This window comes from Glycine max, chromosome 8, assembly GCF_000004515.6.
Source record: "Glycine max cultivar Williams 82 chromosome 8, Glycine_max_v4.0, whole genome shotgun sequence".
Taxonomy (NCBI): Eukaryota; Viridiplantae; Streptophyta; class Magnoliopsida; order Fabales; family Fabaceae; genus Glycine; species Glycine max.
In genome coordinates, this window is record NC_038244.2 from 43,346,081 (window position 1) to 43,409,574 (window position 63,494).

General features: G+C 30.9%; 5 protein-coding genes across 8 annotated transcripts; 4 read left to right on the forward strand and 1 right to left on the reverse strand.

Moving 5' to 3' along the window:
• Window positions 1-9,417: 9,417 nt before the first annotated feature.
• On the forward strand, window positions 9,418-11,302 carry LOC100795762 (ethylene-responsive transcription factor 3). Its single transcript, XM_003532096.5, has one exon. It carries the CDS (start codon window positions 10,453-10,455, stop codon window positions 11,083-11,085), a length of 633 nt encoding a protein of 210 aa, XP_003532144.1. The 5' UTR covers window positions 9,418-10,452; the 3' UTR covers window positions 11,086-11,302.
• Window positions 11,303-18,970: 7,668 nt separating this feature from the next.
• On the reverse strand, window positions 18,971-22,917 carry LOC100804772 (phenylacetaldehyde reductase). 4 transcript variants are annotated; one of them, XR_005886237.1, is made up of 4 exons: window positions 22,662-22,915; window positions 22,250-22,419; window positions 21,974-22,053; window positions 19,344-21,723 (listed from the first exon to the last, which is right to left on the reverse strand). XR_005886237.1 is itself a non-coding variant. In XM_041004757.1 (3 exons), the coding sequence occupies exons 1-3, from the start codon at window positions 22,433-22,435 to the stop codon at window positions 19,206-19,208; spliced, it is 510 nt and encodes a 169-aa protein (XP_040860691.1). In that variant the 5' UTR covers window positions 22,436-22,917; the 3' UTR covers window positions 18,971-19,205. The 4 variants fall into 4 exon arrangements, 3 of the variants coding, with proteins under 3 accessions (XP_040860691.1, XP_040860693.1, XP_040860692.1); XM_041004757.1 differs by lacking the exon at window positions 21,974-22,053 and adding an exon at window positions 18,971-19,337 and having other exon boundaries at window positions 21,532-21,723; window positions 22,250-22,917; XM_041004759.1 differs by lacking the exon at window positions 21,974-22,053 and having other exon boundaries at window positions 19,346-19,644; window positions 21,532-21,723; window positions 22,250-22,914.
• A 1,896-nt stretch (window positions 22,918-24,813) lies between these two features.
• LOC100796284 (zinc finger CCCH domain-containing protein 18) lies at window positions 24,814-31,143 on the forward strand. Its single transcript, XM_003532097.4, has 4 exons — window positions 24,814-24,981; window positions 27,169-27,474; window positions 28,951-29,011; window positions 29,927-31,143. The coding sequence occupies exons 1-4, from the start codon at window positions 24,832-24,834 to the stop codon at window positions 30,919-30,921; spliced, it is 1,512 nt and encodes a 503-aa protein (XP_003532145.2). The 5' UTR covers window positions 24,814-24,831; the 3' UTR covers window positions 30,922-31,143.
• A 15,517-nt stretch (window positions 31,144-46,660) lies between these two features.
• LOC100796818 (aspartyl protease family protein At5g10770) lies at window positions 46,661-53,086 on the forward strand. The gene is made up of 3 exons (XM_003532098.5): window positions 46,661-46,959; window positions 50,656-51,105; window positions 51,960-53,086. Exons 1-3 carry the CDS (start codon window positions 46,770-46,772, stop codon window positions 52,784-52,786), a joined length of 1,467 nt encoding a protein of 488 aa, XP_003532146.1. The 5' UTR covers window positions 46,661-46,769; the 3' UTR covers window positions 52,787-53,086.
• A 3,865-nt stretch (window positions 53,087-56,951) lies between these two features.
• LOC100805846 (aspartyl protease family protein At5g10770) lies at window positions 56,952-59,994 on the forward strand. Its single transcript, XM_003530713.5, has 3 exons — window positions 56,952-57,175; window positions 57,831-58,274; window positions 58,874-59,994. The coding sequence occupies exons 1-3, from the start codon at window positions 56,998-57,000 to the stop codon at window positions 59,707-59,709; spliced, it is 1,458 nt and encodes a 485-aa protein (XP_003530761.4). The 5' UTR covers window positions 56,952-56,997; the 3' UTR covers window positions 59,710-59,994.
• The last annotated feature ends 3,500 nt before the right edge of the window (window positions 59,995-63,494 follow it).

Consider the following 63,494-nt stretch of genomic DNA (forward strand, 5'->3'; position numbering starts at 1 on the left):
TTCATTTAATACTTTTTTCTATAAAATATTAAAAATATCAACAAAATAAGATTATAGAAAAACATATAATATTAGTGAGATTTTAATTGGTAAACCCAAGGTGGAGGTATATTTAGATATTAATTATTTGGGTGGTTGGTATGATTTTTGTCTGAGCTGGGGCACCATGCATGTGGTGGAAGGAAAGGTCCTTAGCTAGGTTGCATAGGCTAGAAGCAGGGAATTTAATTTGGAGGAAGTTCTTTCTCTTTGGAATCGGATTCTCTGGAGGCTATGAGGTTAGTCCAGAAGGTGTTTAGCTACACCCTTATTTATAAAAGGCAATATTACTAATCTTACTATTCCAACTTTAATAATCATAATATTTAAACTTTTATCTAAAGGGGTAGAATCCGTAGAGATTACGTTGGGCAAATGTCATGCGTGTGTGTGTGTTAAAGGGTGGGAGTGTTTACATATTAGAGGCGTAATTTAAAAAAAAAAATTATGAAAATTGGTAAAAATAAAAAATAAAAAAATGTCACGGGAATATATGTAAGTCGTATTTGAAGAAATCACCCTTTCTTATGTTTTTGTTTAGAAGAGACTCTTTCTTATGTTTTTGTTTAGAAGAGACTCTTTCTTATGTTAATCATATTAGTTTAGTAAATAATTGCATTTTCCCTAAAAAAATGTAAATAATTGTATCATTAGAGCATCATCAACTTAGATGTTTCATGAATTATTTAAAATTAAATAATACTATTTAATAAATTTTTATTATTGGAATAGATGACTTGGTTATGTGTTGTTTAAGTGAATTGTTTATACAAATAATTATTGTTTAATTTATTCTTATCGATTAAAGAATTATTTTTTAATTATAAAATTTAATAAAAAAACTCAAGTTAAACACTTACACTTACAACTTTAGTATTAAAATAAATTTTTGTGTAAATTTTTTAAATTTATATGATATTATAGAATTCATAAATTTAGAATAAACCATTGTATTATAGATATTCTCATGAGATTATATGCATTCAGCCTGCAAAAAAGTTCTCGAATTAATGAGGTGTTATCAACTTATAATCCCATCATATTGATATGGGCTAAGGAATATTGACTTTTATTGGTATACCTAATAATCATCATACGTTCAAAAAAGTTTAAATATATTTTTCATTTCTTAAATTTGTATTTTGTATTTGATTTGTAATAAAAAAAATTATTTTTGATTCTTAAAAAAAATATTTTATTTCTATCATTATATTGACTTTGTTCGCTTGACATGTCAACATTTGATGGAACACATAATTTTGATTTCGATTGTGATAAAAAAAATAATCTAAAAATATTGTAGGCACCACTAAACATAACCAACATAATTGCATAAATAAAATGCACATTTAAAAAAATTGAGGCTCAAAAGTCAAGATTTTTTTTTTGTTTTTATCTTCTATATACAAGTTTTAATTATAAAAGCTCGATTGTTTTTCAGACAACTCAATATTCTTTTCGTTCTTATTTTATTAAGTAATTACTAAAAGAAGTAAATTTTAAAAAAAACTAATGGTATTATTTTTATTTACACAACATAAACGTCACGGATACAAGGACTAACTTAACAATATAAATTAGATAATGATATAAAAAAGAATTACATGGATCATACTATATTTAAAATCAAATCCTTCAAATAATTTAGTGAATTAATAAACTTAGAATTTTTAGAATTCATCATTATAGTTGGAAAGGGAAAGTCATTTTTTTCCGGAATGGTTGAAAGGGAAAGTCAGCTTAAATTAATAATAAGAGTAAAATTATAGCATATATGCAAACGATCATGGCTGTATGGGTGTTTAATTCTAAATCGATCTAAAATAAAAATTAAAATCTGTTAAAAAAAATGAACCAAATTGATTTTTTTTATTTGTTAGAATGATTTTTTTCTTAACCGGATTGATTTAATTTAATTTGTGGTTTATATTTTTGAAATTGATTAATTTAAACAAAATCAAATTGTAACACTTATATTAAAATTTATATTAGTTTATGATTATTTTTTTATAGTCGTAAATACTAGTAAAACGATTGATATACTAAAAAATAATCGATATTATTTGCACCTCAAATAATTTGTTATTTTGTATTTTACTATATATTTTTTATAAAAACAATAATAAATTATGGTTAGTGTGGAGAATATATTGTGCAGTATGACTATGAGTTGGTGGTGTGGCGGCGTGTGGATGGAATAATAAAAGCGGCGAAAGAGAGGTAATAACTGAAGCGCATCAATTTCCCGCGCAATTGCTACAAAACAAACAAAACCTGGTGCTTAATTTCTCTTTCCTTCTCTATTCTTTAGCCTTTGCCGATTGTGACACCACATCTCTATGTAAATGCATAATTACAGACATCATTTTTAAAATAATAATATTTATCCTAAAATACTACTTCCTCTGTTATTAAAATAACTATTATATTTTTATAAATTATTCCAAAATAAATCTTACATTAATATTTCAATATAATATTCATTATTTTTTTAACTAATATTCCCAATAAGTGTTATTTTAGTTTTTCAATGATGATATAATTATTTTTTTAAACGTATTATTTCCTCCCCTTCCATAATAATTATTGTATAAGAAAAAAATATACTGAAATAATTATTATTATTTAATTTTTCAATGCAAGATTAATTATTTTTTTATTTGTATTCCTTATAATATCGTAATGATTTAAAAAAAATGAAAGGAAAAAATGGATTGATTATATAAAATAAAGGGAAATTACAGAAAAGTTCATAATGTAGAAAAATAATTTTATAAATTTGTTATTTTTATATTTATTGATTTTTATAAAATAATTTAAAAAGATAATTATAAGGAGATAACAAAATAGTTTTGATGTATTTATGAATTTTTGTTTATTTATATGAAATAATTTAAGAGACATTTATGAGTAGGGGAGGAAGTTTGCTTAGCCTATACATGGTTCCGATTCCAACCAATGAATAACACTGACCCACTTTCCACCACGCATACCAATACAATATACCCATTACCCACCCCACCTATACCCCATAACTACAACTAATTTGTTTCCTTTCATTTCTCCACCAATTTCCCAAATCTAGAACACAAAAAATACTCACCCGAAATTGAAAATAAAATAAAAATAGTGCATGTGGGCTCAAGTAACAAGTTTTCTTGTGTGGTTATAGAAACCAGATAGGCCAAACCACGCAACCCCTTAGATCCTTCGTTTTGTCCAAACGTGTCTGTACTAATAGCTCCCTCCTTTAAACCGGTTCGTGCACTGAACCGGGTTCAGATGCTGACGCTCATGACGTGTCCCATGTTAGTGGGTCACAAATGATAGACATCGAGGTTGGAGGGGTGGATGGATCTGCTGTGCTAGGGTCCACTTTGGGGGATGGTCAACGGTCAACATGCTTTTAAGATTTTCATGGTGAGTTAGAGGAGGATTTGATTTCTCTGTTGTGCTCTTGTGTTATTTTTGTATTGTCCCTCTAAAATTATATCCTTTTAATGATTTTTAAAATTAAATGATGTTATTATTAAATATTAATATAATTGTTATTGAGTGTTATTTTCATGGGAACAACACATACAGGAATAATATAGAGAGAGAAAATAGAAAAATCAAATTCATTGGATGATGTCCTTGGTACAAAATTAAATGACGCTTAGATCCCTTTCTTTCTTTGCCTTATCTTCTTTTAATTGCATTTTTATTTATTTTTCTCTTTTTCATGTGAGGCTTGCTTGTTTATTGGTGTTTTTGTTATCATCTTGGAAATGCAAGCGATTTGAATCTTCTTCATTCTTTATTGCACCTCCATGATCACTTCTTTTGACATGTTCTGTTTGTCTCAATGAATTGCAAAACAAACCACCGCTGCGTAATAAATACTTTCAATGATCATCCTAAACATTTGTTCCAATAAATAAATACTATCTCATTTTACTTGCTTACTACATCTTAAATTTCAAAACATCATGATACAAAAGTTTTTGTATAAATTTAACTTATTTAAATCATTTTACTCGCTCCTCGGAAAAACATAATCAGTTTACTCATTCTAATCAATGAAGTGGCTTAAAGGTTAAGAATTATTACAATAATGTAAAAAAAAAAAAAGCAAAGAAAGAGGGAAAAAAATCGCAACGTTACCTACAAATCCGATTCCACGTAAACAAAATCAGTGATTGTGAGTTGTGACTTACAAATAATGGATCAATTGAAGTTATTCCACCGTGTTCTCCTTTGGGGAGATAAGTTTTCCTCGTTGGATAAAACCTCCTTGCATAACAAGGATTGAATATTTGAAATTTTGAATAACTATATTCCATAGCTAATATACTAGCTATATAGTTTAGCTTCAAATTTCAGAGACAATTGGGTATTATTGTTAATCATGGTTGATTTCTTTCCTCATTGAAAATCTTGCTCCCTTAAGAACATAATCGTTCAAAAAGCAATTTCCATAAGTGATGAATAATGGGTCAGATAAGCTTTTATAATTTTGATTATTTCTTTAAAAGAGGATAAGCAAGGAAACGCGATCACACTCTCGTACAATTTTCTCGTTTTTGCTTCTACCTTGAAAACTTCAGTCATTGGAAAGTAGATACCACTTACTCCAAAGAAGAAATGGAGGTTTTATCCAACGAGAAAGTAGATACCACTTACTCCAAAGAAGAAATGGAATTCTCTTTTGTGCTTAATTATTACTGGTGGACAAATTAAAATAAATACCTATTTTTGAATATTAGAAAGAGCTAAATAAGTGTTTTTATGACTATTTGATCAAATTAGGATGACGTTCAGTCTAAAGTATCACCCAAAGAATAAAAAAAAAAAAAGAATTATAAAATTGATTTGATTGTTGTAGGAAGAAGAAATTTCCCCACTAACAAACTACTTGTATCAATTAATATTGACCGAATTAAAAATAAAAAAACACTATGAATATTATGCAAATTATACTCCAATTTTATTCCATGTTTTCATGATAATGTTATGTGATTATTTTATTATTAGGAATATATAGGTCATTCAACTAAACATTTATTGATACTTATCATACAAGTATTTATATATAGATTGTTTCTACAATAGAAGAGAAAATAAGATTAAATAGTTTTCGCATAAGTTGTAAGCTATTTTTTACAAGTTATATCATGAATTTATTATTAAAATAAATTGAAAACAATTTATGAACCTATCATAACTTATTTCTTATAAGTTCTCTCAAAGAATTATATAAATACTTACATTAAACAAAATTAAATAAACTGTAAATAATTTCTTTAAAAAGCACCAATGATACCATACCAAATCATAGTTTATTTCTATTTGGATGAATAGATCAATTGACATGTTTGAGTACCATAAATTAAATTTTTTTTCTTATAAATTAAAATTTATAGAGAAATTAAATAACTTTTTCTTTGTCTCTGATATGTATACAAATATAAGCATTACACAGCAACAAGTTTGAGTCCCTTTGATGATTTTCTAAGAGATTAATGTTTTAAAAAACAATTTAAAATATAGAATTGGTGATGAGACTGATAACAGTTATTGATATAGTAGTGACACTAATTTTAAATTATTTTTTAAACATTATAATTCCAATTTCAAACTTTATTGGCTTTCTCGGTTAGGTCAAATGCAGAATGAAAGCAAAGAAAATATATACTAGGTCTGGTTGAATCTATTCTTGTTTATTTATTTTCAAAAAATATTTTGCAAAGCAAAATATAACCAAAAACTTATTTGAAATTTATTATTATTATTATTATTATTATCTTCAAACAAAACATGTATCATGGAGAATTTAGCGACATTGTTATTGAGTTTGGACATTGATCAACATGCTAAAATTATTAAGATTAAAAAAAACCATTTTGTCAATTGTCATAATACAATAATTTTAAGTTTGCGCTGAAAATGTAGTTATATTTTTTTCACGTGTTTTTATAATTTTAAAAATAGACCAATGCATCAGCGTGGGCTTGCGGAGGATCCACACTAAAACTCGAAGTTAGCGAGGACAATTATAAAAAATACTAAATTTATTAGCATACATATAAAAATAAAATATAAAATAGAGTAAAGTATATTTTTTATTTTACTAATTTTTTTGAAGTTTAATTTTAGTATTTATAAACTTTTATTTATTTTTCTCTCTCTAGTTTTGATATGCACTCCTAAAAGTATTATTTGAATCATTTTTCATCATTTTATAAAGTGTTACCTAAATCATTTTAGTTTGAAGAGCAAAAGTGATACAATACAAAGTTAAAAAAAAAACAAAAAAAAATGAACATTTTTTTAGGAGAACTAAAACTAAACTTTAAAAATCTAATTCCCCATTTATTTTATTTATTTAGTTTGAACTTTTCAAAATTTGAAAGAGGAAAAACATTGCTGCTATTTAATTTTTTATTTATTAACTTAATATTTACAATTCTTAATAAAAAAGGAAAAATTTGATAATAATTTTATATTGTAATCATTTATTAACTTAAGTTAAAAAAAGATTAAGTTCTTAATAAGATTTTCTTTTTTCGTCAATTAAGTTCTTAAGATATGACGAAAAAAAAATTAAGTTAATAAATGATTATAATATGACGAAAAAAGAAAATCTTATTATAAATAATCAATTAAGTTCTTAAGATATTAGTAATTGAGAAAGTTAATATATACTTCATACTAATTTGTAGTAATCCAAATAAAAAGTTTGCTTGCTTATTAACCGTGGTGCATGCAAACTTACGGTACATTTAGCTAAAGAAATTAGAATTGTAATTCAAAATTAAAATTAGTTTAGAATTATAAATTTATTTTTAGTTTGTGTCAAAAATTTAAAGTGTAAAATTATAGTTTTAAGTTGTATTTTAGTTCCAATTTGGTACGCACCTTTAATTAAGGGGAGTTCTAGTATTAGAAAAAATTAAGGGTAGATGCAGGTAAATTTGTATGGAGTTTAAGTAAAAAATAATAACAATATAGAATTGGTGATGAGACTGATAACAGTTATTGATAGCAGTGACATTAATTTTAAATTATTTTTTAAATATTATAATTCCAATTTCAAACTTTAACTATATGTCCAATGTGTCAAATAGACACTTGTAGTTTAGATGAGAATTCAGAAAACTAAATATATGTAATTTCGATAAAATAATTCATTAAGTTGGAGGTTAGTATGTTTCAACTAAGGAAAATAATAAGATAACTCCTTTTGTTTTTTTTAATAATGTGTGTTTTCAAAATTTAATTCTAAATTCAAACTTTAATTTTACACTAAATTATGTGTGAAATGAATATTTATAGTTTCACCATTAAAAAAGATGAATACTTGTAATTCATTCTCACTTCCTTATTGATTATATGTCTCAACTGTAATAAAAAAAATTAATTCATACTTATTATTGAGAAATTTATTTAATTTTATCATATTGTTTTAGTCTCAATTAAAAGTTAGTTCTTTCTTAAATTGTCCTTCATTAAAATTTAATATCAAACATACAAAAGATATTTGATCTTATTAAATGAAGTATATTTTTAAAATAGTGAAGTTTTATTTTATATTTAAGAACAAAAAATATAAATTTTTATTACTTATTATACCTTATAGTCTTAATTAGATTGGATCTAATAGACCGGATTCAACCTAATCAATATTTGATTAACCATTATAATTATATTTATTAGCGTCTTATATTATTATAAATGTAGAATATATCTTACTTGAGTTATACTTTATTTGTATGATTTATGGAGATAAGATATAATCAAATCTTACCATATTTAAGAAACATTATATAATCTACACTTTTACTAAGAGTAAGATAAAATACACTTTTATGCTTTAGAGTAGGAGACCTCTAATTCTAGAAAAAAAAAATCTTATTCCATAATACTTATATTCAAGAAAAAAAAAAGTATTAAAATTTAGAAAGAGGTTAGTATGTCTCAACCAAGGAAAATGATAAGATAGTGCCTCTAATTTGTTTCTTATGTGTAGGGTGTGTGATTTTTAACGTGTTTTCTTTATAGCTTTTTAATATATATGTTTTTCCCGTAATATGCTTTATAAGTTTTTTTATGTTTGAAAATTATGATTTTTATAAATAATAATTTGTGAGAATCATGGTTTTTAAGAATGATTAAAATTATCCTTAAAAATATTTATGTAATTATTTTTATGAGAATCAAAGAGTAAATGATATTTTTACTAGAATTTACATTTATTTATTATATTAAATAATTTAATAAAAGAGCAATGTGATATTTGTATTGTAGTATTTTTATTAACTCGTAAAAAAATCAATTTCACACCCTTCATGAGAATAATTTTGTGAAAAACATGAAAAATAAAGTTTCTCAATTTCAAATTCGTAGAAAACTAATTTTTTTCTTTGTATCATACACCTCCTAACTGTTTGCTAAATAATAAGAATTGCAATTTAGATTTCTTACCATAATTTTTCATTATTTTTATTTTACTATATATATATATATATATGAATAAATTAACTTAAAGTTTATATGATTTATTTTGGAAGCTTTTATGGTGATCTATTAAATGTAGACACATTTTTTAGTGAGAATTCTAATTGTAGTTATAGGAATTATCTTAGTCTTTAATAAAGATAACTGATATTTTGACGTTCTTTAATCTTGTGCAAGAAAGATCTCCATATTCAATAGGGAAAAAAACTCCATATCAATTGACAAAGAGATGTAACAATTTTGTTATTGTTTCCTTTTCCTTTAATAATTTTGTTACTAGGATTCTCTTGAGATTATGGTATATTAAATGAACATTATTTACTCATTTATGATTTATTGCTTATCCGTATAAATTAAACACATTAATTTAAAATATTATGCTTTATTCAGTCAATTAAATCAGATCCTTTTATATTTATGACTTAATATATAGTATTATCTTTGATGAAAGAAATTGAAGAATATTAAAAGAAGGATGGGCAATCACAAATTAAAAAACGTAGTCCCGTGGCTGTGAATAGCATTAACCATGGTTCTCTAATACCCAGCTGACGAAATGATTGAAAATGAATGAAGAAAGATACAAATTTGCCGTTTTAATTCACACTATTAATGTGCTTATTTTCTTTCCTAAAAATATAAGCAAACTAGGGATTATTAAAATTTGGCGTGGAAATCTTTCCAAGGTCTCCAAAATCTGATGCTACTCTTCTCACGCAACAATATTCAATTTAAAGATCCACATGCCATCATCACCCTTCGTTGATCTTACCCTCTGAATCACTGAACAAAGAAAAAATTAGGAACAGTTGTGATATCATGAAAGAGACCTTACCATTACCATACACCCAGTCACCAACCAATTAACCAACCCGCTTCAAACTTTCCCCTCACAACATTAACCTCCTCTCATTAATGGGAAGGCCCTTATTGTCATTTCACAACCCATAATAAATTCCATTGCCAACAATTGAGAAAAAAAATTAATAAAAAACCACAAAATCAAACATAAAATGATAAAACTGTACCAAAAAATGAAAAAATAAAAATAAAATAGACTCAGAAATACCATATCATATATAGTAAATTTATAATTTTTAAAGTATTACTTAAAAATCATACTTATTTTATTATTAATTGATTAACAACATAAAAAATTGGTATAGAGAAATTAAACTGTTATTAAAAATAAATTTAATTTCTATGTTTGTTTACGGAATATTTTATATTGTCAATCTATTCAAAAATAGTTATTATAATTTGAAGATAATAATTATAAAAAATAATAAATATACCATAATGATTAATGAGAGAATAAAAATCTTTTAAACTATTAATGGAAAGTCTGTTTATTCTAAAAATAATGGATAAGGAAGATTTATTTATTTATTTATTAATAAAAGAATGAATGAAAGGTCATTAAATTACAGCCACAGCCAAGAAACCCACAGGGAAAGGAAAGAAAGAAAGAAAAGTAGAAAACTACACTCTTGAGGTCCATTCTCAATCTTATTAATATATTTTTGTGTAGATGAAGATCAACAAGAGAAGGTGTTGTTGTGAGTTGTGTTGTTATGGTACCTTCCTTCAACCACAAAACCTCTCTCCCTCTACCACCCATTCTCTTCTCTCTCTCTCTCTCCCGTCCTCCATCTCTCACCTTCTCAATCTCTTCACCACCACCATCATCATCATTATCTTCTCCAATCTCTATAACCTCGAAATCCCTCAAAACCTCTCCCTCAAACCAAATGAAATGACCCTTTTGTGAGAACATTTTTTCCCCCTTAAGAAAAGGTCAAAGGCTGCAACTTTTTCTTAACCAATCTCACATTTTTTTATTTTTCAACGTATTTTGGCCAGGTTTGGTTTTCTGGGTTGTCTTGGAATTCAAAAAAGATTCCAACTTTGAAGATGGGTAGGGGTGGAACCGCCGCGGCGGCGGCGGAGGTCGCCGAACCCGGTTTAAGGCCGGTTTATTTCAAAGAACAGCGATATAGGGGCGTCAGAAAAAGACCGTGGGGCCGGTTCGCTGCCGAAATCAGAGACCCTTTGAAGAAAGCCAGGGTTTGGCTCGGAACCTTTGACACCGCCGAGGAGGCGGCGCGTGCCTACGACACGGCGGCGAGAACCCTCCGGGGACCAAAGGCGAAGACCAATTTCCCTCTTTCTCCGCCGTTCTACCATCCCGATCCATTTTCCGATCACCGGCACTTCGCCAACACCGGCGAAGATTTCCACGATCACCGGCGACCAACATCCAGTGGCATGAGCAGCACCGTAGAGTCCTTCAGCGGCCCCCGTGCTGCCGTGCCGGCGACAGCGCCGGTGGCCACCGGCCGGAGATATCCCCGGACGCCACCCGTTATCCCCGAGGACTGCCGCAGCGACTGCGATTCGTCGTCCTCCGTCGTTGACGACGGCGAAGGCGACAACGTGGCGTCGTCGTTCCCGCGAGAACCGTTGCCGTTTGATCTAAACGCGTTGCCGTTAGACGATGCTGACGTGGCAACCGATGATCTGTTCTGCACCGTTCTTTGCCTCTGATGAGAAAAAATGAAAAAACGGAACGAAATGATGTATTTGGTTCGTTGACGGAATTATTATTATTTTTTTCTTTCTTACTCTTTATCATCTACTTGAATTTTTTTTTATCTTTCTCTTTTTCCCCCTTTTTTTTACTATGCGGAGAAAAATGAAAAAGAAAAATGTGATTGATGATCAGTTATGAAGATTATGGTGATATGATCTTAATTTCTGTGAAGAGTAATTCTTCAGGGTATTGTTGCAGATTTTTTCTCTCTCAAATTTTCTTTACTTTTTTAGTGTAATGACAAACCGAAAAAAGTGGAAAGCAATATTTTACGTTTGACAGGAGAATTAATTTGCATTACCTGACAATTCATACTTGGTATGTGTCTGAATGTATAATACAATTTAAGAACAAAATTGGTTATCATTGATGATCAATGATCATTCATCACATTTAGAGGACTAGTTTCTATCTATGGTTTGATTCTTTTTGCCCATATTTTTATTTTTTTCCACATTGTATTGTGAGTGAGACTATTGAATGCAATTGATACATATTGCATAATGCATTTTGGTTCAGTTGATTTTCAAAAGGATTTTTATTTTTCTTACAAGAGTTTATTAAATTACAACAAATACATTTCTAAATTTATGTTTTTTACTTGAATGGGTGGACAATTTAATTTGGTCACGAAATATGACTTTTGTAAGTGTTCAATAGCATAGCTTTTTCCTATAACCCTATTTTGAATTTTTTTTTTCTCTCCCATCCCTTGAGCTAACCAACATAGCTTGGGAAGAAACTTTGTTAGGTGAGGGAGGTAGATGGTGATAATTTCTTGTTTCTCTTTTTCATTGTGGGAGCAATGGCAATAGGAAAAGAACAATCATGTTGCCTTCTATGACACTCAAGATGTTTGGCAGGGTGAGTAATTTGGATTTTGGACGGTGAATGATTAGATAGAGAGAGATGCTTTCTCTTTTATTCTTGATATTTTATCCTCACTAATAATAACTTGCAATGTCTTGGAACTTATACCGCCAAAGAAAAGAATCTATCCACATCTCAATTCCAAGGAGCACATGGTTTTTCATGAAGAACTTCTAAGAAATGTACCTAGTGCTAGGAAAAGGAGACGTTAGAAATTTGAAGTTTGATACATGTAAAGGTTGTTTATCCGTCAATTCACCTTAATAACTTAGTTGGGTTGTCTTTGAATTCTAAACAGAAAATTCATGGGGAAGGTATTGTGTGGTATGGACAGTTTGACAACTTAGAAATTTAGGTTTACCTTAATTTTCCTACCTCACCGTAATAGCTTTTAAATTAAAAGATTACTAGTGTTCTCAACGAAAGATAATCGTATTCGAGATCATTATAGGACCTTGTTGTAATAGTTTGTGTTGATAATGCTCTTGTTTTAATTCAATAGGAAATAATGAAAGGCACCCAAGAGATCCTTAAAAAGTCAACATTATGGTGGTTTGAAGTGATGCTTTTGAAGAAGGGGATTGCAACATCTAAAACAACACTATTGGAATCAATTAGAATTATATGGCAATTGAAAAATTTTCTTGTCCCTTTCCCAAACTACAAGAAATGGAACTTTCAAGGTAGCCTTCACTAGCCATAGCATATACATAAATACATATGGTAGCCGAACCATTCGGGCATTCTCATCTCGGTGCAGCTCACTTTGCCACTAATTGTCTTGTTTGGGTTGTCTAGTACACCTACGAACATTATCTTTGAGGTATAAGTGTGATAAAATTTAGCACAACGAAAATGCTAGCTATCTTGGATTGCCATATCACTTGTTGAGGTAGAATAATGACCAATAATGTTGTGTTAGTTTATGGCTTTCTGCTTTCTTAATCTACACTTGTGTATAATAAGTCTATATGAGATTTTCTTCTTTGTTTGCCAACTTGTATATCCGTTTTGAACATAAAAATTAAAGAAACCCAAAAGTGAATAATTGAATGATGCCCATCATATTCCTCTGTCTAATGCTTTGTGATTGTATGGCCACTAGTGTTTGGCTCAAATCTACTTTGGCATGCAAAGAAAGTGGTAAAAAGAAGGAGTTATTAAGGTGAAAATCTTTTAGTTTAATAACTTTAAACATTTAGAATCAATCTCTCAATTTGACATGTAACTTATGTCCGGTGATTGTATTGTCAATTTCTTTCTTTTTGAAAAAAAAAAGATTTTGTTTAAAAGGTTATTTAAACCAAAAGGGTAAAAATGATCAAATGTATGAATAACTAAGACAATTGTTTCAATTTAACTAACGATTTCAAGTTTAAACCTTGAATATAGAGTTGTCTAAAATATTAAAAATGAGAACTTTGTTACTTATAATCATTTTACTTAGTTAAATAAGATTATTTTTCATCAAAGATACTTATGTTTTATATATATATATATATAACCCAAAAGGGTGAAGGGAGTAAGTTTGATTATTGGATGCAACAAAAGTGATTGATGCCTACCAACCCATGGTTAAGTATTCTTTAGATTCAGATTTACAAAATATTGAATCGGGTTATATGATTAATTATTTTTGAAATTCTAAGGACTTTGATTATGATTAGGGTTGGTAATCTTAAATTCTTAACAATAGGTGCTGGGGGTTGGACCACTTTGAAGGTTTAGCTAATTTCTCTAGGTGGAATAAATAACTACCAAGCTTGGGGACGGGTGAGGAGTGAGGACAAATTAGGTTAAAGGTGAAGGAGGGAGTTGATGCAATTGCTGGTGAGGAGAGAGTGTGGTCACAAAAATGGTAAAATGTGTTACTGATCATATCACGGGCTCCATATGCATTTATTATTAGAGGCAACAACACAGTGGGCCGAGAAACATGCACCACAGAGTATATCGACCCTTGTTACTCATAAAGTGAAACAATGAATTGTTCAAGGGTGGCCAAGTGTTGGACCAGATTTTTTAAAAAAGTGGATGGGTGAGCCTGCAGTAATAAAATAAAATAAATGAAGAGGAAACAAATAAATAGGGAAAGGGAAAAATAGAAAAAGATGAATTTGTCGAATAAAAGAAGAAATGGAAGAGAAGGTGAGTGGAGTTCATAATAATTGCAATGACCTTGGAGCGAATTCAATGATTTATCTTTGGTAAATCTCAAAATAAGCCTTGTTTCTAATAGAATTTTTTTGACACCACCGATTGAGAGGAAACAAATAAGACAACATATCTTACGTATTATTTTTGGTGATGTCACAATGGTTAAATATATCAAGTCATATATTGCTTTTTTGATAAAGTTAAAGTAGAGAATTAGCAATAATAAAACTTGACCATCTCAATTGAAAAACAAAAATAGTATAACTTTTTACACGCTATGACTATCGTGAAGACTAAAAAATCAGGACCACATGAGGATATCCGTGAAACATCAATTTTTACCGTTAGATATAATAATAAAATAATCAACCGTTTGAATTAATAAATGGTAACCTGATGAGAATAAAATTTTAAATTTACAAAATAGTCCTTCATGTTCCTCATTTTAAGAAATTACCTCATTTAACACTGTTGGACTTCGAAGCTGCCTCTAGGAAATTGGTTTTTCTGCTGTCCTTTTTTCAGATGATGTTCCTGTGTTGTCCATGTAGTTATGTTAATATTTAATTTTGTGATTCAATTTTAAAACGGTATGATTTTCAGGAGACGACACAGGAATAACTGAGAGAGATAACAGAAAAGCTAGGTCCCTACTCTAGACATATCCAATTATATCGGATATGTTTGAATCACTGTTCGCACAGTTTCAATGTATCCAAACCGAAATACTTTTCTCTACATGAATTGAAATGAACGAACGTTTAAGGTATTTTGTCATAATAGATATATATTTAAATTTTATTTAATTAATTAAAATGAAATTAGTGATTTCAAGTATAGATGTATAAATATTTATATGGTATGTATACACATACTAAAGCTGTTATTGATGTAAATTTATATTTGAGTAAAAATTTTCTTTAAATTGAGTATGAATGCATACTCTCATACATTAGTCGCTACTCGGTTAGATATATTTTTAATTTATGTACTTTGTTCAGCAAAAGAAAGTTGAGAATTAAAAACACTTATATACTTTTTTTGTCTTAAAAATTTTCTTATGATGCCTATATATTCATGTCTTTTGATAATGTTAAGAAATTAAACTAAATTAATTATTGTATCCATTGAGGTCGATATACAAGTTAACCTTATCTCTCCTGCTGGCAAGTCAAATTCTTACTGACTTGTTATTAGATCAGCAGTGAAGTGGCCTCGCCATGTTAATTTATGTTCAAGCTGTAGAGGATACAAAGTTTGAATCATTATTCTGCGATATAGGAGACAAAACACCTAAGAAAAATTCAAGATAGTAGTAAATGCTACGAACATAAAAGCAAGGGTTGGTTGCTAAAACTTGAATGCTTTGAGTAGGCTACCTCAAACCTATGAAGGAATCTTGTACCAAAATATTTTGGCACTTATCATGGGACACAATGAAGCTTTTTATCAAATGCCCTAGGTTTTGCTTTGAAAGATGGAGAGAACACAATGGCAAGGAATCGGTACAACAATGAGGAAAACTTTGCCCTAAACCCAACCCTAGAGGAGTTGCTTGCCATCATGAATGGTTTCAGGAGGAGAATGCATAGGTCTACAAGACGCAGAGGATATGTGTAGAGAGAACAAGGAGATTAAGAGGAAGGTAGACGAAGTGCAGGAAACATGAACATAAGGAAGGCAGAAGGCAAGAAACAACGGTGGAGCCACCAAGATATTTCGAACCTTTCTTGATAGAAATTGATGCCAAGCCCATCCTGCCACATTTCTTAGTCCCCAAGGTGGAGTATTTTGATGGATCGATTAAGACCTTTCATTCACATATGTTAATTAGTGGTGGAAACAATGCACTTAAATGTAAGATGTTCATAGGGACGTTGTTAGGGGTAGCATTGGACTGGTTTAGTGGTATTCTTGATAGGTCGATCGTTGGCTTTGAAGAGTTCTTTGCGACGAACAAGCAAAAGACATTGACTATGGCAGATTTGTTTGACGTACGCTAATAGCCAGATAAGTCCTTGAATGACTTAATAAGGTTTAATGGGGTTCGTTTGAGTTTCTGACCTGGATGGGATGTTCATGGCGATTTTTGGCAAAGGGCTATGAGCAGATAGAGTGAGGAGTCTTTAGTTTAGAGGAAGGCAAAGATACAATCTAGGGTAACGTGCCATATTGAGTATGAGTACATACACTTGGGGGGTTTGCTAATGTAGATATATTTGATTTTTAGTATTAGTACATTAATAAATTATAACTAAAAATTATCTTAAAATACATTGATGATAAATTATCTTAAAATACATTAATAATATAACTTATTAAAGTATATGCACTTATGCTAAGAAGTAAACATGTATACCTTAACAAATCCAAAATGTAAAAAATAATTTTGAAAACTAATTTCGAGTACGAATAAGATTATCCTAGATTCGATAAGACTTATTGGGTTTGGCTCAATTAGACTTTCTATCTATTAGAGTTTTGGTTGCCATCAGAGGTTCTGAAAACTTGGACAGTTTTTCATTCGTTTTGGACTAGTGAAAATATATTTTTTCTCAGATGGATTTAGGTTATTATATATGTATTTATTTGGTTTCAAATGGTTATGATAGACATATATCAATGAATACATTAATATGTTCATGTCGCTTGATACAGTGTATGTGAAGCTGACTTGTTATCCTGTGGTTAAGACATCCATTGACAGCTTTGGTCGTGTTAGTGCATCCTATATGTTTTACTCATTAATTGACAAAGAAAAAGATGGCTACGTACGTCAATTTATACTTTTATTCATTATCGTTTTATCGGACTTAACAAAAATGGGCGTCTCTTGCCCCAACATAGCACCATATATAGACAAGGTGATTCTTATTTTTGTTATATGTTTGTTTTGATTCTCAACAATAGTACTTTATGATGCTATTTTAATATTATCTTCTTGCTATGGTAGGTTGAAACGTTTTTGTAACTCCCTTTCTCCCCAAACAAAATTTCACGTGATTAACCGTTACTCCACATTTGACTGATGATCCTAATCGCTGTTCGCATAAATGGGATGAAGAAATACTTATATATATATATATATATATATATATATATATATATATATATATATATATAAATTAAAATATTTTTTTTTTTACTAAAAGCAAGATATTCTCATGACTAAAAACCATGATAATGATATTAACTCTTTGAGACAGAAATCCCTTGACATTATTACTTATGTATGTATATGAGAAAGCTCAATTCTAATTGCCCCACACTATGTCCAAGAAAGAGAAGAATGGTGTTAAAGGAAATGGTGCACTGAGATCCTAATACACCCTAAACTTCTCTAGACAGGAAAAATGGGCATGCAAGCTTCCTTAATCAACGCTTAGTCCTTACTAAAAGATTGTTCGCGCGTGAGCATGTATTGTGATCTAGGCTATTACTAGTTTTTTTTATTAAAAAAAACTGTTTTTGAAAAGAAATATAAAAAAAACATTTTGTAATTTGGTTTTCAAAACTTTTTAGAAATGAAAAAAAAAAGGAAAACACCAATAAAATCGGAGTTTCAACGGTAATAAAGCAAAGAGAAAATATATGTTATTGACACATCATTTTCATTAGGCCCAACAAATTGATCTGTGTGCTAATTTTTTTGTCCAATGTAAGCTCAAATCAAGTACCCCTATGAAAGTTATGCTATGGATCACCATTCATTATGCTTGAATTTCAAACAATCAGTTCACTGGAAGAGGTACACTTATGTCAACTTCTAAAAAAAATCACATCCAATGAGACTAGTATTGATAGAACTGTAGAAAAGTACACTTTGGTAAGATTATCATTTTTTTTAATTAAAAATAAAAAGGGAAATTTGGAGTCCAAGCAGAACAAATTGCTAGATAATCTGCATCAAAGTATGGTTGGTTGGGCATGTGCAAGAAGACACAAAATTCCAAATTCAGATACAATTATATGTATTCTTATTTTACTTTCAGATGGACTCTCAAAATGTCCCTTTTAAGGCTCTTCACTCCCCAATAAACTTTTGTACCAAAAGTAAACAAGTTCACTCTATTTTCCAAATAATATTTGGATCCTGTTTTCCAAGTAATTTAGCTCCTCCATTTATAGTATTTGGACCAATAGAGCAAAGTAGAAAATTGAGGGCAATTAATTAAAGTGATGAGATGGAAAGCCTTTGTTCATGATGTTTGCCACTAATGGGAGAAAAAAATCTGGTGGTAGAACCCTCTTCCTGATAATGTTTACACTTTTTTGTGCAGGTGGTATGATACTAAGTTGCGAGCATTTGATAATGCAAACCATAGGACATGTGTAGACTTGGAAGGTACATCCTTATGCTAAGTTGAAGATATATTATTTCATTATTTATGTGAAGGTGGTGTGATGCTATGTTGCTGATTATGTATACACTGCACGGTTCCTGTTTGATGATCTAAAAGAGATTTTACCTTGGTCACAAGAGGCATGTACTGTAATGCAATTAGCATTGCTTAATTGCGACATGATGTGACCTTTGGATGAAAACATTAGTGCAAACTACAAGAATCCCCCCCTCCACAAAAGAGAGGTAGCCTTGGACAGAGTTTTGGCTGCCTATGCTTATTGATCTCAGCATCAAGCAAAGCAACACAAGAAGTTTCTAGCTGAGCCTGGAACCTTGAGGATTACAAAAGCCCTCAGCTGAATGATAGGGTGTTGAGGTAGTACAATCACTTGTGATGTTGTTAAATGATATAAGGTTGACTTGATGATGAAGGAAAAAATGAACAGAGACGTGGTGAGTTTGAATCCTCTTATTTATAAAAACTAATAAATTAACAACAAACATTTGTCGATAAAAAAGAAAAAAAGTGTGATCTTATTAAAAAAACTTATGTAGTTGACAGGAAAAGGAACAACATAGCCAGGGCGACTTTTGTAGGTTATTGTAGAGAATCACAAACGAAAAAAAAAATCTAAATTTAAAGGACACCATGGCCAAGGAACAACACTAACAATCATCCAAGGATTATAGGAGGTCTTGATACTAAAGGAAACCTGTTGCCTTGCACTTTTTTATGTTTACAAAGAGAAAAGACCTAACAATGGACGATAAAATTATTGTATTTACAATAGAGTAGGCATCTTCGGCCAAAGTCTTTGAAAGTGTATACCACATCTGAAACATAAATAGGCAATGACAATAAATGTGAAGAACATAGTAACATAATATACATGATAAATTGTTACACTTTGTTGACATTTGAATAAATACATTAGCATTATAATAACAGCTGTTCTCATATAATATTAACAAAATGAGAGAAGCCGTTTAAAATGTTTAGTGCCTCATCTATGCATCAGAATAAGTGAAAAACAGGTGCATAATATCAAAATTACAACAAATTCAATTTAATCATATGAAGCAATATCTAATCTTCACACAGGATGATGTTAAAACGATGCTTTGGCTAGATTACAGAATCCTGTAGAGGACCCAAATATTAGAGCACATCTAAATAGCAAACTGTTAGTGAGCATACAATAAGGCTAGAACATCAAAACTTGATAGGGGAAACATAAGTTATATTGTGAAAAGCATTTGCGCACTTAGATGCTTTGGAAAGCAAAGAATAGATGACATTTTCAGCTAGAAGGTATTGGTTGTCGCCCATGTGAGATACTTTATTTGACTTTTCCATTGATGGGTGTTCAGCCAATGGTTTCTTTGAAGGATTTGACTCGCATGTAAGTGGAACTAAAGAGCAATGTTTCATTCATAATTTTCTTTAAAGACATGTTTGTCTGCTTGTTTGTTTGGGAAGAAATCATGTCACCTAACCTGGTATGCTTTTTCTCCCTTCCAAAATTTTATTCTGTCAAAACAACAACAATGGAAAGATATATCCATTGAACTTTGTGAACTTAATTTTGTCCTTTGGATATCAAGGGCAAGAAATTTACTTTAGCTCTCTTAAAACATGTTCTCATTCCACACAAATCAATGAAGCCTTAAAGTGATAAGCTTACCACCAACAATGGTAGCACCTGTAATTCTCGTTCCACTCTTTTTCTGATTAAAATTTGAAACCATACGGCAATGCAAAAACAACTAAATAACTTTAAAACTTCTGACATAGATTAAGGCCACCCACGTTAACTTTATCCAATTCTAATATTTAGGTCCAAGATGAACTCCAAAATCACTAAAAGTTTTACCATTTTCATTTGCATGTTTCATTGGGGAAGTAATGCCCTATGAGGCAGGACTCTAACACCAATACAGGACACGAGACAAACATGAATACTCCGACACAGTTGAAGTCCAAGTATAGTACACTGGCACATTCCCTCCCCCAACACACATATATAAGAGAGAGAGAGACTCCAATGAAATTAAATATAAACAACATAACAAAATATCTAAATTGATAATCAAAATTTGTATATTCACCTTCTTCCTACAGCAATGAGTGTGACAAAAAAAAAAAATCAAGACACATCATTTTACAATGAAAGTATTTTGTCTCTTTATTTAAATAAAAAAACAGAACACGAGAACAAGATAATGAATCTTTCAAGAGAATATATTCACTTTCTAAAAACAATTTGTTACATTTTTTCTATGACAATGAGTCTCAAAAAATACTGAGAGATATTACTTTTCTAAAACCTTTTGTCAATGTCATTAATTTACACACTTACCATCATTTAATAGAGCAGAAGCATGAAGCATCCCCTGCCCACGTAATCCACTTGATTCACATTCATGGTTAAATCAACAAAAACACGTTTACATTTTCCAAGCTAGTAGCAAGGAAAGTTGCATAATTGACCTTTGAGATAGAAAGCATATACCCCAATTCAGGACTCTGAGTAATGACCAGAGAAGAGACATGCATGCAAACTTTCCAGGGAAAGAAAAGGGAAAGCATGAGATTTAGATCAATTTTAATGCATCTTTGACTCTTAGCTTAGGAGCTTAGAAAAGCAAGGAATAGAGTCTTTCGGTTGCAAGTTCATGGTAATGGTTCCTTAGCTTATAAGTATACCGACCAAAAGAATAAAGGCCTGTTTGATTTCCTTCTCATTTTTTGGTTTTAAAAACTGTTTTCCATAGCAATTTCATACTTCTAAACAATCAATTTCTTACTCAAAATCTACTAAGTTTTGAAAACTGCTTCTATTTCAAAAACCAAAAGATATAGATAGCTAGAAGATATTTTCTCATTTTCATCTTCTGTTTTCTTCTTAATCAGCATCTCTCTCAACTTTATTTAGTCACATTTGTCCACAATATTTTGCAATACCAAGAATCGTGAGAAAACCACATTTCAAAAAACCTAGGACTAAAGTGAAAGTTATCAGAATACCTGTGATTCCCTACAGAAATCCGGGTCAGAAAACCATGTCTCATCAACCACTACATCGGGAGTACGAGGCTTTCCGTTGTACGCAACTGCAGCAACAGAAGAGGTTAAAACGACACGTTCCAGCGTTGGCAAGTTCACACACGACTTCAGAACATTGAGAGTCCCCTTCAAAGCTGGGTCTAACAATTCAGCCTGCACATTTAAAAATAAAAACATAAAAATACAGCCACCCCATATGAAAAAAAGATTTTTCCTTTTAAGTCACTTCACTTAGAAACACCCCTTCTTAGACTCTACACATAACATTTCAATCCTTTTAGACTTTTAGTCCTCACTGCAGGGGCAAACATGATTAAGGGCATGTTTGGTGAACTGTTCTAAAGATACTTTTGCGCGCTAAACATACTTTCGGAGAGTAACTCAGTGACGTATGTTTGATTACCTTCAAAAGTACGTTTCCACATTAGAATTTTACCAAGAAACTCTCTTGGGTTGCTTTGGCAAACTCAAGTTTAACCCAACCTGGGCAAATAATCCAAACATGCACTAAAATTATACGTGTAAGAACTAAAAGAGAATGAAAATAGTACGCATAAAGATTAAAAGAAAATGTTTCAAGTGTAGTAGGGATTAAAAGGCAAAGTTTTGTGTAGCTGTAGGAATCAAAAGGGTAGTTAAAGCTAATGAAAACAAATGCAAAAATGGAAGAATTTGAAACCTGGGGGTCCTTGACATCGTGATAAAAGGGAGAAGCAGTGTGAAACACAGCATGGCAACCTTGAAAGACAGAGTCAAAGGAACCTTCTTCGAGAAGATTCGCCTTGTAGAGGTGCAGCCTCTCCTTAGCACCATCGAGGCTAACCAAGTGGTTTATCTTTTTCGGATCATCTGGCACACCACACATTCATTCGATATTCAATCTTTTAATTATTAAATAAAATAATATTGATGCACGAGGAAATTTGAATTATGGCCACCACAACAATGAGGAAAATGTAGACTTGGTAGTTGAAGGAAGAAAGAGAGAGAGGTGGTGGGTTCGAATATCTTCTTCCGACAAAAACTAGCGGCTAACATTTGCCGATAATAAGGAAAAAAGTGACAGAAAAAGGAGAGTAAACGTGACGGACTCGTGTCGCGAACGGTGGCCTTAACGGTGTAGCCGCGATGGAGAAGGAATTAGACTATCCAGGAAGCGATGTAACCGGAAGCGCCGGTGATACACACCACCTTTCCAGCGCCGGTGCTCATTTTCTCCGGCGTGGGTGAATCACGTGTTTCGCGTGTTCTCTAGTGCTGGCATACGCAGGATTATTATATCTCAAGTAGTAGTAGGACTAGGATTCTTTTTTTCTTTTTATTGCTTTTCTGTAAATAAATATAAATATTCAGTTTAACGTTTATGTATTACTAATTTAAAATTATTTTTACATAATTATTTAATTATAAATTATTTTAAAAATTAATAAATTTATAATGTATAATGAGTTATAATTGTATGAGTATATAACTCTTTTTCTCATATAATGCTTTTTTATTTATTTTGGAAAAATTAAATATGTTTTGTGATTTGATTAGATTTAGAAGTAAAGATATAATTTTTTATAAACATAAAGTTGCAACTAAAAAGTATCTCATTTCTCTAAGATAGATCTGTTGAGAGAAATGGATTGGGCAGCAAATAAAAGTATATATTATCTCTTGTTACACAACAAAAAGTTATACTAAAATTAATTCTTATAATAATTTAACATTAACGTAGCACATATTTAATTTAAATTTTAATACAATATTTGAAAAGTTTGCATTATGAATTAAATAAAATTTATTCTAAATATAATTTTAATATAATGATTATAAAAAATAACAAATTTATCATTTATCAAAATATGATTAGGTAATAATATAAAAAATATTTACACCCACAATTTATTTTAGCTAAATTCATATTAATTATACCCCGTCTGATTATAATTTAAACACCAAGGATTTGTATATATCCTGAGATAATGTCTTTGCAAAACAAATCTTAAACTTAATATTAAATGAAGTCTTAAATGTTATCATTTAATGTTGTATGAGATCATGACTTAGTATGATATTTTAGACGCAGGATCATCAAACATGATTTGATATTAAATAAAGCATAATTTTTAATCTTTCTATTAATTTTTAACTAATTAACTAATAAAAAAATTAAGAATCTTAATTTGTCTTAAGACACAAATGTCTTTTTGACCTAACACTATTTTTTTTTACAGGGACAAGAAAATGTTAAAATTTTCTTACTTAAGATATTTAAATCTTTTTTAATTATAAAAATAAAATGTGAAATGCATAAAAAGAATTTTGAGAATGTCTTATGGAAAGAGTAAGAGAAGCAAAAAAAAATATTAAAAAATAGTATTTGTATTTTTATATGTTTTTTAAAATTTATTTAAATTTTCAAATAATCATACAATATAAAGAATTTTTTTCAAATCAATTGAAAAAAATTACATGCAAATGCTTTTATTAGTATATAAAGTAAAGGATAATATTTGGAAAAAAAAATTGTTTTTTAAAAAGTAACAAACATACATAATAATTTATCAAAAAAAATTAAACTAAACATGCATGATAGTAGAATCCTATCTATGATTTTGTTATTGTCTTATTAGAATTAGAAACCTGAAATAATCCTTTATTTTTTGTTGTTGTTTTTTTAGTATACTAAAAGTAGAAACAATGTTGGAGGAAAGGAAAGAAATAAAAAAGTATAATAATATAATAATAAGGAAAAAAAGTTATATGGTTTAAAAGGACATAGTTCAACTGAGAGAGAAACAACTATACACTAACAACCAATATAATTAGTTTGTTCACGGTTATAAATTTATCAGTGGTATCAATAATGATTTGTCTTTGAGTAAAACTTGAATCATTAAACTCTTCAACTAATCTTAACATATTTTTTTTATAAGGGCTATTAATTTAAAATGCTTTAATTTAGTTTCCAAATTTTAAAACATTCTATCCTTCAGTGGTAAAGATTGTATTAATTAATTGAACGATCACGACAAAAAAGACTTACTAGATACACAATTTTAAGGGATTCAAGAACCTAATTGACGTATTTTAAAAAACAGAAACCAAATTTACACATTTTAACTAATTTAGTAACCAAATTAGCATTTAAGCTTGTTTTATAATACAATTATGAATCCATGTCACGTATAAATTTTTATAAAAAAAAAAGAAAAAAAATTGTTCCAAACTATATAATAATTTGTTGGGTACCTTATAGTAGTGTATGTTGCAATGTGGTTGGATTTGGTGGTGGCAATGGGTAGCGAAGAAGAGAGGGTTCTTGAGAACCAACTGGAACTTCAATTGCAAGAACAAAGGGATTCTCTCTCTGCTATCGATCAAGCTCTCCTCTCTGATCCAACCGACCCTGAACTTCTCGCGGTACAACTCTCTCTCTCTCTCTCTCTCTCACTTTTCAATAAACAAAATTTAAATTTTTTCAACAACCCTTTCAAATTTGTGTCCCTGTTCGATTTCCCATTTCTTAGTCGCGTTAGAAACTAATAATTTTGTTGGATTATGTGATTTTGACTCGTTGGCAATTTGTTTCTGTTTGAAGATTGAGACTTTGTGTGAACATGTGGCAATGAATATGAAATGCAGCCCAATATGTTAGGTTTCGATAATCAACTGTAGTTTTTTTTTTTTTTTTTATAGTTGAATCTAGCAAATGGGGCTAGTCTCTCACGAAGTAGAGAACCAAGGTCTGAATCCCTATTAGGAGATGTTAGGTTTCAGTATTTTATTTTTTTGTTTGTTTAAATTAAGTTTACTAGATATTTTTGTAGCAGCTTTTGCAATGGTAAATGGGTGCAAAATATTGAGGATTGGGATTAGCAGCAAGAAGATAAGTATTCTGTACATGTTACAGGTGTTACCTTCAGGCAAGCGAAGCCTATATTGCAACCAGTCAAATCTTGTTTGTTATTTTAAATCTGCTGAGCTGCATTGGCATAATTAACAAAATTATTTCATTCTAGTGGAACATTGTCCTGCCCTGAGAGGAGATATAAGGTTGGCCCAGTGGTTGGGGAAGGGTGGAGGGAGAAGGGAGGGGGGAGAGGTCATGGGTTTGAACCCTCCCATTTGACATTTCTAACAAAAACTAACAAATTAACATTTGTAGATAAAAAAAAATTGTCCTGCCCTGAGCTAGTGAGCTAGTGAGACTTGTAGATGTTATATTGAATCCAACTTGCCAATGAGGGACTGTTTGGTTTGAGAAACGGTTTCTGTTTTCACTTTATTTCCTGTTTTCAGAAGTTTGCATAGGAAATGGTGAAAACAACTTTCTATTGTTTTCTGTTTTCACTTTTTCCTGTAGAAGTTCAGAAAATAGGAAACAAAATGAAAAAAAGAAACATTTTCTTGAATCAAGCGACCCCTAAAATGTGAGATGTTCTCATAAAACTAAGGTCTGATCATTTTCATTTATGTAAAGTTATGTTCTAGAATATGTACACATGTATAATATACATATAAAATAACACAAACAGGCCATATTGAATTCACAATCCTAACTAGCATTTTAAAAGTATGTTCTGTTTCAAAATGCATGATAGATGTCACTTTAGGAGATTATGTATAATAAGTAAGTACAACTGGGGAACAACAACCAGAGAAAATTGAGCTACAGCCCACATAAATCAGACATGGGGGAAGTAGAGAACCCCAAATTCAGTCCAAGTTGAAGTGACACAGTCCAGAAGTCCAGAGCTCAGTCAATGTCAATCATCCCAGTTGCATAGTGACATAGCTTAGCCAAGGCTGTATTCTGTAGAAGTCATAATCACTAGAAGGAAGATTATTTCAAAGAGAAAAGGGTTAAATTAGGTTTGAGCTCACTTGACTGGGTGGGTGTAATCTTGTAGGCTGTATTGGTTTTTTTGGCCCTGCTGCCTGACTCATGAACATGCTTTTGTTGAAATTTTGAGAATGGCTGAAAACATGTGATTCAGTGCACTTTTACATGTTGGCATGCGATTCATCTCCAATCGCAGCAAATTGATAGAGTATATGTCTAGTGTGGACTAATTACGTACTGTGTATGTGTTGGGGAGATATAAGGTTGGCCAATGGTTGGGGAAGGGAGGGAGGAGAGGTTGTGGGTTCGAATCCCCCCAATTGACATTTCTAACAAAACTAAATCTAACATTTGCCGATAAAAAAAAACTGTGTATGTGTTGGTTAGGTTTCTGTTATGACAACTGTACTTGGTTTGAGGCAGTTACTGTAACTGTAGATTAGTCGGCTTATCAGAGAAGCCTGCGTCTGTAGGATATAAATAAGAGTCTCTAAGTTTAAAGACTCAGAATCAATATGTTGATTTTTCAGATTAGAGAAATCAGCTCCCAATCTCTCTCTTTATTCTTCTTACTCTCTCAAGTTTCTACACAAATTGTGTTCTACTCCCACCTGGGATCAGGGTCACAGAAACTGGTGCAACATGTTGAATTGTATGATTCTATGATCTAGAGCATGATTTTGACCTCATGATTATGTCAACCAATCTAATATTTCCAAGGCTAGTTTTATACTTAAATTTCTTAAAATTGTTTGATATTCCAGGTTCATGAGGAGCTTGTTCAGGCAATTAAGGATGCAGAAGAAGGACTTCTTCACCTAAAACGTGCACGATTGTTACAGGAAGCAGATTCAGTGCTGCATAACACTAATATTTTTACTGAAGAGAAAGTGGATCCCCTTGATCCCACTTATGTTGAACCAGAGCCATTGGAGGACAAGTGTTATTCTGTTGGATCTAAATGTAGATTCCGTCACAAAGATGGGCGTTGGTACAATGGTCAAGTGGTGCAGTTGGATAATTCAGTGGCAAAAGTTTCATTTCTTACTCCTACTTCTGAGAATATGTTGGTATGTAAGATTATCTTGTGTCAAGTATGCCTATTTTCTCTCAGATACTTTGGTGACAAATGGTATTCTATTTTAAGTTTTTAACTACTACAGTTTTTCTTCCCCGCTTGTTTTTGCTACTGTAACTAATTATGAGAAAATAAGGGAAGTTGAAATAACAACAGTTTGCCAAATTTGGAATCGAATTCAATTAATAAATAAGGAAATTAGGGCAACACAGGTATGTCATGGGTATTAAGCTATATTTTCAAATTTCCTTGGATTTATGTAGTAGTAGAAGGGAAGGTCAAATGATAAGGTATACTGTCTCCAATACCTCTTAACTCCACCCCTCAAAAAAATGAAAGTGATTAGGTACATTTTCTCATAGTTTAATTAGGAATTTTGAGTAAATACCTGTCAAGTGCTGGCCATTATACAACGTGTATCTTCCAGCATGTTAGTTTCTGAAATACCAAACCAGTGACACAGAAAAATCAGATAATTGGGGATTTTTCTTTTAAATGGTATTCCCTTTAATATATTATTATTCCTATCATATTGCTCAGACTTCTGTCTGTGTATTTGTTTTGGTTTTCTTTTTCTGGTCTAGGTATTCCTTGTCCTCCATCTTTGTACTGTTATCTCTTTCCAATTCTGATGCAACATGTATAATATGCTACAATTGCAGTGCTATGTGGACATTTGTTCTTGATTTGATTTGATGTTATGACAGCTTAGGATCTTCTGTTCATATTTAAATTTATACCTTAGCAACCTATTTTACATATTGTTTAAATCATGCATGAGTGTTGTGTTAATGGTTGATTGGTAATCCTGACACGGCTCATGAAAGTCAGAGACTAACTGTTGTATGTTATTTTTGCCTTCAAACTTTTTCTTGTGATTTGAAAACTTTGCTACAATATTTAAGAAAAAATCATTGTAATTAAGTGATTTACAAATTGTATTAGAAGTGATACGTTATAATATTAAATATTACATAATACATATATCACCCTTTTAAAATGAATTCAGTTACTAAACGAATAATAATTCCAAACAAGTTTCATACAGTAATCTTTTAATAAATGAAAATGAAACTTCTTCGTTTGGGGTTTCAATTACGCAGTCTACGAGATATTTCTAACTAGTAAAAATTGGAAGTTACTAAGCCCTTTAATTCAACATATTCATGTTTCTCTTTCTGTGCTTCTTTCTTATCCTTATCTCAGCATCTTAGTTACAAGCCATCTCAAGGAATTCAAAGTATCTTCAACTACCATTAATTTCCCTGTATGATGTAAATCAAGAAAGGTCATTCTGATTGAAAATTATATGTATAAAATACGTGTGAGTGAAGTAATATGAAAATGCTACTTATTTGAAAAAGTTTTCTTTAACGTTGTTATTCCTCCCAAATTTTGGTTCCAAATTATTCAATAAAATCAATTGCTTTTCATATCATTGTACTAATACTAGAACACCAAAGTGCAGATGTGCAAGTTCTTTTTACAACAACGATGTCGATTTGGTAGTAACTGTCGCCTATCACATGGTAAGATGCTGAGCAAATTGAACAAAATTTAATAGAGGTGAAATCACATAGACCTCTTTGTAATTGACTTTGTCACTAAACCTTAGTGCCACTTGCACTTTTAACTTTTAAGTGCAAATATTCAATGAGCATTTGGACCCTAGTGTCTTGGATAACCTGTTGGGTCAAGTCTTTGTTAAGATTTGGGGAGTAAACTCTGAGGGTCCAAGTTTAAATTATTAGAGTGTTCACATAACTTCAGCAATCAGCATATTAAGGGTTTTTTTTAATAAATTGTGACATTTTTGTTATGATGCTTTTCCATTATGAGATATCAATTTTGTATAATATTTTAAAAATATGTAGGTGGCTGGTGTATTTTCACCTAGATAAGGCTGGTATAATCATTGCAAGTTTGCAACCTTCATCTAAATTTCATTTAGATTTATTGTGTGTTTTATGTTTGGCATTTTTACTTTTTTTGGATAAAAAATAGCAATCCTTTTCTTCCTTGATGTTTATGGCATGTTGGGTGAAATTATTCAAAGGTTCACTCATTGAATCATTTCCAGATATTTTACAAAGTTTCTTAAAACATACTTTCAGACAATAACATTGCGGGATCAGGCAAAGAAAGTAAAAGGAAAAAAATGACAAACTTAGTGCTGTTAATCCAATCGATTCATCTCTTAACATTTGAAGAATTAGAAGCCCTGTAATTTATTGTTTGGATCCAGGACACCCTTTAAAACCTGATTTTTAATGGTAGTTTGTATGGTTTCAGCCTTTGTATACCCACAAGCTTATTTTCCAATATATGTGATGGCTGATTTACACAATCTGCTTCTTGGTTTTGTTTTGTTTTGTTTTTCTTTTTCTTTCTGTTCATATATTATGTTTTGTATATCATGACTTATGTTCTGTTTGCGTCTACAGGACTTGATGTTCAATTGTCTGCTCTTAAGAAATATGTGCCTACAATCTGGAAGCAGTCTCTTGTGGGGTCAAGTATATGGGCAGTCTCAACTGCAAATGCAGGCACTTGGAGAGAAGCCGAGCTCAAGTCCTGGGACGAAAAGGCTGGAGTTGGACAAGTTGTTTTCCGAGACGACGGAAGTTCTGTGAAACTTGGGGCAGAAGAAATGGCACTGTCTGAGCATGCAGAAATGAGTGACATAGAGAGTGATTCCAGCTTAGATCAATCCGATTCCAGTGACTATGAGGAGGAGGAGGAATCGCAAGGCATAGGATTTCTGGAGAGTACCAATCTACAGAGAGGTATTCAAACTGAAACTGCGACATTTGCCACGTGGGAGAACCACACTAGAGGCATAGCTTCCAAAATGATGGCTAATATGGGGTACAGAGAAGGAATGGGTTTAGGTGTAACCGGTCAGGGAATGCTGGACCCTATAGCAGTGAAGGTGCTACCACCAAAGCAGTCCTTAGATCATGCACTCGAGTCTCATAAAAGGGAAGAGAACAAAGAGAAGCAAGGCAAGAAGAAACAGAGCCGAGGTGGCAAGAGAAAACGTGAGAAGAAATTTGCAGAAGCAAACCGTGCAGCAAAAGAGGAAGAAGAATCGGCATCAGATGTCTTTGCATTAATAAACAATCACCTGGCAATGCACAATGAGGCTTTTGGCGGTGGATTGATGAAGAAGCAGCAAAGTAAAGGTTCTGAGGAAGGTAAGAAGGTGGATAGACGAGCATTGGTTGCTTATGAGGAAGAGGTGAAGGATTTGAAGATTAGGGTTGAAAAGCTCGAGCACATTGTCAATGCCAATAGAAAAGAGAAGGCTGTGTATGAGGGTGCTATGAGAAAATTAAATGAAACCCGCAAGGCTTTGGCAGATGCTGAAGCAGTTCATGCCTCTGCCTCAAATTCAGTAACAAGCAAAGAAAAAGAGAAGAGATGGCTCAAGTTTTAGTTAGGAGTCAAGACTCAGTTGTTTTTAGTTGCATGATATAATGTCTTTATTTTATGTTGATGACCTTAAAATGAAGAGTAAAGGGAAAGGAGATTTCAAAATGTGCTGCTCAACAAAGATATTAGTACATTACACTTTTGTATGCAACCTTGTACATGTTATGCAATTATTCAATTGCATGATGTGTGCACGTATGTTTGTATCGAGTCCTTGTGTTTTGAATTGTTTTTCTTGCCCTGTTTAAAAGGTTAAGAGGTTGATATATTCTTCCGGTGTCCTAAAATAATAATTAAAAAATTGCATATCATATAAAAGGAGGATCACTCTGATGTTCTTTGGATGCATTGTGTGTGCAATACTTGCACAAAATTAGCTATGGGAGAGTATAATCCAAAAGGCAATAAGAACAAGCAATTTTCACTCCCCAATTCACACATTTGTTTCAATTTTTAATTGCTCTTCACCTACCTCTCTCTCTGAGATTAGAAGCACGTACATACTGTTTGAAATTTTTTTCTTCCCCTGACTGTGGAGAGCACGATAATTGTTCTAGTCTTGTCTAAATAAACCAAAAATTCTTCTGTTCAAAGTGAGACAGAAACAAGTAATATGACCTTCATCAAACTAATAATATATTGAACAAAAATTGAGAATAATTCTTACGAGAAATGTATAGTTTCGAGGGTAAAGGAGAAGGACCAACTAAGCCCAAGAGTTACAGACAGATAATTTTCTAGTAATGTCTAGTTGCAACTATATTTGTCAGATGCATTGGCCTTGGACTTGGCCATATTCCCAGTCATACAATTTGAGGAATACCCCTTTAACACATTCCAATTGAGATTGATTGACACATACAATAAATAGGTAACCTTAAGCTGGTTTGACCAATTTTGCCTGGTTGATAAACACCAATTAATTATTTTTGGGAAAGTTAGGTTTAAAATTAAGAAGATTAGGAATTAATTAGGAATTAAAATATTTTTTTAAATAGATGAAAATAAAAATAAAAATAAAAATATCAAATTTACAAAAAGATCCTTAAGCTTTAATCACAAAAAATGAAAATAATTTTCCTTAATTTTTCTGTATTAAAATTTACAGAAGTGCTTTTCAACTTTTATCTAAAGATGCTCCAAATTATTGATTGAATTACTCTGCTATTTATCATAATTTATAACTTGTTTAGTGCGTTGTTTCTTCAATCTTTTATCATTTATTTTTCTGTTCCTATTGTCCCATTAGCAGGAAAATAAGTAATGACAACAACTTACACAAAACATGTATGCAACGATTTAAATACTGGGAAAAAAAAATCTATGAATCTGAATAGAATTGAACTTGAATTCTTTGAGTAAGTTTTATGTTTGAGCCTTTGTAAATGGAAAAAAAAAATAGTTGAGAAGCGAGATCAAGTAACTAACTATTCTTAGTGAAATTTTACAACAAAGATTAATTATCAACAAAATCATATTTTGTATTTATGATATCCTAAAAAAATGGTTAAGTCATAGGTGGTTAGTTTTTTTAACCCTTCATAAAGAAAATGATTCTGATTAATCGGAGTTCGGTTGAAGACAAGTAAAACATGACAAATAATTATCTTTGGAGGATCAAATTCAAATAATATTTAAATGATTAAAATTTAATTTAAATACATTAATTATTTATGTCTAATCAATTTATTATGATAAGGGGTTAGTTAGGACGTATTTGTGGGTCAGTTAGCTATAATTACTTTCTGATGATGATTAGGCTAATTTGCTAACTAAAGATAAACCATCTTACATATCTTGATTGGTGATAATGAAACTATGGCCATGAACATTGGTGGCCGTTGCTTCTTGGATGTTGGAATGCAAACAGACACCACAAACCTTCGCGTCACGCAACCTTGAATTGACATATGGACAACCATGTTGGCATGTTCAAAATATAGTTATCTACTAACATAGACACGACGTACGTTGTCTTATAAATTTACATGGCCCATGAGTGTGAACTAAGCTTTTGCAAGTTCAACATATATTGCCTCTATAAGACACTAAGGAATCACATAAGATTCATGAAACAATAATCACAAGAACTAATTATTGGTGATTCATGATGCCATGACATCAACTCTTTTGTCCTGAGTGATTTCAAGCTCCGACGATAATTCAAAAAGGCAATTAAGTTCACTCCAAAACCGGATATCTGTCGTTTTTTATCCTCTATAGTGACTCCTAGTTATCCAATTTCACATGTTACTCAAATTAAATATTTGTGATCATAATTTATTTGATAAATGGATATTAAATATATTTAATTTTTTATTTATTTTAAAAACTGTCATTAAAATGTTTTAAAGATATTGTCTGAACAGATGAAAAAATTACTTACAGTCTTATAAAATATAATAAAACAACTCACATTACAAATTTAATAATTACACAATTTTGTTTACAATGAAGTTGAAGTTCAACTTTCAACTTCACAATTTAAATATAAATAACATTAACTATATTTATTTAGATACATTAATTGAAATCCTTTAGGACATTAAAAATATAAATAAGTATTACTCTTTTATTCTTTATTTTATAAATTATTTTTTAACTCAATCTTAAATGACTAGGATATATAAAAAGAAATATACCCTTAGTACTTTTTTAATATATAAGGAAACAATTCTATTAAAGTTGAATAGGATTATTATAAACGATACAAATTTTTTTATTTAAGTATTTAATATAATTATATGCCAAAAATTTAAATTTGACATTTTGATTAAATGGTAACAATCTTATATCGTTAACTGCATATGTCAATGATGTCATGCCTAACCTCTAGGTAAAGTCAAGCCTTTAAAAAAATATTTTTGAAAAATAATTAGACCTGACTCAATCAATAATGTATTTTTAACTAAGGCTAAATTCAAACAATGTGTTTTTAACTAAAACCAGACTTAGAATTAACAAAGTCTAGCCTAGTTTAACTTAATTATTTCCACTGCTATTTATAATGCCGTCCAGATATTAATTAGTATCTAATTAGGAGCATCGTGATTATAATTATAAGATCTTGCTGCCATTTATTGTTTTATTCAACGTTGCATCACCTTATCGTTTTCTGCAATGCAATATTCATAGTTATATAATTATTAATTAGAATTGGCGCTATATAAATGTAGAGGGCTATCAAATAAAAAAATTAGCTTTATAATAAATGAGAACATTTAATTTTAACTATTGAATTAAAATTAACAGTTTAAATTATGCATTTAATTATAAATCTAAGACAATTTTATATTTTATATAATTAAAGATCAAGTGAAAAATTATGTAAGATTTATAATTAAATACACAATTGAAATATAAATTTTAATTTAATAATTGTAATAAAATATTCTAATTTTTCATAATCATAAAAAAAGAGCTTGCATTATTTATTATTTTAAAAAATAAAATGTTTTATAAAAAAAATTATTTTAGCACGTTACATGTACTGATATATTAAAAATCCAATACTATTGTTACAAAAGCTCACAAAATGGGATTCCCTTTTTCACTCAATATTTAGCTTGAAGTACACGAAGCCATTTAATTGCTTTTGCCTAAAGAGTTACTAGGAATTTTCTTCATCTCTTTTTCATTCAACAGAAATTCGTTTGCCTTTGGTCATTTCCAAGTTAGGCAGATCATCACGCCACAATCAATGGTAGACGTACACTGATTCTGATCATAACCAATTTGTTGCTTTCATCTCGTACGTTCAAAGTCCAATCGAAGCTTTTATGAGTTGTTGATTGCTAATAAGTTGGAGCCACAGAGTGGCATGGGAACTACTGAAGTAGAACATAGAAAACGTTAAGGGGATAAGAAAACACACATGGTAATGAAACCCCTTATAGAAATGACAAAGGTAAATATATATCAATTCCTATATATCTTCTTTCTTTCTATCTAATCTAATCTATGTGAGTTATGTGTAGATTCCAGCTTTCTTCCACTACTCCAAGAAAGTGTCTAATATTGTGGCCTACATCCAACGAAATCACATTCATATTATTATATATCTCTCTCAAGAGATTCCGGCTAATTTTGCATAAATTCACCAAACAATAATATTTCAATAACGAATTGTGGTCCATAAGCAAGCAAGATTCCAATATGTATAGTATGAATGGGAGCTTTGTGAGGTCCACCGGCCCATAAGAAAAACCTGCTTGCTAGTTGCTGGCCAGTCACACATTTTAGTGTAGATAATGACAAGTATTCAAGTAAGACACACAAGTCCCTAGAAACCTTCAAGCTGCATTTAGAACTATATAAATATATAGTACAAATTATGTATAACAAAGTGCAATGCTGTCTCTCAGTTATTATCTTATTGGATATTGCAAAAATAGTTGGAATGCTTGAGAAATGAGAATCTGTGTGTTTTTTATATAAAAAAAGAAGCAGCAAAGTTTTGATTCTGAATTCGGATACATTGTATGTCTTTGTACATTATAAATTTTCCTTTTTAATATATATATATATATATATATATATATATATATATATCATGTATTCGTCCGTATAATGTGTCGATTTTTATCTAGTTATTCTCATCTGAAACAATTTTATATTTGTTGATCTATATGTTTGGTGATTATATGTATGTGTGTATCTTAACAGTATTTTTTTTATTCGTACATGCAATGTGTTGGTTTTTGTCTAATAATTCTCACCTAATATGTTTTATGTATATATATATATATATATATTATTGTAAATTCTCCATATGTTGAAAGCTTTAAAGAGGTGATGCAGACATTTTGTGTATTATGGTTAGGTAAGTGCACTAATTATGGGCAAGTAATATAGGGATATATATAAAGGATATCGTAAAGTATTATTTCATAGGGATTATTGAAAATTACTAAAATTCATCAAAATTTTGAATTCTTAGACAACAAAAATGGTATGGTTTGAACACAGAATAAAAAAAGAAGTAAAGAAAGCAACCAATTAGCGAGAGTTCAATTATGGATTAACCAAAATATCCGACTTCACTTGTAAAGAAAGCAACCAAGCAAGACATTATAATCCAATTCTTCAATGACTTGTGTTCTATTCAATAGTCAATCACTTTTTTCTGAGCTATTAACATTCAGTAATCATATGTTTAGCACACATAAACTCAAGATAAGGAATCTTTGAGTTGGAATCAAGAATCTTCAATGGTTTTTGCATGTCTAACTCCGATGAGGAACTTGCAGAGGAATCATATATAGTGTCTAGAAGAGAGGATGAAATGTGTAAAATTAGAGATTTTTAACTATAGGTGTGTTAGGCTTACTTATATGACCCTTATTAAGCCATCATTATGTTTCTTGCGTGACGTGTAGGGACACCTCTAGGGCTAATCCTGTGATTTGTTTGTTCCCTACACCTCTAGGGCTAATCCTATGATTTGTTTGTTATTAATGAATTGTGTTCATGTTCACATGCTTCACGCCTGTATGGGTTTCAGTACATAATATATCAAGGTTCTCAAGCTCCTAAAGGGTCGTTAAACTGTGGTAAGAAAATTGGACTTGGTAATGTTGTTCACATGTTTGTTTACTAATGCGAGCCCAAATAACCTTAATAGAGTCACATAAACATCGCCAAACTTAAATTATTATTGTCAATGGTCATGTAGAACAGCCAAGCAAAATATTATACAACAAGTTTGTTAGTTTAATAACTCATTGGCATCGTAATCAAGATTATGATTGATCCTCCAAAATTCCAAGTTTGATATATTTTATAGACCCATTCATTAAATTCAATGTGATTGTTAATGATGGATCATTTGTCTAAAATTATGAGTGTCTAATTCCTAACATACCGTTCAAAGGAATAAAATAATTCCAATTAAATAACGAAATACAAGGCCACATTAAAATTAGGAACATATATCATAGGTCAAAATATAGGGTTCATAATTGCCACATACATTTGCTTGTTAATGTCAGCCAATTATATATCTGAATCCTGAAAAAGTTATTGTGCTTGCTTAGCAAGTCATGTTTGTCCGCTTAACCGAGCTAATCTTGGAGGGACAAATTCGTGTTTTATTCGCTTAAGCGATGTTAGGAATTATTAGGATTTATTATTTGACTTAGTTGTGTTCAGTTAGTTCCTATTTGTTAGGACCCATTAAGTAGGATAGGATTTGATTTACTTGTAACTGTTACCACGTTTTCAGACGTGGGCTGCACCATTTCATTCTTATCTTGTAAGGCTATATAAGCCAACGTTCAGTAATTTAATAAACAAGTAGTTTTGCTATTTTCTCCTTTTTATTCTAACAAATTGGTATCAGAGCTCTATTAAGGGGCCTGATAAAGTGAGAATAGGAACTGCAGCTTCCTAAAGAGAGAAAACAGACGGTGAGAAACTGAGAAATGTCGGCTGAAAGTAGCAACTTTGTGCAGCCAGCAATACCCAAGTTTGATGGTCATTATGACCATTGGGCTATGCTCATGGAGAATTTTCTTCGGTCAAAAGAGTATTGGCATTTGGTGGAAACAGGCATTCCTACAGTAGCTGAGGGGATTCAATCAACAGAGGCCCAGAGGAAGTCAATTGAAGATCACAAACTGAAAGACCTGAAGGCGAAAAACTATCTCTTCCAGGCCATAGATAGAAACATCATGTAGACTATTCTTGACAAGGGAAGTTCAAAAAGCATTTGGGACTCAATGAAACAGAAATATCAGGGGACCAGCAGAGTGAAGAGAGCACAACTACAAGCATTGAGGAAGGAATTTGAAGTCCTTCAAATGAAAGGAGGAGAAAAAGTGGAAGAGTACTTTGCTCGGACACTTACAATTGTGAACAAGATGAAGATTTATGGTGAGAACATAACTCAAGTTATGATTGTAGAAAAGATCTTGAGATCTATGACCTCAAGATTTGACTATGTTGTGTACTCAGTAGAGGAGTCCAACAACTTGGATTCACTGACAGTAGATGAGCTTCAAAGCAGCCTTTTGGTTCATGAACAAAGAATGAATTCTCATGGTGGTGACACAAGGGATGAGCAAGCATTGAAGGTCTCACATGAAGAACAGAATGGAGGTAGAGGCAGAGGTAGAGGCTTTGGTCGGGGTCGAGGCAGAGGCAGAGGAAGGCAGTCTCCAAACAAAGCCACAATGGAGTGCTTTAAGTGCCACAAACTAGGACACTTCCAATACGAATGCCCAAGATGGAAGGAGAGTGCAAACTATGCTGAGATTTATGAAGAAGAAGAGATGCTGCTCATGTCTCTTGTCGAAGCTGACAACTTGCAACAAGAAGAGACTTGGTTTCTCGACTCCGGTTGTAGCAATCACATGTGTGGAAATAGGGAGTGGTTCTCTACCATTGATGAGGCTTTCAGACACTCGGTAAAGCTTGGCAACGATTCAAAAATGGAAGTACTAGGCAAAGGGAACATCAGACTTCAGATCAATGGTGCAATTCATGTAGTCACTGATGTTTACTATGTCCCAGATTTGAAAAATAATTTACTGAGTGTAGGCCAACTTCAAGAAAGAGGACTAGCTTTACTTATACAAGATGGGAAATGCAAGTTGTACCACCCTAGAAGAGGATTGATAATGCAAACAGAAATGACAGCAAATCGGATGTTTGTGCTGCTGGCTAGTGTAGTGCTTGAAGAGACTTCAACATTTCTACAACTAGCTACTGAAGATAGTTCACAATTGTGGCACCGTAGATTTGGACACTTGAGTTACAAAGGTTTGAGGACTTTGCAACACAAACAGATGGTGAAAGGTCTTCCATTTTTCAAAGATTCAAGTAAAAGTTGCCCTGGATGCTTTGTAGGAAAGCAACATAGAGATGTCATACCAAAGAAGAGTCAATGGAGAGCTTCCCATAAATTACAGCTTGTACATGCTGACATTTGTGGACCCATTACTCCCAACTCCAATAGCAACAAAAGGTACTTTATAACATTTATTGATGACTTTAGTAGAAAGGTGTGGATATACTTTCTAGTTGAAAAATCTGAAGCATTTACAACTTTCAAATATTATAAAAGCTTAGTTGAGAAGGAGTCAGGTGCCTTTATATGTTGTTTACGCACAGATAGGGGGGGGTGAATTCACCTCAAATGAGTTTAATGAATTTTGTAAAATTAATGGCATAAGCAGGCAACTCACAACATCTTACACTCCACAACAAAACGGCGTAGCGGAGCGTAAAAATCGAACCATTATGAATATGGTCCGGTGCATGCTTTGTGACAAACAAGTACCAAAGGCTTTTTGGCCAGAAGCTGCAAAATGGACAGTTCATGTTCTCAACAGGAGTCCTACATTGACAGTGAAAGATAAAACTCCAAAAGAGATGTGGAGTGGAATCAAACCTAAAGTAGATTACTTTAAAGTATTTGGGTGCCTAACTCATGTCCATGTACCTGATCAGAAAAGAACAAAGCTGGATGACAAGAGCCTGCAGTGTGTATTGCTTGGGGTAAGTGATGAATCTAAAGCTTATAGATTGTTCGATCCAGTTGCAAGAAAAATTATAGTCAGCAGAGATGTGAGTTTTGAAGAGGATAAGGGCTGGAATTGGGGGAGGACTGCAGAAGAAGTGAAGCATGACGTGTTGATTTGGGAAGGTAGTAATGATAGTGAGGATGCCTCCTCTGAAAATGAAGAAGAAGCTGTTGTGGAAGGTACTGAAACAGCAGGAGTTACAGACCAAGATGCAGAAGCAACAACCTCTACATCAAGTGATTCATCTAATGAAGATGCATCTGTACATGCTACAGCTGAAGGAAGGAGTCGAAGAGCACCCAACTACTTGCAGGATTATGAAACTGGTGAAGGATTATCTGAAGATGAAGATTATTTTGCAATGTTTATCTCTGATGATGAAGATTATTTTGCAATGTTTACCTCTCATGAAGATCCAAGCTCATTTGAAGAAGCTGAAAGAGATGAGAAATGGAGAAAGGCAATGGATTTGGAGATTGAAGCAATCAAAAAGAATGAAACCTGGCAGCTTACAACTTTGCCCAAAGGTGCTAAGAAGATTGGAGTGAAATGGGTTTTTAGAACCAAGTTAAATGAGAATGGTGAAGTTGATAAGCTTAAAGCCCGACTAGTAGCTAAAGGCTATGCTCAGCAACAAGGGATTGACTACAACGAAGTGTTTGCCCCGGTAGCAAGGTGGGACACAATCCGGATGGTTTTAGCTCTAGCAGCACAAAAGGGATGGAATGTGTATCAACTAGATGTCAAAAGCGCATTTCTTCACGGAGAATTGACAGAGGACGTGTATGTGGAACAACCACCGGGTTATGTTCGAAAGGGTGAAGAAGAGAAGGTCTACAAGCTTAAGAAAGCTTTATATGGGTTAAAGCAAGCACCACGTGCTTGGTATAGCAAAATTGAAGCCTATTTTGTGAAGGAGGGATTTGAACGATGCGATCATGAGCACACTCTCTTTGTCAAAACAGGAGGAGGTAAAAGAATTTTAATTGTGAGTTTGTATGTTGATGACTTAATTTTCACTGGGAATGATGCATGCATGTTTGAAAGCTTTAAGTAGTCCATGAAGATTGAGTTTGATATGACAGATTTAGGGAAGATGAAATATTTCCTTGGTGTAGAAATTCAGCAAAATTCAGAAGGCATCTACTTAAGTCAGAAGAAATATGCTTGTGAATTACTTGAGAAGTTAGGGCTGCAGAATTGCAATTCAGTAAAGAATCCTATAGTGCCTGGTTTTAAGTTGTCAAAGAAAGGAGAAGGTGCTAGGATTGATGCTACTGCCTACAAGCAATTAATTGGGAGTCTCATGTACATTACTGTAACAAGGCCTGATTTAATGTATGTGGTATGTCTCTTGAGTAGGTATATGGCCAGCCCCACTGAATTGCATATGCAGGCAGCAAAGAGGGTTCTTCGTTATTTAAAGGGAACTGTGGAGTTAGGTGTGTTTTATAAGAGAGGAGATGTTAAAGACTTGGTGGCTTACACTGATAGTGATTATGCTGGAGATATTGATGATAGAAGGAGCACATCCGGATATGTATTTTTACTGAGTGGTGGAGCAGTCTCATGGGCATCAAAGAAGCAACCGGTAGTAACATTGTCCACCACTGAGGCAGAGTATGTGGCAGCTGCTGTTTGTGCTTGTCAATGTGTGTGGATGAGAAAGGTGTTGGAGAAGATTGGGCTCTCACAAAGCAAGTGCTCTGTTATTATGTGTGACAACAGCTCAACAATTAAATTGTCCAAAAATCCAGTCATGCATGGAAGATGCAAACATATAGATGTAAGGTTTCATTTCTTGAGGGATCTAACAAAAAAGGAAGTGGTGAAGCTCATTCATTGTGGCACAAGCAATCAAGTAGCTGATATTATGACCAAACCATTGAAACTTGATGTGTTCCTGAAATTAAGAGTCCAGCTTGGAGTTCGTGAGGTTCCAAATTTAAACTGAATGCATACAACAATCAGTTTAGGGGAGGAATTGTTAGGAATTATTAGGATTTATTATTTGACTTAGTTGTGTTCAGTTAGTTCCTATTTGTTAGGACCCATTAAGTAGGATAGGATTTGATTTACTTGTAACTGTTACCACGTTTTCAGACGTGGGTTGCACCATTTCATTCTTATCTTGTAAGGCTATATAAGCCAACGTCCAGTAATTTAATAAACAAGTAGTTTTGCTATTTTCTCCTTTTTATTCTAACAAGCGAACTATTTTAAACTTGCTTAAGCAAATTTATTAGAGAACCATTAATTGTTGATTGATGTTGATTTAAAAGTGCCCTAAAAGTAAGAAGCAAACATGAATTTGGAGAGTTACGAAAAGAGAGCTCCTGAGAGAGAATAAAAGTGTGGTGACTTATATGCTGAAGGACTCTTCATGGTGTGTCTCTTTATCAGTTTCTTTTTCGATTCCATGACTATATGACTGTGTAGCTAATTCTATCTCCGAGGGGGTTTGATAAAATTAGACTACTTTCTTTTTCCATATTCAATTAAGTTTGTTATTCTTCTTGTTTTGTGCTTATTACTTGTTTTTAAATTGATTGCCTAATTACTTGATCCTTTTATGTTAAAATATTTTGGAAAATTCGACTTGAACTATGAATTGAAGAAGACAACTAATAATTTCTATGTTTAGAAATAGAATAAAGAATATTGATGATATGAATATAATTATTTTTAATTCACAAATTATTTTAACCTTAATTTGTCAAGCAAGAGAATTTAAGTTTTTTGATTTCACTGTCAATCCATTGGTTAGTATAATCAATTGACTTGTATATATAGATTACTTTTGACAAAATTAATTGTTGAAATAAGTGAAAAGTGTAAAATGATGAAAAAATAATAAAATTATGATTTATGCTATAAAGGTAACAAAAAAAACTAAATATGTTAAAAATAAAAGTAAAATAAAATATACAAATTTAAATTAAAAATTAGTATTTTAAAAATACTAATTCAATTAATGTTTCAAAAATATTAAAAATTACTAAAAAAATTATTTATCAAACAATCAAATAAATTTTTTAATTAATAAAAAAATTAAAAACTAATTAAAATATCTTCTTAACCTGAACATAAAAATACACATGCTCTTTAAACTCACGGACGTTTTGCTTATATACCCTTTAACTTTTTTCAAACCCTTATTGTGGGATTTGATCCAATTGTAACTAGTCTTTAATATTTAGCCTGGACTTGAATTTCAAGTTTAGGTACCAGAGGTTATAGGTTGTGCTTTTATTTATTGCATAGACTTGTGTTTTTTTTTTTTTTTTCAATTTTGGAGGCCTAAAGTGTATTTTCATTTTTTTAGCTCTTTTTATTTGACTTAGAATTTTCTTATATTTTAAGCCTTTTATCTTTCATTTTTCAGCCAATCTCTCTCTCTCTCTCTGGATTGTCTTTAGGATATGAGCTCTAATATTATATATTAGTGTGCGAGTCCTTATCTAAGAGTATGAGAATGTATAATGGACTTACCTCAAGTGACTTTGGTACAAAAATATCTTAGCGCATTGAACTTATGCCCCGCCCCCCTCCTACTATATATAATCTCTTTAACTTGTTCTCCAATATTATTATTTTGAATATTTTCAGTAATACAAAACTTTCTACTCTCACATTCACACACACACACACACACACACACACACACACATATATAGATACTGTTAAACAGTGTTTCATGTAATTTCATTTTAAGGATTATGTCAAATTTGCACAATAATTAAATTCCCAGAATGCTAATTTTACAAACGTTTCTTTAAATATTATAGAAACCTCAAGTGGTAGACGGCAATTACATATAATATTTTCAATTGAAAATAAGGAAGATGACATAATTGCACAATGAGATAACATCATTGGGTTCTAAAAAACAAAAAAAAAGAAGAAATTAAAATATGATATATTATAATAACGTATTATTATTATTAAAGTAAAACCAGAGTATGCACTATAAAATGGACTTGGTACTTGCATGATTGGATCTAGTGGAAGAACTTTATCAAGAATTAAGAAGTAAAATAAATTCTTTAAATTGTGTTTATCTGAAAAAGAATCTTCAAAATTTAGTTGACTAGGACAACAAAAGTTGTTGAATTTTATGATGTATCTAGATAAACCGTTAAAAAGTTGTGTTGCCAATCACATTGCTCAAACACAATTATCAAATAATGCACAATCTAAGCTATTAAAGATAAATTATAGTGGACCTGAAGTGTTACTCAATGAATTAGCATTATTGGAGTATGTACATAAATGCATATTTATGCCAGTATCATTGCTCAAGTTATTTAAATAAGCTGGTTGAGTGTCTATCTTCTTAAAGTTAATCCGGTGTGCTCTATAGAATAAATTAAAGGAAAGTGAGTTAATCCAATGAGGTTAATGACATCATATATAATAAGTAATACTATATGATTTCATAGTCTGAGCCCAACAAGAACTAATTAATTATGATGAGCTTTCAAACAATTTTTGAGGATGGAGGAGACCAAGTAATTATTTTTATATTGTTCAACAATAAATATTGGACATATTTATATAAAAAAGTATTGGGCATATTCTACTTTTTAGGAAATCACAATAACTCCCTCTCTATTTGTTAGTTTGTTTATTTTGGGCCAGCTCCCTCTCTATTTGTTACTTCCATTTTACCATGTAATTTCTTAATCAGCATAGAATATTGTACTAAGCAAGAAAAGAAAAAGATATATGTAAGGAGGGGACATTGATATATAACACACAAAAATATTTGACCAATGGAAATTTAAGAAATTGAAAAGGAATTTATCATAAACTTGAAAATAAAAAAGGACAGAAGATATAACCTAAGAGCTTTAACTCAAGCAATATCAATATACGATTCATGTCATAGCTATAGTACCTAACCAAATTAATCAAATAGCAAAATGCTTCGCCAGAATCTTATCAGCATGATATATAATCTTAAAGCTTTAGTGGCTAAAGATTGTAGGCGTGTAGAGTGAGATATTTCTTTCATTGATATTAACATGTGTCATTCTCATTAACAGGTATCACCAGAATCTTTTTATTAAGTAGTTAAGTTGATTATGAAATCCCCTTTAGCTTTCCATTTACCAATTGCTTTTTTTTTTTTGCATTGTACTCCTCAATTATTTGTAGGCCCGGAAAATGCCACGAAATTATGGACCTTTTTTTTTACCAAAATAATTATGGACCTTATTCGTCAACATTATTAATTCTAACCTTCTTAATTCAAAAGATCAGCGTTAAAAGAAAGAATAGGAGAGATCTTAGTCATGGAGTTCAATTCGTTGAAGGTTCTTAAAGTGGGCGAGATGAAATTGAGAATTAACTAACTCCCTTGTGTTCCAAATGATATAAGATATTTTTGAAGAACCTAATTGTTTAATAGGGTGTTGTTTTGTCAATATCGATTGAAGAACCTAATCGTTGAAGGTAGATAGATAGGAAGGCCACGAGTTCTGCACATCGATTGAACATAGTGCATTCTACGTAGGACAAATAGGATTGTATATTAGCATCCGAATCAATTAAAAAAAACAATGATTACTCTAGATATGAATAATTTCGTACTCGTATTGTATATATGCACATTACTTTTATTAATTGATATTTTTCTTCTGTTAGTCAAAGTTTCTTTCGACAAATTCATATATATATATATATATATATAATGATTGAAATTTGATAGAATCTGGTTTATTAGATATTATGTTGTATTTTAATTAGCCATATATTTTTTCATCGTAGAATGATTTTTTGACAGGAGAATGCTTATTATTATAATAAAAGTGCTACTATTATTCCATTTTAAACTATAATTATTGATTAAAAACATTATTTGTTGTGATTAGTTTCTTGTTTAGAAAAAATCAATTAAAAAACATGTTAATTAATTTTTTTTATAAAATGCAAAATATACTAATGCAACAGTTGAATTATGTAATATTATTTTGATGTTAATGCATGTATAATTTTTGGATAAATTTAATATTAATAAGAAATTGTTAAAGTGGGTTAATTTGACTCACAACGGATTGTCCAAGCTTCAAAGAGTGAGTTAATCCAACTAGTATTGATCTGACTCAACCCATGAAATAGTTAATCTGACCCAACCTATTGCAGGTTGGTAGGTTAAATGAATATTGATTCAACTATAAAAAGATATTATTTTAATTTTCTGTGACAAAATATTATAACATTTAAATATTTAAATTTAAACTAATGTTGCCTTATTTGTAATTATAAAGTATATAGTTACCAAACAATTATATAAAGTTTATTGATGAAATATCAAAATTTATATAAAATTTAGTATTTTGATCTATTTGATATTAACTCAATGATCATGCATGTCAAATGGTAGACAATTTTTGTGTGTGGGTAAATTTTAGACAAATTAAACATTTGAAGGTATGTAATCTTATAGTCCATCAATATTTACTTATATTTTAAAAATATATATTATATGATAAATTAAATTAATTTAGTGACGTGTAAAATATTTTCAAAGCTTTATAAAGTTTTGTAGACTTGTTCTTCTTAATATTTTTTTAATTTAACAGTTAAATTAATAAAATGTAATATTATATATGTGGAGCATTAAACAAATTTAGATTAATATAAGATTTGATAAATATGATTTATATGATAAAAAATAATTTAATGATAAATTTTGAGAAAAATTTATCCAATAAAAATTTATTAATTGTATAATTTTTTTACATATAATTTGTAGGGATGCATTTTGATACAACAATTTATATAATATTTCAATAAAAGTCATTTTTTTATTTAATGGGTTAGAGAACAGTATGTGTCTATGTGAATATAATTACGAGGGAATCGCATTAACTTTCTTTTCTTTTCTTTTCAACAAAATGAGTTATTAATCACAACTATACGCACAAAGAGTGCCATGCACAGATTAGCCATTCAAAGTTTGAATACAAGAAAATTTCCCAAGGCAACCCCCACTTAGCATTAGTGTTCTCAATTTCCTTCATGATAAGTTAGGCATCAAAACGCAGGCCTGCGCTTGAAATGACAAAAATACTCTTGTGTGCTCCATTTTTTTGGGGTCAATTTGGTCAAATTTTGTCTTCATAATGTTAAGCAATACTGTAGACATTTGACAAGGAATAACAAGCTCAAAATTAATGATATATATATATATATAGTCAGTGACGTGCAAGAATTGAAAATCTATTAATTGGACCCCCCATTGATGAAATAGCCTATAAAGGCCAAGCATCCCGACAGAGTGAGTTGTATAGCTAGGCTTAGCTATTTCTTACCTCTTGGCATGGCCATTCAAATGTCTTCTTTTGTCTTTGTTTCTCTTACAATTTTATTTTGCTTCTCTTCCTTGGAGAAGAGTTTTGCCTTTCAAACAACAAAGGAGGACACAGAAAGCAACAATCTTCATCAATATACTCATCTTGTTCACCTCAGCTCACTCCTTCCTTCATCTTCCTGCAGCTCTTCTGCCAAAGGTCATTTCAATTTCCTTCTGTGTCTATCTCATCTCCTCAAATTGATATCAACATGTAGTTTCTTAAATGTTATATATCTAATATATCACATTTAGAATTTCATTATGTTAACATTTAATGTAAACTTTCATGACTTTGATTATGGAGATAAAATTCTAATTATATTCTAATTGAAGAACAATATCAAAACTGTATAAGTTAAGTTTAATTTTTATACTAATAATAGTGTAATTTTTTTGCAGTGTTAATCAATTAATAATAAAATAAGGCAGAAATGACTTTTAAGTACGTAATTTTTGTAAAAATGAATAAATTTGTTCCATATCATAATTTCTGAGTGGTTAATAATGTAATTTTTTTTACACACTATTAGTGTATAAACTAAATAATTTTTTTTATATAAGTTTTGTCTAATTTGATATATTAAGCTGTATTGGACTATATTTTTACATGCATGCATGATTGCTACTATATGTATATTATAATGGTACTGTATATAGTACCCAAAACATTCTACAGTCTAGGCGTTTTGATGTTCAGAGAAATTAAATCCTGCAACAACTTGAGTGGGGAAATTGGAAAATTTTGGAGGAAAGAGAGAGCAAATAAAATAAGTTACTGTATTTTCCTCTGGTCACATATTCGAGATAGAGAGGGATAAAGGGAAAGAAAAGCCAGCCACCACTCATGTTTCTTAATCGAATAAATTCGATCGACTAGCTATTAGTTAGCAAATATCTTGTATATCATACGGGCATTTTTAATTGAAGTGAAAATTTCTAAAAAATATATATAATATTGTAAAATTAATACACAAAAATTGATTAAAATAAATAAAGATATCTTAAATTTAGAGTTAAAAAAGTTAAATTAAAAAATATGAAACTAATTACTTTCTGTGTAATTGATTGAGATTTCAGGTGAAAATAGAAAATTCCAAATAATAATAAAAGCACGCCTCATATATAAGAAAGAGTATACAATAATGGATGCTCTTGTCAACAAAAATAAAATAAAATTTATAATAAAAATTAATATTAACAAACTGTTTCAAATTCCTTAACTTATTATATTAATACTTAAATATTTATATCTCTGCTGAATATTTAGTTACCTTAATCACTAAAATATTTCATAAATTTATTATGTTTTTCTATGGCAAAATTAAATTAAATTAATATGATTATGAGTGTGATCATTAAGATAATTAAGTAAGCCAGCCTTTGATTTATTTGACCAACTTAAAAGTTTGTTTGATGAAAATATAATTATTCAGAAAAGGGGTTTATTTCTCTAATTTCTAGGATTTTTTTAAAATCTATTTTATGTAGCATTTTATACTTATAATTGATCTCCTAATATAGTCATTTCCTCATTTTTATCATCATTATATTATTAAAATTTCTCTTTTAGACATTTTATGTTTATAAATTGTTAATGCTCTAACACTTTCTCACTCTCTTGAAATTATCATTTCTATGATAATATAAAATCACTAATATTATATTATAAATATATTTATATTATCCCATTTCATTCAATAAAATATTTAAAATATAATAAAAATTTAAAAATATTATCCTTTCTTTTAAGTTGAAAAATTATTTTAAATAAGTTATAATATGACAAGTGATATTTACTTGAAAATATACATAATTACCAAATTAAAGTTCAAGTTATCATCAAGTAATTCAATGTGCCTTTTTACATCCTTATACTTATCAACTAGTTTAACATTTTATTTTACTAAATACTTTTAGTTTAGCCAGATAATTTATCGACTTACATCTAAATTTTCTGTTTTCAACTTCTAATTATTTTTCAGATTTCAACTAATGTATCCACTAGTTTTACTAAACATCTTCTATATATTCGACCATTCTTAGTTCGTACGATTGAAATGTGATTTTTTTTATACCTCTTTTTCTCCTTAATTAGTTTGTGGTAGGGACAAAGTTGTTTCGTCTAAATTTTAACAGTTTGTGGTTTGGGATACAGTTGTTACACAGCAGGGTGAGAATGACTGAATGAGAGTTACAGTTGGATTGTAGTATAATTATTTCTCTTATTTGGATCTAAATTTTAACCAAATTAAACATCAATTATATAATATCAACTTGAAATTAATTTAACCATATGTTTCATAAAAAAATATCAGTAACCATTTTGCTTTGAATTAATTTCTGATTTTAAGGGTAAAATAACACTATTTTTCCCCTAATTTTTTTTAGTATGAGCATGCATAATATTGATAAATTAGTTCGGCCTTAATTATAAGTGCATGTATATGATAAGCTCCGAACAAAAGAAATCACGTTTAGCCAAAAAATTAGGTGATATGTAGCTGTCTGATCATAATAGATTAACTTAGACGTGTAGAACTTGTGAATCACAAACTCCTTGAATTAATTAAAGAATTTAACTATATTTGAGTGCTCATTTCAACAATAAAAATATGTGTCAGCGAGAAACCCATAAATTCAAAAAAGTATTTTCATTCATGCAAAATTAATATTAATTCAATTATGTGGTATTTTAGTATTTTAATTCTCTTCACGGCTGTACCTAACTAATAATAGAACAAAACTTTGGAGATATAAATAAATACATACTCACTAATTGAGATAGTGCTTGTTAACCGACACAACATAAGACTGGCAATGAGACCGTACTTCCAATATGTGTAGCTTTCTGTTTAATTAAAGTTGTCAATGAGACACTTTTACTAAGTGATGACCTAAATATAAAATTTAAGGTTAAATGTGTTTTTTTTCCTCTGTAAATAGGATAATTATTACTTTTATATAATAAAAATTAAATTATTTATTTTTTATCTTTTATTTATGGAAATGTGTTATATTTGATTCTTATTTCTATACGTGCATGAGGAATTAAAAATAGGTCTTTTTTATGAAATGCAAGGATAAAAAACAAATTTTATCTTTGAGATAAATTATGTTTAATAATATATTTTGGTTAGTTTTTAACTGTTTTTACAAGTTGAAAAACTTATTTGACTATTCGATAAATAAATTTTTTTAGTAACTTCTAATATTTTTTAAAATATTACTTAAAGTAACATTTTTTAAAATGTTAGTTTCTAACTTCTAATTTTTATATATTTTCTTCTATTTTTATCCTTTATATATTTATCAAATTTTTTTATTATCTTTTTTAAATAAATCATAATTTAATTATTTTTCTGTCATTTTATATTTTTTAGCTATTTTAATAACTAATTTTATCGAACATTTATAATTTAATAAATTATTTTTTCAGCTTTAAGCTACTATCTATCTATCCAAGTTTCAGTTAATTTTTTAATTAGTTTCGTGAAACATTAAAAAAAAACTCTATCCTTTTTCATAGAATAAAAGAATATTTAAGCTTTTAAGATGAAATATGTTTTTACTTAAAAATATACTAAATCTTAAGAGTGATGGGTGTACTTGGAAAACTGTAAAATATATTTATTAATGAAAAAAATAATAATTATAATGAATGCATATAATAGGATTTTTTTTTCTTCACAAAATCACTAAAATTTGGTGTCCTTTATTTTGTAACTCCATATTTTCTCTCAATCACTCTCTCTCAAGTCAACTCTTTATGTTATCAAACTTGTTATTCTTGCTTTAGCATGATGGTTAACCATCAATGATTTAACACCACCAATTGTCCAATTCTCTAATTCAGGTCCCAAAAGAAAAGCATCATTAGAAGTGGTACACAAACATGGGCCATGCTCCCAACTGAATAATCATGATGGCAAAGCAAAGTCTAAAACACCACACAGTGAGATTCTGAACCAAGACAAAGAAAGGGTTAAGTACATTAACTCAAGGATCTCAAAGAACTTGGGCCAAGATAGTAGTGTGAGTGAATTGGACTCAGTTACACTACCAGCCAAGTCTGGTAGCCTTATTGGGTCTGGGAATTACTTTGTGGTTGTTGGTCTTGGAACACCCAAGAGGGACTTGTCACTCATCTTTGACACTGGCAGTGATCTCACTTGGACTCAGTGTGAACCATGTGCTCGTTCTTGCTACAAGCAACAAGATGCTATCTTTGATCCATCAAAGTCTACATCATATTCCAATATTACATGCACATCTACGCTTTGCACCCAGCTCTCTACTGCTACAGGTAAATATTAATTTGATTCTCAACATTTCAAGATTATTATTATATGTGCTGGAAACTTAATTAGCCACAAAATGATGGTTATATGTGTTTTACATATAGAAGAAACATTTTGACTCAAGATTGCCAAGGGACTTGCGTCTTTGATACCATTGAATTATATGTTTAGATAGAAAACAATGATGATTCTAAAATTTAGAAATCCAAATATACACTAAATATTTAATTAATGTTTGGTCGTTTGGGCTACTTGAGTTGATAGAAATGCAATACATTTTTCTTTCGTCTCATATTTCAATTTGTTATTGTATATATTTTGTATTCCCACCGTCACTTATTTAATAAAGACATAATTTGGTTCTTCCACTAGTTAGAAAACGATTTTCCCTGCCAATTGAAGATTAAAGTCGCTTTTTTCCTATCAATGGTTAACTTATATGAATCAACGAGTAAATATATTATTTCAAATAATGACCAAGCTCACTTCCCACTTTCAAAAGATAACTACATTGGTTAATAACTTCATATATATATATTGTGCCACAAAAGTAAACAATTACGACAAGTTTCCTCTCAAGTGTTTTCTGAGTAAGAAAATCACACTCCAACGGTAGTTAGCTTATATTTAAGAATTTAATTTAGATACGTGATTAATGATTTTTTACATTCTCAATCAATGAATTAAATTACATATTATTATTTTGTACAGTATTTATCTTAGATTAAAGTTAAACTTAACATAATTTTGAACTAATTTGATTATATAAAGATTGTTTTCATGATAAAGAAAAAAAGTTTTAAATTTAAATTTTTTATTAATGAAAACAAATTAAGAAATTAATTATGAATGTTTGCAGGGAATGAGCCGGGATGTTCAGCCTCCACAAAAGCATGCATATACGGCATCCAGTACGGTGACAGTTCGTTCTCCGTTGGCTACTTCAGCCGCGAGCGGCTCTCCGTGACCGCCACCGACATCGTCGACAACTTCCTCTTCGGTTGCGGCCAAAACAACCAGGGCCTCTTTGGTGGCTCCGCCGGCCTCATCGGCCTCGGCCGCCACCCCATCTCCTTCGTCCAACAAACCGCCGCCGTATATCGTAAAATCTTCTCCTACTGCCTCCCCGCCACCTCCAGCTCCACCGGCCGCCTCTCCTTCGGCACCACCACCACTTCCTACGTCAAGTACACCCCCTTCTCCACCATCTCCCGCGGCTCCTCCTTCTACGGCCTCGACATCACCGGCATCTCCGTGGGCGGCGCCAAACTCCCAGTCTCCTCCTCCACCTTCTCCACCGGCGGTGCAATCATCGACTCCGGCACCGTGATCACCCGCCTCCCCCCCACCGCCTACACCGCCCTCCGCTCCGCCTTCAGGCAAGGCATGTCCAAATACCCCTCCGCCGGGGAACTCTCCATACTCGACACGTGTTATGATCTCAGCGGCTACGAGGTCTTTTCTATTCCCAAGATAGATTTTTCCTTCGCCGGCGGCGTCACGGTGCAGCTTCCGCCGCAAGGGATACTCTACGTGGCCAGTGCCAAGCAAGTTTGCTTGGCTTTTGCTGCAAATGGTGACGATAGTGATGTTACTATATATGGGAACGTGCAGCAGAAAACAATAGAGGTTGTGTATGATGTTGGTGGTGGAAGAATTGGGTTTGGTGCTGGTGGCTGCAAGTGATTAAGATTAAACATATGCTTTGGGCTAGTTAGAGAAAAATCAATCTTAATTGGCTCTAGGCTTTCATAATTATTGTTGTTCCTTTTATTGCAAAGTGTACGTAACAGTGGCAATAGAAAAAAAAGGAAAACAAAAATGTGGGAATTAAATATAATATAATTTGTAGCATGAAGAAGAATGGAGGGGTGAATATATGACTCTCAAGCCGTGCGATTGCTTGCAATTGTACATATGTAAGGTGGAAAAAAAAATGTAAACTTGTCCTTGTTATTAATTAAATGTTTGTTGAATAAAGCGAAATTAAAGGTCTTGCTTTGGGTTATTTATTTCGTTTTGTTGTTTAATTTTGATATCATATATGGTAGATCAATTTTGTTTTTGATAATCTTTGTGATGTGTGTCAGAGAAAAAATAAATGCAGTGATAGATGTGGATTTGGCTCTTTTAAAATGGTGAGATACTCTTTAGAGAGCAGTTGATTAATCAACAATCAAATGACATATATATGATTACACATTGCAAGTAGATTAAAAAATCACTGGATCACAGCATCATTTAGTACGTAAAATATCTTGCAATGGAACAACAATTTGCCTAATATATATGTCATGGCTAGCTGTGCATGGGAATCCATTGACGCTGAGGATTTTAAAGCTTCCCGGAGTTTGGACTATATAGTTTTTTAGTTTTTTTTGTTAATAAGTTTTGGTTCTTCATCATGCCAAGATATATGCATGGAAGAGGTTACACATGAATTACGAGAATGTTGATATGCTCTTTAAATTTCCATGGATGTGCAATAACAAGTCGATCGAACCTATGCTTCCTTAAAAGCAAAAACTCCAAATCTTTTATTGTTATTTTTGCCTTTCCGTCGTCAAACAAAAAAAGTAATGAATATATGCTTCCTTAAAAAATTCGGTCATTTTTCTCTTTCACAACTCCCAAAACAGTATATAAGAATCTAGAAGTCTTAAAAATGATTTGTCTTTTAAATTTGGATTATTATTATTATTTAAGTCTTTTAAAAAAATTATTTTTTTAGAAATTTAAGTTTTCAAAAATATACTTTTAGTCTCTCATTTTCTTTGTGTTAATAGTGTTACAAATTATATCAATTTTTGTTGTCAGAAATATTTTTTAATTTAACTTCAGTAAAAAGAATTTGTGATAATTTAAAATTGTCAATATATATAAAAAAATAATTAGAATATGTAAAAAAACAATGACTACAGACCCTTCAAGAAAAATGATTTAGCAGTTTAAAATCATCATAAATAATTTTTTAAAAATAAATTTTGACATTAAAAAATCATGAACACAATCAGAATGAGAAAACAAAGTAAATTTTCAAAAAATTGAGAGACTAATAAAAAGTGGAGTAAAAAAATAATTATCAAAATTTAAAAGATATAAAATATATTTAAACTAATTTAAAATAAAAGAAAAAGAACATAAAAATGTTGAGAATAAAGAATGTTTTTAACCTTTTTCGATCAACATATGGTAGGATTTTTTTCAATCCTTGTCGATCGATACTATTTTATGATCGATTTTGGTTAAGATTTTTTTATTGGTATTGGTCAAAGCTATTATTTTATTGGTGTCAATTAAGATTTTTTTTTGTTGACATCAACCAAAGTTATTTTTTAGCTCACATTAGTTAGAACTTTCTTTTTCAGTTGGCGTTGATCAAGGCTTTTTTTTACCAACATTGGTCATGGATTTTTTTTGCTGACATTGACCATAGCTAATTTTTGGCACACAATGACTATGATTTTTTTGCCAATGTTGGTCAATGTTACATTTTTGCTGATGATGGTTAGGACTTTTTTTTTTCAATGTCAGACGAGACTATTTTTCAGCTATCACTGACTAGGTTTTATATGCTCAGCATTAGCCAATGATACTTTCTGCCTGACAACGACCAAAGCTATTTTTGGTTTACATCGGCCACTGATGTTTGGCTGACATTGACCAATCACTTTTTTTTTCCTGACTTCAGCTAAAGTTATTTCTCGATGAGGTCGTCCAAGACTATTTTTTCACCATGGTCGACCAAAAAATATTTTTGGCCGATGTTGATAAGAAAACATTAACGGTCGATGTCAACCAAACATCATTGGCCAATGTTGTCCAAAAAAAAAAACTAGCCGACGTTAGACAAAAACTAGTCTCAACCGACATTGAGTTGAAAAAAAATCTAACCAATATCGACTGAAAAAATATTCCTAGGCTACATCGACCAAAAAAATCCTAGGCGCAACACCATTAAACAAATATCATAGACCAATGTCGACCATAAAACCCTGGTTGATGTCTTCGAGAAACATCACCAACCGACGTTGACCAACAAAACCCTAGTCAACATAGAATGAAAAATAGTCTCAACCATAAAATAGTCTTGACCGATGTCAACAACAAAAAAAAAATCATAGCTGACGCGACCAAAAAATTGTCTCGACTGACATCGATTGCAAAAACTCTCATCGGCATCGAGCAAAAGCTAGACTCAACTGATGTTGGACGAAAAATATAGTAAGTTGACATCAACCAAAAAATAGTTACGACCAACATTGGAAAAAAAACCTAGTCGACATCAACCGAAAAAAGCATCAGCCAAAAAGCATCATCAATCGACGTTGGTTAAAAAACTCTAATGACATCGAAAAAAATAACTCTAATTAACATCGGCTAAAAAAACCTAGTCGGCATCATCCAAAAAATAGTCTCGACCAATGTGGCCTAAGAAACATCAACAACTGACGTTGAACAAAAAACCTCTAACTGACGTCTATCTATAAATAGTCGTAGTTGACATCGACTTAAAAATAGTCTCAGTTAATGTTGGCAGAATAATTACCTTTTTTTTCGACCTTTATAGAGTTTTTTTCGAAGGGAAGCTTTAAAATTTAAAAAAGTTAAATCACCAGGTTAAAATTATATTTAAACCAAAAATTAATAAATAGAAAATAATGTGATTGAAGAACGTTACACCACCAACACGGCAAAACCTCCATTCAAAAGCCCAAGGTCTTCCCCGATCTACACGCTTGAGCTTGCTTACTTTTGAGGATCAAAGAGTCAACTCACTTTGTACAAACAAAAGTCAAGTCAGGTTAGTCGATCGGATTGGTTGCGTATATTGCGGTGGAAACTTTGTCTTATGTCCAATTTTTTTAAATTTTACACTAGGATATATTTAAAGAATTTCATACAACTGTTATATTATTTTTTTTAATAAGAACTATGTATACTGATTATTATCAATAATATTTTTTTTTAAAATTAAATATATGTATATAATTATTATTTTAATATTAGTCGACGAGTTAACAAGTTAGATTCCCAGGTCAATTAGTTTAAAAATTAAAATCCATGATCCAACATGTGTATGAAAAGGTTAAAATAGATTGTTCAATGTATTTGAGTCCATTTAATTTGGATCCAATTGAGTTAGAGAGTGACATGTTTTTGAACAATTCTAAATATGCCCGTGTTACATAAAAGATTATAGTTGTAGATGAGTTGTGTGTATAATATAAATAAGTTATAATTACATAGTAATTTTCACTTTAGACCAACATTTGCTAATTACAGTCAAGATGAATAAGTTTATTTACTTTTTAAAATAAAGTTATTATTATTTATTTTTATGACTTAAGTTTAAGACATTATTTTTTAAAAAGTAAATTATGTCAATAAACAAATATTGACAACTTAAAGTGAAAATATATTTTAAATACATTGAAAAAAAGATTTTTATGTAAAAATGCATACATATATTTGTGTACATACTTGCATTTGTTTGTATAAAGTTTAAGGAAACTCAATAATTATAGTTCAATTGAAAATATAAGTTGATTTTGTAAAAAAGATTTAGGTTCAATTTTCATATAATACATCTTTGAGAAGAAGTAATAGGCTTTTGGTGTGACTAATTCTCATCAATAATTAATCTCATTATCGCTAATTAAATGCCATACTTATTGTGATAACAATCCAAAGCAATAGTGTTGACATTGATCAAGAATAGCAAGCTTAATATTAATGAAGTAGTGTATTTTGGTATACATATTTATCAAGTGACGTTCAAGAATTAATAATCTACATATTTGGACCCGATCAACGAATTAGCCTATAAAGACCAAGTATTCCTTGGAGTTGTTGTATAACCAGACTTATATATTAGCTATTAATCATCAGTTGACATGCACATCCAAATGTCTTCTTTCCTCTTAGCATCGTTTGCACTTTTGTTTTGCATCTCCACCTTGGAGAAGAGCTTTGCCTTTCAAGCAACAAAGGAAAGCAACAATCTTCGTCAATATCATTTTGTTCACCTCAACTCTCTATTTCCATCATCTTCTTGCAGCTCTTCTGCCAAAGGTCAATCCAATCTTCAATTCCTTGTGTATCCTCTCACCCCCTCAAATTAACATGGCTAAAATGCAAAATTTTTAGGTGTTTTTTTATTATGTTTTTCAATAATAACTAGAGTTTTTCTTTGATAACTTAAGATAACAATCAAGTAAATATTTTAAAATGAAGTATTGAAGATAGACTCTTATTATAATTGAAGAGGAATGTTAATATACTCTCTCTACCACTCTTTATACTTTTTTTTTAAAAAAAAAAATCATCAACTTTAGTGAGACTTACTTTAAAATTAGAAGAGAAAATTATTAAATAAAACGTAAAGCATTCAAAAATATTTTTTTTATTAATAAATTTCAACTAAAAATTAACAAGGAATTTTTATCTAGCTGCATACCAAACCTAGATATAATTGACGTGTACTCGATAAAATGTAGAATTATATTTATTGATTGAAAAATTAATAATTGATATCATAAAAAATGCATATAAATATGTAATAAATTACACAATCATTAAAATCTGGTTTCCTTTTAACTTTTAGCTGTGTGTTTTCTCTTAAGGACTCTTTCAAGTCATATCCTTATGTTAAATCAATTTTGATTATTCACTATAATATGATGGTTGATTAACAATCAATGATTTGGCAACACTAATTCTAATTTAGGTCCTAAAAGGAAAGCATCATTAGAAGTGGTACACAAACATGGCCCATGCTCCCAACTAAATCATAATGGCAAAGCAAAGACTACAATATCACACACTGATATTATGAACCTAGACAATGAAAGGGTAAAGTATATTCAGTCCAGGCTCTCTAAGAATTTGGGTCGAGAAAATAGTGTGAAGGAATTGGATTCAACTACCCTACCCGCCAAGTCTGGTAGCCTTATTGGGTCTGCAAACTATTTTGTTGTTGTTGGTCTTGGTACACCCAAGAGGGACTTGTCACTTGTTTTTGACACAGGTAGTGATCTTACATGGACTCAGTGTGAACCCTGTGCTGGTTCTTGCTACAAGCAGCAAGATGCAATCTTTGATCCATCAAAGTCTTCATCGTATATCAATATCACATGCACATCTTCCCTCTGCACTCAACTCACTTCTGCGGGTAAATCTTTACTTTTGAATACAGAAATTAATGAAGAAAATATTTAAATTATTAGGATTACTGAGGCACTTATATAGTCTGATACCATCAAATGTTTAGATAGAAAACAGCCATAATTTTACAATATCACAAATCCAAATATAGATCTAACTATTTAGACGGTTGCTTACTTGATGAAAAATTAAAAAAAAAGAAGTGAAAATCAAGATACTGGTTTATCTAATACAGTATGTAAACAAATTCTCTCTCTCTCTCTCTCTCTCTCTCTTTCTCTCTCTCTCTCTCTCTCTATATATATATATATATATTAAAAATTAATAATATTTGTTTTAATAATTTCTCCAACTTTGCATAATGTGACAAAAAGTAAAATGATTAGGTAGTATATTAACAAGTGTCCTTGTCCCAACCAAATCTTAAATGAGATGTGTATTTAATTTGTTCAATCTATGAGAAAAAATTATATTATAATTCTTAATTATATGTTATGTGATGATTAATTAGAAAGCATGTGTGATGAAGATCATTTAATAATTTTTCAACGAGAAGGGTTGCAATATTTGATTATATTATTATTTAATTAATTTTTTTCCATGCAGGAATTAAGTCAAGATGCTCCTCATCCACGACTGCATGCATATATGGTATCCAATACGGTGACAAATCCACCTCCGTCGGCTTCTTGAGTCAGGAGCGCCTTACCATCACCGCCACCGACATCGTCGACGACTTCCTCTTTGGCTGCGGCCAAGACAACGAGGGCCTCTTCAGTGGCTCCGCCGGCCTCATCGGCCTCGGCCGCCACCCCATTTCCTTTGTCCAACAAACCTCCTCAATTTACAACAAAATTTTCTCCTACTGTCTCCCCTCCACCTCCAGCTCCCTTGGCCACCTCACCTTCGGCGCTTCCGCCGCCACCAATGCTAACCTCAAATACACTCCCTTGTCCACAATCTCCGGCGACAACACCTTCTACGGTCTCGACATCGTCGGCATCTCCGTTGGCGGCACCAAGCTCCCTGCTGTCTCCTCCTCCACCTTCTCCGCCGGTGGCTCCATCATCGACTCCGGCACCGTGATCACGCGGCTGGCCCCGACCGCGTACGCCGCGCTCCGGTCGGCATTTCGGCAGGGTATGGAGAAGTACCCCGTTGCCAACGAGGACGGCCTATTTGACACGTGTTATGATTTCAGTGGGTATAAGGAGATTTCAGTTCCGAAGATAGATTTTGAATTTGCCGGTGGCGTCACGGTGGAGTTGCCATTGGTGGGGATACTCATTGGGAGAAGTGCGCAACAAGTGTGTTTGGCTTTTGCTGCAAATGGGAATGACAATGATATTACGATATTTGGGAATGTGCAACAAAAGACACTAGAGGTCGTGTATGATGTTGAGGGTGGGAGGATAGGGTTTGGTGCTGCTGGGTGCAACTGAAGGGATTTTGATTAATAGTGGTGTTAATTAAACATGCTTTGGGCTTGTTAGGGTGGAAGAAATCTTAATTGGCTCTGGCATTTTTAATTACTAGAAAGTACTCTAAATATATGAAAAAATATTGAAGGAAATGATGTGGAAAATATGGTGTAACATGTAGAATGGAGGGGATGTTATATTATATATGACTCCCAACCATTGGGGTTGCTTGCAATTGAACATACATGGGTAATACTACCTATGGTTTTATATATATAAGTCATTCAATTAATTCACACCATCTAATAGTTAACTTAGCTAAATATATTAAATTTATTAATAATTTAGACTTTTTTGGGTTCATATTAAGTAAAATTAAATTAAATTTATAAAGAAAGTTAGTTGAAATTATTTAATTTTACTAATTTAAAGTAAAATAATAAGATTATCTCTAAAATGTTTTTCATTAGAATTTGATATCATAAATAAATAGAGTACTTAAATATAAAGTTTAATTAAATGAAAAATGTTTTAAGAATGATATCATTGAATAAGGATAAAATTAATTAGATTTGTTTATATTTGAGTTCAAACTCTTAAAAAAATCAAAATTAACAAAGAATCAAATATATCACAAAATAAACAAAAAAAAAAGTCATAGAAGAAGACTTTGTGATTAGCAAAATGCTCTCACAAATTTTGGGTCCTACAAGCACTTGGGTGAGGGACTTTTTTGTCCCACGGACAATGATAGAATCTATTGAGATGCATCTACCTCAACCCCCACTAGACCAATCTTGTGTGTAGAATGTGAGAATAAATAATCATTTTTCTATGCAAATTTGTAAATAACAATAATACATTAAAATAAAATATAATGAATAAACAAGTTAAATAATTATGAGTTTTGCTTGATATCTCATAATATCTAGTAGTAAATATATTAACAACATTCAAAGTTTTCTTTAACATCCAAAGTCTCAAAATACCTATTTTTATAAATACCTATTTAAAGTCTTATAATTTATAACATAAGTAGAATATATAATTAATTTTCAAACACCCAGATTATCATCTAATTCATCATCTAGTTGATCACATGGAGGAGGTTGTCAAGCACATTGAATTGATTGAGATGTTTGTATTCTCCATAAATCAAGTCATTTGCTCACAAAATAAATAGTCATCGTGTGATTCAAGAAACATATCTTTCAAGTTCTTATCTTCTTCGGTCAAATCAGAAACTTGAGCTTTCATTTTCTTATATTCATGCAATGAGAAACCATAAGATGATATGGATGAGGAAGAAGGCTTGTATTTCCTAGCCTCTAAACCAAGACCAAATATCAATTGTTAGAGCCCTTAAAACATTTTTTTTTCTTATATATGAGTTTAGAGGAAGTACTACTCTTTCAAAATTATCCTTTATTTCTCTCTAATTGATTAATGTGACTTTTTTTATTCTCCAATCCTAATAAAAGAGAGTGTAATTGATTAAAGATATTATAAAAATAAATAATTAATGCACCAAACAATTAAAAACAAGTATTACAAAAATGGACAAAAAATAAAGTAAAAATGATCTTATATATAATGATGGAGGTTGTATGAAACAAATATAAACTTGTTATTAGAGGTTTGTTGATTAAGTAAAAAATGTCTTTATTTTGGAATATTTTTTTATTTAGATTGATTATGTTTATTTTTTACAATCTTTTAATTTGTATATTATATTCATGTATATATGGAGGGGTGAATATATGACTCTCAAGCCGTGCGATTGCTTGCAATTGTACATATGTAAGGTGGAAATAAAATGCAAACTTGTCTTTGTTATTAATTAAATGTTTGTTGAATAAAGCGAAATTAAAGGTCTTGCTTTGGGTTATTTATTTCGTTTTGTTGTTTAATTTTGATATCATATGTGGTAGAATTTTGTTTTTGATAATCTTTGTGATGTGTGTCAGAGAAAAAATAAATGCAGTGATAGATGTGGATTTGGCTCTTTTAAAATGGTGAGATACTCTTTAGAGAGCAGTTGATTAATCAACAATCAAATGACATATATATGATTACACATTGCAAGTAGATTAAAAAATCACTGGATCACAGCATCATTTAGTACGTAAAATATCTTGCAATGGAACAACAATTTGCCTAATATATATGTCATGGCTAGCTGTGCATGGGAATCCATTGACGCTGAGGATTTTAAAGCTTCCCGGAGTTTGGACTATATAGTTTTTTAGTTTTTTTTGTTAATAAGTTTTGGTTCTTCATCATGCCAAGATATATGCATGGAAGAGGTTACACATGAATTACGAGAATGTTGATATGCTCTTTAAATTTCCATGGATGTGCAATAACAAGTCGATAAGAATAGATAAACAATTTTATATAAAAAATAGAGAAAAAATACTTTTAAATTTAAAATGTTAAATATAATATATCATTAACATTTTACGGCAAATCTCTTCCAAATTAAAATGAATTCAGCTTCAACCAGGGGAATAATAAATATATAGTTGGTCAATTTTGCTTTAGTTAAGTAATGAACCTATGCTTCCTTAAAAGCAAAAACTCCAAATCTTTAATTGTTATTTTTACCTTTCCGTCGTCAAACAAAAAAAGTGATGAATATATGCTTCCTTAAAAAATTCGGTCATTTTTCTCTTTTACAAGTCGCAAAACAGTATATAAGAATCTAGAAGTCTTAAAAATGATTTTAGCCTTTTGGATTATTATTTTTTTAGTCTTTTAAAAAAAATACTTTTTTAGAACTTTAAATTTTCAAAAATATACTTTTACGCTCTCATATTCTTTGTGTTAATAGTGTTACAAATTATATCAATTTTCATGGTTAGAAATATTTTTTAATTTAACTTCAGTAAAAATATTTTATGATAGTTTAAAATCGTCAAAAATATATAAAAAATAATTAGAATATGTAAAAAAACAATGACTACCAAACCATTCAACTAAAATAATTTGGTAGTTTAAAATCATCATAAATCATTTTTTAAAAATAAATTTTAAAAAAATAAATTTTGACATTAAAAAACCCTTAGAAATTGTGAAATCATGAACACAATAAGAATGAGAGAATGAAGTAAATTTTTTTAAAAAATTGAGAGACTAATAAAAAAATGGAGTAAAAAAATGATTATCCAAATTTTAAGGATAAAAAATATATTTAAATTAATTTAAAATAAAAGAAAAGATCGTAAAAATGTTGAGAGTAAAGAATGTTTTTAACCTTTTTCCATCAACATTTTCTGCTGCTGTTGGTTAAAGCTATTGTTTTATTGGTGTCAACTAAGATCTTTTTTTATTGATATCAACTAAGGTTATTTTTCAGCTGACATTATTTAGAGTTTTCTTTTTCAGTTGGCGTCAACCAAGGTTATTTTTTGCTGACATTGACCATAACTAATTTTTGGCACACAATAACTATGATTTTTTTTGCCGATGTTGGTCAATGTTACTTTTTTGCTGATGATGGTTAGGATTTTTTTTGTCGATATCAATCGAGACTATTTTTTTAGCTAACATCTATTAGGTTTTATATGCTTGGCATCGACCAAAGCTATTTTTGGCTGACATCGGCTAGTGATGTTTGGCTGACATTGACTACTCACTTTTTTTTTTGTTAACTTCAGTTAAAGTTATTTTTTGATGAGGTCGTCCAAGACTATTTTTTCACCAAGGTCGACCAAAAAATATTATTGGCCGATGTTGATAAATAAAAACATGAACAATCGATGTCAGCCAAACATCACTGGTCAATGTCATCCAAAAAAAAAAAT

Coding starts and splice junctions, on each gene's coding strand:
- LOC100804772 (XM_041004757.1), bottom strand. CDS start 22,435: ATGTGTGGTGTGCCAGATGATCCGAAAAAGATAAACCACTTGGTTAGC. Junction 21,724..22,249: donor ACGATGTCAAGGACCCCCAG/GTTTCAAATTCT, acceptor TTAAATGTGCAG/GCTGAATTGTTAGACCCAGC. Junction 19,338..21,531: donor ATTTCTGTAGGGAATCACAG/GTATTCTGATAA, acceptor TTTATGTTTCAG/ATGTGGTATACACTTTCAAA.
- LOC100805846 (XM_003530713.5), top strand. CDS start 56,998: ATGCACATCCAAATGTCTTCTTTCCTCTTAGCATCGTTTGCACTTTTG. Junction 57,176..57,830: donor TTGCAGCTCTTCTGCCAAAG/GTCAATCCAATC, acceptor ATTCTAATTTAG/GTCCTAAAAGGAAAGCATCA. Junction 58,275..58,873: donor CACTCAACTCACTTCTGCGG/GTAAATCTTTAC, acceptor TTTTCCATGCAG/GAATTAAGTCAAGATGCTCC.
- LOC100796818 (XM_003532098.5), top strand. CDS start 46,770: ATGGCCATTCAAATGTCTTCTTTTGTCTTTGTTTCTCTTACAATTTTA. Junction 46,960..50,655: donor CTGCAGCTCTTCTGCCAAAG/GTCATTTCAATT, acceptor TCTCTAATTCAG/GTCCCAAAAGAAAAGCATCA. Junction 51,106..51,959: donor CCAGCTCTCTACTGCTACAG/GTAAATATTAAT, acceptor GAATGTTTGCAG/GGAATGAGCCGGGATGTTCA.
- LOC100796284 (XM_003532097.4), top strand. CDS start 24,832: ATGTGGTTGGATTTGGTGGTGGCAATGGGTAGCGAAGAAGAGAGGGTT. Junction 24,982..27,168: donor CCGACCCTGAACTTCTCGCG/GTACAACTCTCT, acceptor TTGATATTCCAG/GTTCATGAGGAGCTTGTTCA. Junction 29,012..29,926: donor TAACTGTCGCCTATCACATG/GTAAGATGCTGA, acceptor TTGCGTCTACAG/GACTTGATGTTCAATTGTCT.
- LOC100795762 (XM_003532096.5), top strand. CDS start 10,453: ATGGGTAGGGGTGGAACCGCCGCGGCGGCGGCGGAGGTCGCCGAACCC.